The 60,948-nt window shown below is 37.4% G+C and overlaps 6 protein-coding genes across 6 annotated transcripts; 3 read left to right on the top strand and 3 right to left on the bottom strand.

Annotated features, from left to right (window-relative positions):
• The first annotated feature begins 4,357 nt into the window (after positions 1 to 4,357).
• On the top strand, positions 4,358 to 7,622 carry LOC149130485 (uncharacterized). The gene has a single exon (XM_089344145.1). The coding sequence runs from the start codon at positions 4,959 to 4,961 to the stop codon at positions 6,252 to 6,254; it is 1,296 nt and encodes a 431-aa protein (XP_089200271.1). The 5' UTR covers positions 4,358 to 4,958; the 3' UTR covers positions 6,255 to 7,622.
• A 4,544-nt stretch (positions 7,623 to 12,166) lies between these two features.
• LOC106879498 (uncharacterized) lies at positions 12,167 to 14,553 on the bottom strand. Its single transcript, XM_089344144.1, has one exon. It carries the CDS (start codon positions 14,056 to 14,058, stop codon positions 12,718 to 12,720), a length of 1,341 nt encoding a protein of 446 aa, XP_089200270.1. The 5' UTR covers positions 14,059 to 14,553; the 3' UTR covers positions 12,167 to 12,717.
• Positions 14,554 to 19,945: 5,392 nt separating this feature from the next.
• Positions 19,946 to 26,692, top strand: LOC149130484 (uncharacterized). The gene has a single exon (XM_089344142.1). It carries the CDS (start codon positions 23,325 to 23,327, stop codon positions 24,702 to 24,704), a length of 1,380 nt encoding a protein of 459 aa, XP_089200268.1. The 5' UTR covers positions 19,946 to 23,324; the 3' UTR covers positions 24,705 to 26,692.
• Positions 26,693 to 33,292: 6,600 nt separating this feature from the next.
• LOC149130483 (uncharacterized) lies at positions 33,293 to 34,138 on the bottom strand (the record flags this gene model as incomplete). Its single annotated transcript, XM_089343770.1, has 1 exon — positions 33,293 to 34,138. A coding segment is annotated over exon 1 (846 nt), but the record flags the coding sequence as incomplete, so codon positions are not given.
• Positions 34,139 to 36,182: 2,044 nt separating this feature from the next.
• On the bottom strand, positions 36,183 to 44,241 carry LOC149130482 (uncharacterized). The gene has a single exon (XM_089344140.1). It carries the CDS (start codon positions 39,857 to 39,859, stop codon positions 37,739 to 37,741), a length of 2,121 nt encoding a protein of 706 aa, XP_089200266.1. The 5' UTR covers positions 39,860 to 44,241; the 3' UTR covers positions 36,183 to 37,738.
• Positions 44,242 to 45,282: 1,041 nt separating this feature from the next.
• LOC149130481 (uncharacterized) lies at positions 45,283 to 49,130 on the top strand. Its single transcript, XM_089344141.1, has one exon. It carries the CDS (start codon positions 45,706 to 45,708, stop codon positions 47,002 to 47,004), a length of 1,299 nt encoding a protein of 432 aa, XP_089200267.1. The 5' UTR covers positions 45,283 to 45,705; the 3' UTR covers positions 47,005 to 49,130.
• The last annotated feature ends 11,818 nt before the right edge of the window (positions 49,131 to 60,948 follow it).

The raw sequence follows: 60,948 nt of genomic DNA, 5'->3' as shown, positions 1-60,948 counted from the left end.
GGATGTACCAGTCTCCATATTCTCTATTCTTTTAACTCATCATCATCATTTCACATCCATTTTGCCTGCTGACATTGGTTGGATGGTTTGAAAGGAGCTGCCCAGGCTCCCTGTCTGTCTTGGCATGGTTTCTGGATGGATGTCCTTCCTAATGCCAACCACTTTACAGAGTGTAGTGGAGGCTTTTTACATAGCACCAGCACCTACAAACACGCAAGATGAAGATTACTCAGCCAGAAAGGGTTGCAAGAATCACCACACTTTTCCTTTTCTTGATGTGTTTATTCAAGGAGAACAAACCACCAAGAGACTTGGTCCCCTGTCAGTCCCAACGTCTGTAGATCCATTCATATCACTTTGTGCCATGTCTTCCTGGGTTTACCCCTTCCACATGTTGCCTCTACAGTTGCACCTTCGAGGCAACTGTTCTCATTCATATGAGTCACGAAGGTAAATCACTTGGACTATCGATTTACTTCATACATACGTTATATATGTGTGTATATATATATATATATATATATATATTTACATATATGTATATATATTAATGAATTCAAGTGATTTATCTGAACAGTTTTTCACCTGCCTCAGCGTTCTGTGTTCAAATTCCACCAAGGTTTACATTGCATTTCATCTTTTTGTTGTCAATAAATTAGGTACCAGTTATGCACTGGAGTTGATGTAATCGACTGCCTTCTCCCCCAAATTTCAGACCTTGTGCCTATTGTAAAAAGGAATACACCCACACATACACATATATATATATGAACGTGTATATATAATCAGTCGTAGAAACACACATCATTGACTGGGTTGAAAAAGTGAAAGTTATTCACTTAGATTATATTGACATGGCCCCGAAATGGAAGTGTTTGGTGGGCATCGTAGTAAGGGGAAATGAATGTTGTTTGAGTTAGTCAGCTGGCAGCACAGGAACGTGAAAGACATATAGGTGTTAAGGAATGGTCATCATAGTTATACTGGTTGTATTCTGGTTTTAGACGAAAGTGTAAAGTTTACAAATGGATGAAATTGTAGTTATACTGTAGGTTCAAGTGGAACATCGTTTGTGAAATGGAAGAAGAGATCCATGAAAAGAATTACACAAGAATGAAAGTAAGTTGTGAAGTTGCATTTGGATGAGATTATATTAATTATGGAGGTCGAAGGTAATTAAATTTGGTGCCTATTTAATCAAATTAAAAAGGAGTCAATGAAAACAATTAGTCAAGGATGAAAGTAAATTGTAAACGCAACATAAGGTAAATTAGCTAAGTTTAAGATTAATTAAGGAATCGACTTTGTTCTGTCCTGTGAAAAATAAGGAATACTTCATGTCTACCCTTATAAGAAGCAAAGATTGTTTGATTGTACGTTGACCGCTGAAAACACTAAATAAAATCGATAATATTTCAGGTTTTTTATGTCACGTCAATTAATTTGACCATTCCGCAGATAACTGCATTTATTTTCTGAAAACGGAATGGTGTTGGACGAATTGGTGGTGTGTTGGCCCCTATTTTTAGCACTTCACATGCCGTGTCTTTCACCCTATGCCTTTAAGAAACACATGGCATACCTACATAAGAGTGCCCAACCGAATTTCTTTCTTAATAAATGGAGGGAAAATGGGTATTTTTAGATAAAAATTTTCCACAGATATCCTTGTAATGGTGTAAATTCCACATATATCTGAATTTGTTGTGAAAACCTTTTATCGCTCCCATCAAAACGGAATCGTTTGAGTTTTTGGAAACTGGTCTCTCGACTTACTGAAAATGTTTTTCACAACAAATTCCAATATAATTGGAATCTGTTAACTTTCTTTCATTCAGTAAAGTACGTAATACTTACAAAACTATAAAGCAATGGAGCTTATTAAAGTTATACACACACACACGTTATTATCTCTGTCGTTATTAAATGCAAAGTTGTTTTATCTCTTCATACGACCCGACTCTTTTCCCTCGTAACTTACATAAAAATGGGTATGTTGTCATGAAAGGTTACAGAAACATCTTTCAAATGGCATACATAACGATTATAAAGAAATTTGTGTGAATAAAAATTTCGCAGTGGGTGTGGCGAGGAGTTTTTTAAAAAAAACGGAGTTTCAGATAAAGGTGTAGTCTCGGGTGGTTCCAGTTGCCATTGTTGGATTTTCATCCACACATGCACAGGGATTAGAGCCTTCAGGAAGCCCCTCATGTGCATCGGCAGCCATCAGCGGCCGCTAGGCTTGATTGCCACCGTTCCTCTTCGCCTCTACTGCCGACCTGAGCAGCACACAAACTTGACCAGCTCCGTGTAGCTGGAATATTGAAGGCGCCACACGCTGTTGGCTAACCTGTGAAGAATGCCTTCACAATTGTGATTAAACCGATTCTGCTGGTTCCACACTAAGGCGACCTGGCTACTGATTGTCCCAAGATGTAACGCTTGTACAGACGAAAAATAAATATCGTTATTTGTTCAGATATTCTTGTTCCGCTATTTTCCTTCCACGATTACGTAAGGAATTGTGTGGCACCCATTCAGTGACAGCCTCACTTCCTACAGGGGAACCACAAAAGCTGTAATTTCTCCGTTTTGAGAATTATTTTTCCATTTGTTTTTCGCCACAGCCTTGGAAATGGTGGTGGTGGGGATCGTCTTTTCAGGAAAAAAAAGTTTTGAAAATTTATGAATTATTTTCTCTACCCTTCCTCCTCCCTATCGCACTCCGGGATGATTACGGCCAATTTTTTTTTACGATTAAAACGCCACGGAAGGAGCCATTTTGGATCTTGTTCCCGTTTTGAACAAGATCCGCCATTTTTTTTAAAAGAAAAAAATACAAGAATGAAAAAGAACTAAATATTCTCAAAGGAAACTGTGATTTAAGGGAGATTTAGCTGCTGTTTCTAGCAGATACGATGACCACCTTCCTCATTTTCACTCACTGTTTTTCAATATTTTTGTCCCTAAACACATTTTATGAACTGATGATGCGGAAGTAACACAACCAAAAAACAACGTTCATTTTAAATTTTGACCCCAACCTCAATCTTGCGAGGCCCCGTGTGTAAGTAAGTAAAGATATTTTGTAACAGAAAAGTATGCTATTAAAATGAAATATCTTTTAAATACCCCATCCCTAGAATTGACCGAGAGAGGCGAGTCAAGAATCAATGAAGCCCATCTTTTCTTCTCTTACGCATCAAGATATGGTGGGTGCAACGCAATATCATCGGAAGGGACTTGGTTTTGGCACAAATAAGTTCAAACCGTTTGCAAGAATGATGCAGAACAAATGCAGATCTGTTGTTAGCAACAGCGTGAAAACGATCCAATGTATTCAACAAGGACAGATGACGAAATGGGGGGAACATGTTGAGAACAAAATAAGTCGGAATAAGAGATGGAGGTGGACCACATCTCGGCTAAGTTTTCTGATTCGTTCATTCTATGATGTTTTTCCGTCACCTACAAATCTAGTAAGATGGAACGTCTCAGAGAATGATATATGCAAATGCAGAAAGGTCGGAACACTGAAACATATTCTTTCCAACTGTTCATTAGCATTGAACAAGTATACAGGGAGACACAACTTGGTCCTTTACCAACTAGAGATTTCATTACCTACGTGCGCTCAGGACAGCAGATCTGTTTCAAGAAGAACAACAAGCTTCCTGTGAGCAACGAAAAGTAGAATGGTGGAAGGTGACTGCAGAATTTTCAGGGTGTCAGGGACTCTTTCCCATCCAAGTTACGAAAAAAAAAAAACCGGACATTTTGATATGGTTCGAATGAAAGAAAGTTGTGAATCTAGTCGAGTTAACGGTTCCTTATGAAGATAACATGGAGCGCCGCTCGGGCTCGAAAGACTGACAGCTATGTAAACTTCAGCGAGGAATGTGAAGACGCAGGCTGGAAAGCGGAATATTTTCCACTCGAAGTCGGATGTAGAGGATTTTGTTGGACATAGTATGAGACGAATATGGTTAACGTTAGGCCTAACTCATCGTAAAGTAAATACCACCGTGATCAATATCCAAACGACAGTGGAAAATGCTAGCCACTGGATTCGGTTAAAAAGAGACGATGAGGGATGTGTAAAAGAATATTGAGCTGTAATCAATAATCCGTTCATCTAGCAAGTGGGGCCTCATATCAGTTAGGTGGGGGACGGAGCGCTTTCTCTCCTGTTGACCCCATACACTTGCTGGCTTCCGGTATACGGAGTTCTCGACTGGTAGCCTTTGCATGTGCGTGTTGTTTGCAAAACAGCTGGACACTTGTACTATCCCACATTTTTAAGGGCATTGTAGTATGTCTCCTTTGTTTTTTAAAGACAGAATAATGTAATCTGTTGGAGACTTGGCTGATATTTCTTCAAGGTCGAAAGATCACGCAGAGGCTCGCTCCAGTGTATATAATTATTATTGTGCTGTGTGATGTTGGATACAATTAAAAACGTAAATTAATAGAATTGAACGTTTGTTACATTACGTTGGGGATTTTTAATACATGTCACCGGTATCGTTTACAAAGGGAGAAAGAATACCAACGACACCGTCCATTGCACAAGCTAAGTTGATCTAATTCGTAGTAATTGTCTCGTGAGAAGATGAATTTTAATGTTTGTGGATAGGACAGGGCAAGCTGCGTGTTTAGGGGGTCTGTGTTCCATCACTTTCATGATTAAATATTTCGTTTGATCACAACTTCACATCGTTAACTGGTTGTCCCCAATTTTACAGCGCGGGAAATAGCTTTTAATCGACCACAAATCAATCAATGAACTTTTCTCACACTTTTTCATTTTCCATGTGGACTTTATATCAAACATTCTACTGGTGAGTAGAAAATATAACTTCATTACATTTGCTCCTCTGCTTTAAACAGAGATCTGTGATATCTAATACAAGAAACTGACAATTTACCCACTTTTTAAGAATTCCTGAAGAATTTATATGGAGAATGTTAATCACTCGGACACTTGTAAGACGACTGTTTTAAAGAATGGAGATGCAGTTAGAATGACAGACAGAGATGAGAAAGCTGAAGACAAAAGTGTTCCTGAATATCACTGTGAGATTTATAGGAAGACATTCTCTTCAGAAGATGAAGTCTTGTCGCAGAAAGAAATACACGAGAAGGAAAAACGGTTCCGTTGTGAAATATGTGGGAAATATTTTACCACTAATGGTCATTTAAAGACACATATAAGAATACATACAGGAGACAAACCCTTCCACTGTGAAATATGTGGGAAATGTTTTGCCTGGAATAGTATTTTAAAGGGACATAAAAGAATACATACAGGAGAAAAACCCTTCCACTGTGAAATATGTGGGAAATGTTTTACCTCTACTAGTGAGGTAAAGAAACATAAAAGAATACATACAGGAGAAAAACCATTCAAGTGTGAAATATGTTGGAAATGTTTTACTTATAATAGCCATTTAAAGAGACACAAAAGAATACATACAGGAGAAAAACCCTTCCAATGTGAAATATGTGGGAAATCGTTTGTTTGTAGTAGTGATTTAACAAGACACAGAATTGTACACACTGGAGAAAAACGATTCCATTGTGAAATATGTGGTAAATGTTTTACCTCTAATGGTAATTTAAAGGGACATAAAAGAATACATACAGGAGAAAACCCCTTCAACTGTGAAATATGTGGGGAATCATTTGGTTATGGTAGTAAATTAACAGCACACAAAACTGTACACACTGGTGAAAGACGTTTCAATTGTGAAATCTGTGGGAAATGTTTTATCACTAATAGTCATTTGAAACGGCATACAAGAATACATACAGGAGAAGAACCCTTCCACTGTGAAATATGTGGGAAATGGTTTGGTTTTAATAGTACATTAACAAATCACAAAATGATACACACTGGGGAAAGACCCTTCCACTGTGAAATATGTGGGAAATGTTTTACCTCTAATAGTATTTTAAAGGGCCATAGAAGAATACATACAGGAGACAAACCCTTCCACTGTGAAATATGTGGGGAATCATTTAGTCGTAATAGTACATTAAGAGCACACAAAACTGTACACACTGGGGAAAGACGTTTCAATTGTGAAATCTGTGGGAAATGTTTTATCACTAATACTCATTTGAAGCAGCATAAAAGAATACATACAGGAGAAAAACCCTTCAACTGTGAAATATGTGGGAAATCGTTTGGTTGTAGTGGTACATTAACAACACATAAAAGAATACATACAGGTGAGAAACCCTTCCACTGAAATATGTGGGGAATCATTTTGTTACAGTTGTACATTAACAGCACAATTATTTGTACACACTGAAATATGTGGGAAATGCTTTACCTCTAACAATGATTTGAAGAATACACACAGGAGAAAAACCCTTACACCATGAAATATGTAGGAAATCATTCTCTGATAAATTTTCTTGTGCACACCACAAAAAAATGCACTGGAGAGAAACCATTCCAATGTGAAATATGTGGGTATTCTTTTGTAGTATTACCCTGAGAACTCAGGAAAGAGTACATCCTGGAGAATGACCTTTCCACTGGAAAATGAGAGTGGTAGTCTACTTGACCACAAATGTTGTGACACAGGAGGAAATACCATCCCACTGCAAAATATATGAGGAATCATTTGAGTCTTGTGAATTAATGAATGAGAAAAGGATTCATTCTGAAGGGAAACCTTTCAACTGTAAGATATGATAAACCCTTTTTATGACAGTGAATAGTCATCAATATTTAACATCACATTTTCCATGCTGGCATGGGTTGGCCGGTTTGACTTGAGTTGGCAAACTGAAGAGCTGCACCAGGCTCCATTTGTTTGTTTTGGCCTGGTTTTTATGGCTGGATGCCCTTCCTAATGCCAACATGAAATGGTGAAACATGTTAGAAATCATTTTCTCTTCTCTTCTTGTAATCCACAAATACCATCCGGAGAAATTTCTGTTCGCTTTTAATTTTTTGACTGAAACACAATTTCATGAATCATGATGAGGAAAATGCAAATGAGAGACATTCATCAGTATTTTAACTTCCATGACAGGGTCTATTTTGTCAGTCACTGTGGTCAGCTGACACTCTTAGAGTGGTTGGTGTTAGGAAGGGCATCCAGCCAGAGAAACCATGCCAAATCAAATTGGAGTCTTGTGCTGTCATCCAGCATAGCAATCCTGGTGAAACTATCCAACCCATGACAGCATGGACAACGGATTCTAAATGATGATGATTTGTTCCTGATTAGTAATATTATCATGGAGGCCACTTAATGTATGTTTGAAGTCAAACAGGCACACACGTGATGGGCTTCCTTCAGTTTCTATCTGTCACATCTACTCACTTGTTTTTGTGCGGACTCAGTGTTGTGATCTTATGGAATTTCTAGCAATAACGACAGAGGCATTATTGAAATATGTACATAATTAACGATGCTAATGTGTGTATGAGGATTTAAATGAAAATTCCAAAATAACAAGATAAGATGTAAATTATTTTTATCACTCCTCAAATATAAAGGATTGATTACTTTTAATATGTTCCATATTTTGTAGTCAATGATTCACTCGTTATTCTACATTTTGTTATTTTCTACAATAAATGATTTTCAAAATTTCATAAATGTTGTACATTTGTTTGTATTGAAATTCACCAAAATATACATGTTTGCACAAGGGTACATTATCCTAGAGTACCCAGCCAGTATCTGAGTTGTGAAGGTTCAACTCCCATAACCTCCTGTGGCCAAAATAACAAAACAAAAAGTAAATTATTTTTATCACTCCCCAAATATTATAAAGGATTGATTACTTTTTATATTTTCAATATTTTGTAGTCAATGATTCACTCATTATTCTACATTTTTTTATTTTCTACAATAAATGCTTTCCAAAATTTCATAAATGTTGTACATGTGTTTGTATTGAAATTCACCAAAATATACATATGTTTGCATATGGGTACATGATCATAGAGTACCCAACCAGTATCTGAGTGGTACAGGTTCAACTCCCATAGCCTCTTGCTGCCAAATTTTTCCCATCTTATAAGGGTAAATAGCCAAACTTTCTCCTGTTTTCACAGCTTTACTGCTTTTGAAATTTACTTTCTTGTCTGTAAAATACCAATCATATTCTATGCTTCCAAAGTTTGTTTCTAAAAAGGTTACATATATATTCTAAAGGTTCTCAAGGAACAGCAGGTTTTGTTGATGTAAAAGCTGGGCATTTACAACATATTCAACATGTTCCATTCAAAAGCTCCAAATATTTGTGATAAATGTTATTATTTATATTAATTGCAATAGTTCCTGAAGAACAATATTTATTGCAAGACATGAAGAAACACATTTGAGGCTGTAATTTCAGATTATTTCTGTTTTATTTAATTACGTGCAACATCCATATTGAGAGGAAATATCTAAAGTTAAGTGTTTGGAACATCAGACAGCAAGTCACTGGATTGGGTCAGTTATTTGGTGGATTCTATTATTTTCATGTGTATTTTTATCACTGTTTTAAAAGAAATTAGTCCATCAAGCTCAGGCTACAATAAAGATGAAGAAATCTCTTTTAAATATTGCAATGCACAGCAAATCAGCAGAAGACATTATTTAAGCCTTAATGAGACAAAGAAGACAGCAGAATAAACTTTGAAATAGAAAACATAAAGAGAAACACTTGAGCTGATGTCAAAGGATTTAGAAGATAGATCTTATAAAATGGAAAGAATACAAACGCTTAAGTGTTACAAACGAGATATGTTAACGTGGGTTTTGAGGGCTATGTTATGCCCGCATATACCATGGTAGCACTCCCATGTGTTCCAGGTCACGGCTAACCACACGGATTAGTATTAAATATCTATAACTACAAGGAGTTGTCAATTATGCTGTAAATACCTCCGATGGGTTGTTCTGTGTTTGCTTTGCTGGATGGTAATATTTTCTGGAGTCTATATTAGCAGTACTAGGTGTTGGTCATGGTAACCATAGAAATATGCTGTATGACATGGTCAAAGAAAAGGAAATAAAACTTGAGGATGTACCAGTCTCCATATTCTCTATTCTTTTAACTCATCATCATCATTTCACATCCATTTTGCCTGATGACATTGGTTGGATGGTTTGAAAGGAGCTGCCCAGGCTCCCTCTCTGTCTTGGCATGGTTTCTGGATGGATGTCCTTCCTAATGCCAACCACTTTACAGAGTGTAGTGGAGGCTTTTTACATAGCACCAGCACCTACAAACACGCAAGATGAAGATTACTCAGCCAGAAAGGGTTGCAAGAATCACCACACTTTTCCTTCGCTTGATGTGTCTTTTCAAGCCCAACAAACCACCAAGAGACTTGGTACCCTGTCATCCACTCTGTCAGTCCCAACGTCTGTAGATCTTTTCTTATCACTTTGTGCTATGTCTTCCTGGGTTTACCCCTTCCACATGTGTCTACAATTAGAGATTAGCACCTTTGATGCAACTGTTCTCATTCCTATGAGGTAAGTCACTGTTTAAATTCAAAAATTGAACTTTTTGGATCATGTCCACATATGGCTAAATATTTAAGTTTTTGGTCCCCTGCAAGATCACAGATAGAACCTGCTTTTTATATTGTGTCCACATGCAAGTATTTCATTTCTTACATATGTATTTTTATATATTTTATCGCTTTATATAATTTTTCTGTACATTACCTTTCACCCTGCATATTTTTGCATGTGCATATAGAGACATGTCCATGAACATAATTGTGTGCGTGTGGGTATATATACGTGGATGTGTGAGCAGGTATGTATGGATGCATACATATATATATGTGGTGGGGTGAATGCATGTGTTTCACGCGAGTGTAAGTGAGTATATGCACATGCATACATACACAGATTCAATGAGGATGGTTTTACTTTCTCCCTATTCGGGTAATTTCATAGCTCTTTTGTTTGTCTTAATAACGGTCATCTTCATAGTAATTACCCTTTCTTTATCAGTCATTTTCATAGCATTTTTGTTTCTCTTAATAACTGACGAGATGCCAGTGCAGACTTCCACCCCAACATCCGACTAATTGTCTCATATTATAGTATGGCAACGGACTTGGTTTGGTTTTACATTTGGATGCCTTTCTTAATGCCAACCACTTTAAAGAGTGTGCTGGGAGCTTATTTACATGGCGCCAGCAACAGTGAAGTCACCAAGACCCTTCAACAGGGGAGAGTAATATTGATTCTGTAAAGAAAGATGTGTAGAAGAGCTACAATGAAAGGCTATTAAATGTGGAGAACATATGAGCGAAGGGGAGATTACTCTATGTGAACCCAACAGAGGGACCAGCGATCCCAGTGGACACTGTATGTCGGATAGATATGGCAAAGTTTGAGATGCTTAAATTATCTAGTAGAGTAGGATACAGTCTAGTCATCCATACAGTTAATCAGGTTATTTAAGAAGGTCTAATCCCCAGTGACTGGTGTCGCAGCATCATAGTCAGGTGCAGCAAGGATAAAGGAGATGTCTTAGAAGTGATCACAGACATCAAACTGCTGGACCAGGTAATGAAAGTTATGGAGAGAGTTGTAGCCCAACTAATTAGGAACAGAATAAGACTAGATGAGATGCAGGTCGGCTTTGCTATTTTTATTGCTAGGCAACTGTAAGAGAAGTATGTAGCTTAGGAAAAGCACACTGTGCTTGGAATTTGTTGATCTGTAGAAAGTCTTCTACAGAGTATATGGCTCTGTGATATGGTGATCTCTGAGGAACCTGGGGACAGATGAACAGCTAGTGAAAGCAGTAAAGAGGGGTGCTGTAAGTAAGGTAGAAATTAGCCATGGGTAGTGACAACTTTAGTTTACAAGAAGGTGGTCCACCAAGGCTTAGTCCTCAGACCCCTCCTATTCACCATTGTCCTCCAAGCCATAACAGAGGAATTTAAGACTGGCTGCACACAGTAACTACTATATGTTGATGGTCTTGCTCATATGGCAGAAACTGTAACAAAAATTCCAGGTACGGAAGCAAAACCTTGAATCAAATAGCTTTAAAGTAAATTTAGTAAGAAGAAAATGTACAAGAAACCACCCACTTCAGGCAAATAGCCTTGCTTCATATGCTGGAAAAGTGTAGGCAGGAATTCCATGTACCCTGCACAAGCTGTGAGCACACAAGAAGTACAATGGAATTATAGTGGAGTTAACAGAGAAAGTAGTGTTTGTATGTAACATGCACAGGAGCCATGAAGTCTATAGAATACTTCAAAGTAATCTGTCATATTTACAAACTAACGTCTGAATATTCATAACTTCTGATGATTTGCCATGCATTGCAATATTTAACAGAGATTTCTTCATCTTTATTGTAGTCTGAGCTTGATGGACTAATTTCTTTTAAAACAGTGATAAGAATACACATGAAAATGATAGAATCCACCAAATAACTGACCCAATCCAGTGACTTGCTGTCTGATGTTCCAAACGCTTAACTTTAGATATTTCCTCTCAATATGGATGTTGAACAGCACATCATCATCATCATCGTTTAACGTCCGCTTTCCATGGGTTGGACGATTTGACTGAGGACTGGTGAAACCGGATGGCAACACCAGCCTCCAATCTGATTTGGCAGAGTTTCTACAGCTGGATGCCCTTCCTAACGCCAACCACTCAGAGAGTGTAGTGGGTGCTTTTACGTGTCACCCGCACGAACGCCAGTCAGGTGGTACTGCCACAATTAAATAAAACAGAAATAATTTGAAATTACAGCCTCAAATGTGTCTCCTCATGAAATATTGTTCTTCAGGAACTTTTGCAATTAATATAAATAATAACATTTATCATAAATATTTGGAGCTTTTGAATGGAACATGTTGAATATGTTGTAAATGCCCAGCTTTTACATCAACTTAACCTGCTGTTCCTTGAGAAGCTTTAGAAAGTATATGTAACCTTTTTAGAAACAAACTTTGGAAGCATCGAATATGATTGGTATTTTACAGACAAGAAAGTAAATTTCAAAAGCAGTAAAGCTTATAAGATGGAATAAATTTGGCAGCAAGAGGTTATGGAAGTTGAACCTGTACCACTCAGGTACTGGCTGGGTATTCTAGGATAATGTACCCATGTGCAAACATATATATATTTTGGTGAATTTCAATACAAACACATGTACAACATTTATGAAATTTTGAAAAGCATTTATTGAAGAGAATAACAAAATGTAGAATAACGAGTGAATCATTGACCAACAAAATATTGAACATATTAAAAATAATCAATCCTTTATAATATTTGGGGAGTGATAAAAATAATTTACTTTTGTCCTCATACACACATTAGCATCTTTAATCATGTATATATTTCAATAATGTCATTGTCATTACTGACAACTTCAGTATGCTAGAAATCCTATAAACTCACAACAGTGAGTCCACCCGAAGACATGTGAGTAGATGTGACAGAAAGAAACTGAAGGAAGTTCATTGTGTATGTGTGCCTGTTTCACTTGACATAGCATGGTAGTTGTGAGTGTCACCAGTATACAAGTAGTGTTCTTCATTTCTACTCTTCCATGAAAACATGATGAATGATGGGGAAAAAGTGGCATCAGGCCATAGAAAATCTCTCGCACCCATTCTAGCATGGAAAGATGGACATATAAATGCTGATGTAGGTCTGATACCAGTATTTTTCTTATGATTCACAAAATCATGTCTCTGTCTAAAACCTAACAGTGAACAGATCTTTTATGACACTTCAATTTACTTGAAGATACATAAGATTTCTCACAAATTTCACACTGGAATGGTTTCTCTCCTGTGTGATAACGTTTGTGCTCAATTAAATGAGAATTCTGGATGAAAGATTTTCCACATATTTCACAATGGAATGGTTTCTCTCCTGTGTGTGTTCTTACATGTCTGCTTAAAACTGCTTTAGAGGCAAAACATTTCCCACAAATTTCACAGTGGAAAGGTTTTTCCCCAGTGTGTATTCTTCTGTGTTTTGTTAATGTACCACTACAACCAAACTGTTTTTCACATATTTCACATTGGAATGGTTTCTCTCCAGTATGTATTCTTTTGTGTCTTTTTAGGACGTAAATAGTAACAAAATATTTCTCACATATTTCACATTGAAATGCTTTTTCTTCTGTGTGACATCGTTTGTGCTCAAATAGATGAGAATTCTGACCGAAAGATTTTCCACAAATTTCACAGTGGAAAAGTTTTACTCCAGTATGTATTCTTTCATGTCTCTTTAAGTCACCATTAGTTGGAAAACATTTCCCACATATTTGACAAGGGAAAGGTTTTTCCCCTGTGTGTATTCTTTTATGCCTTGATAAGATGCTACAAGAACCAAAAGACTTCTCACATATTTTGCAATGGAAACGTTTTTCCCCAGTGTGTACACTTTTGTGTGTGGTTAATGCACTACTAGAACCAAATAATTTCCCACATATTTCACATCTAAATGGTTTTTCTCCAGTGTGAATTCTTATGTGTCTTCTTAGTGAGGTACTGGAAACAAATGATTTCTCACATATTTCACATTGGAATGGTTTTTCTCCCCTGTGTATTTTCATGTGTATCTTTAAATTTCCATTTGTGAAGTAAGATTTCTCACACATTTTGCACTGGAATGGTCTTTCTCCTGTGTGATAACGTTTGTGAACCACAAGATAAGCATTATCATGAAATGATTTCCCACATATTTCACAGTGAAAAGCTTTCTCACCAGTGTGTAGCCTGTGGTGTGTTTTTAAATCGTGTTTGTAAACAAAAGATTTCCAACATATTTTACACTGGAATGGTTTCTCCCCAGTGTGACTACGTTTGTGAACTACAAGCTGAGATTTACGAAGAAATGATTTCCCACATATTTCACAACGGAACCGTTTTTCCTTCTTGTGTATTTCTTCGTGCGACAAGTCTTCATCCTCTGAAGAGAATGTCTTCTTACAAATCTCACGGCGATATTCAGGAACATTTTTGTCTTCAGTTTTCTCATCTCCATTCTTACAAACAATTACGTTACAAGTGTCCAAGTGATCAACGTTCTCCATATTAATTCTTCAGCAATTCTTTAAAAAATGGAGAAATATCTGAGTTAACGTATTATGTTTCACTTTCTTGTCTTAAATATCACAGACCTCTGTTTACATGTGTGGAACAAGTGTACCGAACATATTTTCTACTCACCAGTAGAATATTTGATATACAGTGCAGATGAAAAGTGTAGAACGTCGTTAATTGATCTGTTGTTGTTTAAAAGCCATTTCCTCTCCTGTAAAATAGGAAACAACCAATTAACTTTGTAAAGCTGAAATATTTAATCATAAAGGTGATGGAACACCGACCCGCAAACCTGTAGGTCGCCCTGTCTTATCCACAAACATTAACGTTCTTCTTAACATGAGATAATTATTACATATGATATAATTAGATCGGTTCAACTAATTAGAAACACGCACTGTAGGCATCGTTATTGATATGTAACCGGTGACATATATTTAGAGTCGCCAACATAATACAACAGAAACGGCTTCAATTATATTAATTTTCGTCTTTAGTTGTATCCAACATCACTCAAAACAATAATTATGGTAAATCTGGTGAAGTATCAAAATTTACCATAACTATTACGTACAAGGGAGAAAGTCATTTGTTTATATATGACTCAATAAGCTGTCAAACATAAATTGATGGAAAGACGGGGCTCTATTTTTATTTCATTCTATTACATTTTTTGTGGATTATTTGTTTAAAATTAACAATAAGCCAAAACAGCGTATTGAGAAAAGTTGTATAATTAGGATTGCATTGTAGACTGTCGCCTTTCTTTTCTTAAGACACAACGGTGTGATTTGAAAGAGACTTGGCTGCTATTTCCAGAAGATCGAAAGACCTTACACAGACTCTCTCCTTTGTACATAATAGTTACTGTTAAGCCCTATTTTAAAGACTTAAATTAATATAATTGAAGCTGTTTCTGTTGTATTATGTTGGCGACTCTAAATATATGTCACCGGTTATATGTCAACAACGATGGCCTACAGTGCGTGTTTCTAATTAGTTGAACCGATCTAATTATATCATATGTAATAATTATCTCATGTTAAGAAGAACGTTAATATTTGAGGATAAGACAGGGCAACCCACAGGTTTGAGGGTTGGTGTTCCATCACCTTTATGATTAAATATTTCGTTTCATCATAGCTTTACATCGTTAATTGGTTGTTCCCTATTTTACTGGACAGGGTAAATAGCATTTAATCAAAAAGAAATCAATCAACGAACTTTCCTCAGCCTTCTCCACTTTACATTTGAACCATATATCAAACATTCTACTGGTGAGTAGAAAATATATCTACATTGCATCTGTTCCACACATGTAAACAGAGATCTGTGATATTTAAGTCAAGAAACTGAACGATAATAGATTAACGCAGAAACATTTGTCAGCTTTTTAAGAATCGCGTAAGAATTAATATGAAGCACAGTGATCACTTGGACATTTCTAACGCAATCATTTTTAAATGTACAGATACAGTTAAACAAACTAATCGAGAAAGCTGAAGAGAATGTTCCTGAATATCGCTGTGAGATTTGTTTCCTTAGCCTTCTTCACTTTACATTTGAACTAAATATCAAACATTCTATTGGTGAGTAGGAAATGTATCTACATTGCATCTGTTCCACACATGTAAACAGGACTGTGATAGCTAAGACAAGAAACTGAACCATAATAGATTAACGCAGAGACATATCTTAGTTAATAAAGAATTTTTAAAAAATTAATATGGAGAACGCCGATCACTTGAACACTTGTAACATACTCATTTTCTTGAAAGATATGAGGGAAAAGAGTCGGGTCGTGTAAAAACGAAAAAAAACAAAAAAAACTTTGCTCTTTATAACGACAAAGATAATAACGTGTGTGTATAACAGTAATATGCTCTGTTGCTTTATATTACTGTAAGTATTATTTACTTTACGAAAGAAAGTTGACAGATTCCGGATCTTTTTTAAAACGGGGGCCACATTTTTCATTAACGAAACACTTTGAAACGTGGAACACTGGTAGAATGTGTCATATAAAACATCTTTTTCTCTTAGTCTTCTTAAAAAAAAAACGAAATCCATAAATTATTCCATGTTAAAGTTGTCGTATTTCTGTAATTTCAACCAATCACTGACGTCCATTCAGCCGATATACATTAAGTGCCGACTACATAAACAAACGATTCTGAAACAATTAACCCTAACCCTAACTCTAACCCTAAGCCTAACGTTAGGGTTAGGGTTAAAGCAAATTTAAAATGAAAAAAGCAAATAAAACGAAGAATCGTTTGTTTATGTAGTCGGCACTTAATGTATATCGGCTGAATGGACGTTAGTGATTGGTTGAAATTATCGAAATAAGACAATTTTTTACATGAAATAAATTCGAATACAAAAATATTTTTCTGTTCTATAACACAAAATAGATAAGTATACGAAGTTTGAAAGTCTTTCGGTACCAAAAACACTACGTAAAACATTAATGAAAAATGTGCCCCCCGTTTTAAAAAAGATCCCAGATTCCAATTATATTGGAATTTGTTGTGAAAAACGTTTTCGGCAAGTCGAGAGACCAGTCTCAGAAAATTCAAACGATTCCGTTTTCATAATAGATTCGATATATGTGAAATTTACACCATTACAAGGATATCTGTAGAAAATTTTATTTAAAAATAGCCATTTTCCCTACAGTTGGAAAGAAATTCGATGGGGCACTTTTGTGTAGGTATGTCATGTGTGTAAAAAGTATAAGGTCAAAATACACAGCAAGCGAAGTGCTAGAAATAGGGGCCAACACACCATCAATTCACCAACCACCATTTCCTTTTCAGAAAATAGATGCACAGTTATCTGCAGAATGATCAAAGTAATTCATGTGACAGAAAAAAAAAAAAAACCTGAAATATTATCGATTTTATTTAGTGTTTTCAGTGGTCAATGTACAATCAAAAAAACTTTGCTATTTATAAGGGTAGAGAAGAAATATTACTTATTTTACAGGACAAAACAATGTCGATTCCTTACTTAATTTAAAATTGGCTAATTCAACTTATGTTGCATTACAATTTACTTTCATCCTTGTCTAATTGTTTTCATTGACTTACCTCATATGAATGAGAACAGTTGCATCAACGGTGCTAATCTCTAATTGTAGAGGCACCATGTGGAAGGGGTAGACCCAGGAAGACGTAGCGCAATGTGATCAGAAAGGATTTAAAACTCTTGGTGGTTTGTTCTGCTTGAAAAGACACATCAAACGAAGGAAAAATGTGGTGGCCCTTGCAACCCTCTCCTGCTAAGCATCCCTCATCTTACATGTTCGTAGGTGCTACTGCCATGTAAAAAGTCCCCACTACAATCTGTAAATTGGTTGGTATTAGGAAGGGCATCCGGTCATACAAACCATGCCAAGACAGACAGGGAGCCTGGGCAGCTCCTTTCAAACCATCCAACCAATGTCAGCAGGCAAAATGGATGTGAACTGATGATGATGAGTTAAAAGAATAGAGAATATGGAGACTGGTACATCCTCAAGTTTTATTTCCTTTTCTTTGACCATGTCATACAGCATATTTCTATGGTTACCATGACCAACACCTAGTACTGCTAATATAGACTCCAGAAAATATTACCATCCAGCAAAGCAAACACAGAACAACAGCATAATTGACAACTCCTTGTAGTTATAGATATTTAATACTAATCCGTGTGGTTAGCCGTGACCTGGAACACATGGGAGTGCTACCATGGTATATGCGGGCATAACATAGCCCTCAAAACCCACGTTAACATATCTCGTTTGTAACACTTAAGCGTTTGTATTCTTTCCATTTTATAAGATCTATCTTCTAAATCCTTTGACATCAGCTCAAGTGTTTCTCTTTATGTTTTCTATTTCAAAGTTTATTCTGCTGTCTTCTTTGTCTCATTAAGGCTTAAATAATGTCTTCTGCTGATTTGCTGTGCATTGCAATATTTAAAAGAGATTTCTTCATCTTTATTGTAGCCTGAGCTTGATGGACTAATTTCTTTTAAAACAGTGATAAAAATACACAAGAAAATAATAGAATCCACCAAATAACTGACCCAATCCAGTGACTTGCTGTCTGATGTTCCAAACACTTAACTTTAGATATTTCCTCTCAATATGGATGTTGCACATAATTAAACAAAACAGAAATAATTTGAAATTACAGCCTCAAATGTGTTTCTTCATGTCTTACAAGAAATATTGTTCTTCAGGAACTTTTGCAATTAATATAAATAATAACATTTATCAGAAACATTTAGAGCTGATGCATGGAATGTTGTAAATGCCCAGCTTTTACATCAACTAAACCTGCTGTTCCTTGAGAACCTTTAGAATATATATGTAACCTTTTTAGAAACAAACTTTGGAAGCATCGAATATGATTGGTATTTTACAGACAAGAAAGTAAATTTCAAAAGCAGTAAAGCTGTGAAAACAGCAGAAAGATTGGGTATTTGCCCTTGTAAGATGGAAAAGGGTTGGCAGCAGGAGGCTATGGGAGTTGAACCTATACCAATCAGATGCTGGCTGGGTATTCTAAGATCATGTACCCACGTGCAAACATATGTATATTTTGGTGAATTTCAATACAAACACATGTACAACAATTATGAAATTTTGAAAATCATTTATTGTAGAAAATAACAAAATGTAGAATAACAAGTGAATCATTGACTACAAAATATGGAACATATTAAAAGTAATCAATCCTTTATAATATTTGGGGAGTGAAAAATATTATTTAGTTTTTGTTTTGTTATTTTGACATTTTCATTTAAATCCTCATACACAAATTAGCATCTATAATTATGTACATATTTCAATAATGCCTCTATCTTTATTGATGGCTAGTTATTACACAAACCCACAACAGTAAGTCCACCCAAAGAAATGTAAGATGTGACAGAAAGAAACTGAAGGAAGCCCATCGCATATGTGTGTCTGTTTGACTTGATATAGCATGGTAGTTGTGTCACCAATATACAAGAAGTGGCCTCCATTAAAATAACAGCAACCAGGAGCATCTGTTGTCCATTGGAAATATCTTTCTCCAGTGTGTTTTCCTGGTGCTACTATATCATTTAGAATCTGTTGTCCATGGTGGCATGCGGTGCACAGTTTGGACTAGGATGGTAAGCTGGAAGCAGCACCACACCCCTGTCTGACTTGGCATGGTTTCTCTGGCTGGATGCCCTTCCTAACACCAACCACTCTGGGAGTGTAATTAATTGGGAAGAGTGGCTTCTGACCACAGAGATTGATTCAACAAATCCTGTCTGATCCAGTCAAGTGTGAAAATGTGGAAATTAAAATATTGATGAATGTCTCTCTTTTGTATTTTCCTCATCATGATTCATGAAATTGTGTCTCAGTCTGAAAAATAACAGTGAACAGATCTATCTCCGGATGGTATTTGTGGATTACAAGAAAGGAAGAGAAATTTCTAACATGGCATTAGGAAGGGCATGCAGCCATAGAAACAAGGTCAAAACAGACAACTGGAGCAGCTCTCCGGCTTGCCAGCTCAAGTCAAACCGTCCAACCCATGCCAGCATGGAAAATATGATGTTGAATATTGATCACAGTCATAAATTGTTCCCCAAAGAAAAGAAAGAAAAGGGTTTATCATATCTTACAGCTAAAAGGTTTCCCTCCAGAATGAATCCTTTTCTCATTCATTGATTCACTACAAGACTCAAAAGATTTTTCGCAGTGGGATGGTATTTCCTCCTGTGTGACAACATTTGTGGTCAAGCAGACGACCACTCTGAGTAAAAAGTTTTCCAGTGGAAAGATCATTCTCCAGGATGTACTCTTTCCCAAGTTCTCAGGGTAATACTACAAAAGAATACCCACATATTTCACATTGGAATGGTTTCTCTCCAGTGACTTCGTTTATGAACTACAACCTCAAATTTATGGAAAAATGCTTTCCCACATATTTCACAATTACCGTTTTCTTCTAGAGTGTATTTTTTGTGGCGTGCATAACTAGATTGCTGAGGGAATACTTTCCCACATATTTCACAGTGGAAGGGTTTTTCTCCTGTATGTATTCTTTTATGTCCCTTTAAAGCACTATTCTGGGTAAAACAATTACCACATATTTCACAGTGGAAGGGTTTTTCTCCTGTATGTATTCTTTTATGTCGCTTTAAAGCACTATTATGGGTAAAACAATTACCACATATTTCACAGTGGAAGGGTTTTTCTCCTGTATGTATTCTTGTATGTCCCTTTAAATCACTATTATAGGTAAAACATTTCCCACATATTTCACAAGGGAAACGTTTTTCTGCAGCGTGTACAGCTTTGTGTCGTGTTAATGTACTACAAGAACCAAATGATTCCCCACATATTTCACAATGGAAACGTTTTTCCCCGGTGTGTACAGTTTTGTGTCTTGCTAATGTACTACTAAAAACAAATGGTTTTCCACATATTTCACAGTGGAAGGGATTTTCTCCTGTATGTATGCCTTTATGTGCCTTTAAATGACTATTAGTGGAAAAACCTTTCCCACATATTTCACAATTGAAACGTTTTTCCACGGTGTGTACAGTTTTGTGTCTTGCTAATGTACTACTAAAAACAAATGGTTTTCCACATATTTCACAGTGGAAGGGATTTTCTCCTGTATGTATGCCTTTATGTGCCTTTAAATGACTATTAGTGGAAAAACCTTTCCCACATATTTCACAATTGAAACGTTTTTCCACGGTGTGTACAGTTTTGTGTCTTGCTAATGTACTACTAAAAACAAATGGTTTTCCACATATTTCACAGTGGAAGGGATTTTCTCCTGTATGTATGCCTTTATGTGCCTTTAAATGACTATTAGTGGAAAAACCTTTCCCACATATTTCACAATTGAAACGTTTTTCCACGGTGTGTACAGTTTTGTGTCTTGCTAATGTACTACTAAAAACAAATGGTTTTCCACATATTTCACAGTGGAAGGGATTTTCTCCTGTATGTATGCCTTTATGTGCCTTTAAATGACTATTAGTGGAAAAACCTTTCCCACATATTTCACAATTGAAACGTTTTTCCACGGTGTGTACAGTTTTGTGTGCTGTTAATTTACCACTACAACTATAAGCAGAAACGATGTGGGCTTGAAAAAACAAATAAATATTTAAATGATTTTTATACATGCGAAAGTTAGAAATAAAGAGGAGGGTGGTCTTGTGATGTGCTAGAAATAACAGCCAAATCATCCTTAAATCAAAGTTCTACCGCTGAAAATATTTGAAATTTTTGTTTTAGTACCGAAACGACTCCTTCCATAGTTTTTAGGTGCCAAAAAAGAAAAGAAAAAAAGAGAAAGAAATTGCGAAAAACCGTCGTGAGGGGCATGGTGGGGATGGTGAAAAAAATAAACTTATATGGACTTCTTTATTTGAAACTCCGTATTTTCTAAACTCCTGTCCCCGCCTATTCGGAGAACATTTCATCCACATATTTTTTTACAACCGTAATGCATGAAGTCTGAATGATAATTCTATAAACTTTCATTTAAAAATAATTCTTGAACGTTATCAGGGAAAAAATGGGGTGGTGTGAATTTTGTGAAACTGCTCTCCGAGCCCCCTAAGAATAATTCTTTCCCATAAATCCTCATATACTCTGAATGTACAGCATCTAAGGCAGATTTGTTGAAAATTTCGTGAAAATGTATCGATTTTTCTGGAAGTTATGCGGCGACGGAGGACACAACTGTGGTGAAACGAGAAAACCTTCTGTCGATCCCATTGAAGCAGAATCGTCTGAATTTTCCGAAACTTCACTCTCCACTTGCGGAAAATGTCATTCACAACCAATTCCGATACAATCGGAATAAATCAACAGTCTTGTGTCCATTAAAATAACTAAGTCCTATTTAAGTAATACTTGTCATAATATGTAGTAATAAAGCTTATTACAGTTTCTCTCTCTCTCTGTCACACACACGTTAATATCTCTGTCCTTAAAAAAGCAAAGCTTGCTTGTAGGTTGCCCCACTGAAAACAGTAAATGAAATTCATAATAGTTCAGATCTTCCGCATCATTTCAATTAATTCCGATAAGTTTATTTATTTTCCGAGAAAGTAATGAGGATGGACGAGTCGGTGGTGTAGTCTCATATTTCTAGCAGTTCGCGTATTGTGTATTTGATACTATGCTTTTTATACACTCAGGGCATACCTACAAAACAGCGCCCCACCGAATGTGTTTGTTCGTAACTTTATGGAAAATGGGTATTTTTAAATAAAACTTTCTACAAATATGCTTCTGAAAATTTGTCCACTTTTTAAGAATTCCTCAATTTAAATGGAAAATGTTAATCACTTGGACACTTGTAAGACGACTGTTTTTAAATAAACATAACTGAACGTTTGTTTGTTGTGGATTTTTAATATATGTCACCGGTATCGTTTACAAAAGGGGAAAGAACATCACCGACACCGCCTATTGCAAATGTTGAGCTGATCTAATTATAATGATTCGTAGTAATTATCTCGTGTGAAGGTAAATGTTAATGGATAAGACAGGGCAACATACATGTTTAAGGGTCAGTGTTCCATGACCTTCAGGATTAAATATTTCGTTTGATCACAACCTCACATCGCTAAATGTTTGTTCCGGATTTTACAGGACGAGAAATGGCTTTTAATCGACCACAAATCAATCAATGAAATTTTCTCATACTTCTTCGCTTTTCTTTTGAACTAGTAGGAAAATGTGATTCAGCACTTGCTGGGTGCTTCACAATTCCATACATAGTTCATGGAAGGAAAAAGCGAGGACAAATAACAATAATTTATTTTGTCCGAATAAACATTCCATCTCTGGACATCGGTAGCCAGGACACCTTGCTGTAAAAGCAGCAGGGTTGCTAGTTAGACATAAAAATACGAAGGCATTTTCAGGCTACGACGTCGTTCGCCATCAGAATTGGCATTCTGCTTGGTCAACTGGCCGGGTTGAAGAGAAGGGAATTGCAGTGAAGCTGGCTGCTGCTGATGATTTCGCATGCGCATAAGTGTTTTCCATTAGATCTTCAGAAAGCTCTAATCCTATGCGTGGATTATGTTCCAAATTGGCGTCAGTACAAAGTTCACATCAAACATTCTACTGTTAAGCAGAAAATATAACTTCATTACATTTGCTCCATACATATAAACAGAGGTCTTTGATATCAAAAACAAGGAACTGACAATTTACCCACTTTTTAAGAATTCCTCAAGAATTTCTATGGAGAACGTTAATCACTCGGACACTTGTAAGACGACTGTTTTTAAGAATGGAGATGCAGTTAGAATGACAGACAGAGATGAGAAAGCTGAAGACAAAAGTGTTCCTGAATATCACTGTGAGATTTATAGGAAGACATTCTCTTCAGAAGATGAAGTCTTGTCGCAGAAAGAAATACACGAGAAGGAAAAACGGTTCCGTTGTGAAATATGTGGGAAATGTTTTACCACTAATGGTCATTTAAAGACACATAAAAGAATACATAGAGGAGAAAAACCCTTCCATTGTGAAACATGTGGGAAATCATTTGTTTGTAGTAGTGATTTAACAAAACACAAACTTGTACACACCAGAGAAAAACGTTTCCCTTGTGAAATATGTGGGAAATGTTTTACTTCTAATAGTAGTTTAAAGAGGCACAAAAGAATACATACAGGAGAAAAACCCTTCAACTGTGAAATATGTGGGAAATGTTTTACCATTAATAGTCATTTAAAGGAACATCAAAGAACACATACAGGAGAAAAACCCTTCCACTGTGAAATATGTGGTAATTGTTTTACCCAGAATAGTGCTTTAAAGCGACATAAAAGAATACATACAGGAGAAAAACCTTTTGGGTGTGAAATATGTGGGGAATCATTTGGTTGTAGTAGTACATTAAAAATACACAAAGTTGTGCACACTGGGGAAAAACGTTTCCCTTGTGAAATATGTGGGAAATGTTTTACCATTAATAGTCATTTAAAGGAACATAAAAGGATACATACAGGAGAAAAACCCTTCCACTGTGAAATATGTGGGAAATGTTTTACCCGTAGTAATGATTTACACACACATAAAAGAATACATACAGGAGAAAAACCCTTCCACTGTGAAATATGTGGGGAATGTTTTACCCGTAGTAGTGATTTACACACACATAAAAGAATACATACAGGAGAAAAACCCTTCCACTGTGAAATATGTGGGAAATATTTTACCCGTAGTAGTGATTTACACACACATAAAAGAATACATACAGGAGAAAAACCCTTCCACTGTGAAATATGTGGGAAATATTTTACCCGTAGTAATGATTTACACACACATAAAAGAATACATACAGGAGAAAAACCCTTCCACTGTGAAATATGTGGGAAATGTTTTACCTCTTATAGTATTTTAAAGGGACATAAAAGAATACATACAGGAGAAAAACCCTTCCACTGTGAAATATGTGGGAAATGTTTTACCTCTAATAGTATTTTAAAGAGACATCAAAAAATACATACAGGAGAAAAGCCCTTCCACTGTGAAATATGTGGGGAATCATTTCGTGGTTCTGGGGCATTAACAAAACACAAAACTACACACTGGGGAAAAACGTTTCTATTGTGAAATATGTGGGAAATGTTTTATCATTGATGGCCATTTAAAGAAACATAAAAGAATACAGGATAAAAACCCTTTCCCAGTCAAACACGGAAAATCATTCACATCGTTTGTGAAATGGAAGAAGAGATTCATGAAAAGAATTACACAAGAATGAAAGTAAGTTGTGAAGTTGCATTTGGATGAGATTATATTAATTATGTAGATCGAAGTTAATTAAATTTGGTGCCTATTTAGTCAAATGCGGAAGGAGCCAATGAAAATAATTAGTCCCCTACAAAGTTAATTGATATTTTATTAATTGGATGATTTTATTTATTTCATAGAATATCTATTTAATAGAAGACACATAAGGACTTTTCATTTTCTATATATTTTCCATGATATTTCCCAGTCAGAATCATCAAGACAAATGCCAAATAACAGTGAGAGGTTTACTATACTGGGCAAATTACAAAGATGGGATCTTTTCAGTTTCACTCAAAGATTTTTTAATTATTTTTTTGAACTACATAGTTTGAAGCTTCATATACTGGTTTAATTTCTCACACTGAACATGGTTTACTTTCAGTATTTTTGGCAAAATTTTGTATTTTAGAAGTTATTTCATGTTCAATTTGTCATATTTGGGTAATTTTAATTAATAAATTATGTGTATTCAGCTGAAGACAGCTACTGCTGTTTGTGATAGTAATCAAGGAACAACTTCTGGGTCATCTCTACTAAATGCTACCATACTGTTCCATTTCATTTTTGTTTACTGCTTCTGTTGCATATTACATGCTTTTTTTTTGCTTTTGGTTCTCGCGTTGGAGCAACCAGTAAACATCGAAGAAGCAACACCAAGAATGAAGAAATATTATTTACATATATTTATTCGTTTGCCTGATACAGCAGTAACTGTAGTGGCAGTGAGAAGTTCGCTGGCTGGCTGGTAGTTGATAGTGTAGAAGTTACTGTCTGCCAGGCATCCTTCCAGGTCAAGAGAGTCTCTAACTCACCATGAAAAGTCAGAACCCATCAAAGAGCAATGAAAATGGCTGATGAATTTTTTTGTGACATGAAGAAAAGAAATCAATCACAGAACATCTTTCTTAAGCATATGCTCAGCAAGTTGAAAAGAACAGATTAGCTCTTTTTTATGCATTCTTGATGTAATCACTTCCCTTGCAAAAAGAGGAATTTCACTTAGAGGAAGCTGGTTCCATGAGAAGAAAGAAGACGACAGTAATTTCAACATTTTTATTAAGTGGAAAGCAAAAGATAAATCTCAATTTGTAGCCTTTGTGGAAAATGCACCAAAGAATGCCACATATTTATCTCTTATTATCCAGAATCAACTGATTGCAGGAGGCAAATCATTAATGAAGCCATGAAGGCTGACTATTTCAGCATCATGGCTGATGAAATTTGTGATGCATTCACAATGGAGTAGTTATCAGTCTATATACGTTACCTTAGGATCAAAGATTGGGGAACCAAAGAGGTAGCTGAAGATTTTCTTGGATTTATGTATAGCTTGGGCAGACAAATTCCCAATCAATCACTGAGGCACTGATGACTGAAGAAGTGGAGAGGAAAAGGCTTTGATGGAGCACCTGTGATGGCTGGTGATGTCAGTGGTGTGTCAAAACTCATAAAAGACACTCTTCCACAAGCAAAATACTTCACCCATTGTTAAAAACATTGCCTCAACCTAGCTGTTAACCCTCGATATGTACCGTATTTTCCGATGTATAAACCGTGCGGCTTAGAGAAAACTGTGCCTAATGTGTGTATTTTTTATAAGTTTCAAGAGGAGAATAACTTGTGTATGGATATCGAATGATTCCACTGATTTTCTGAGAGGAAAGGTCGGTTGGTGAACAACGTGAAGGACTACTGCTACAGTTTGTTGACGCCTGGAAGAAAACAAAGCATATTTGTTTTGTTTTAACTTCATATTTTGATATAATGTTCTTTTTAATCTAATAAAGACTTCAATATTGACGAAATGTGTTTGTTGTTGATTGTCGTAAGATAAAATCATTGCAATAACAATGCATTTCACAGTTGTAAAATAAGGCAATTTAAAACTATATACACGTCAACAATAAAAAAGCTAGATGCGGACCCGTAGCTCCATAGGTCTGTGAAACACCGGTGCTCTTTATGTGACGATAAAACCAAACTTTTACCCCAAATTTCACCCTGCGGCTTAAATACCGACGCGTTTTATAGACCAGAAAATTCGGTGTTAAAAAAAGGAAAATAAAGTGTCAATCAAGGGGAATAACTGTTGCATGTTTTTAGTCTGCATTATTTCCCTTTGTTCATGTAACGTTTATGTCAAATACAATTGTTTCCAATGATGAGAAGACTAGGATCGCTGAAGCAGTATGGGATTTATCAGAAGTGCTAGAGGAAAAGAAAGACTAGTGTATGGTGGATGTATCCGTATTAAGCAAAAACCTTGCAAAGCTAAACTGAGTTCATATCCTACGAAAAGAAATCGAAGGTTGTCTTCATGACCACACGCACGCGCCAAATAAAACAAAAATCCAAGCGGTAAAAACCGTCCAGGAGATAAAAGTGTGAGCTATTAATAGAGAAGAAAATGCTCAGCAGATAATTTCTGAGTCCTGTGCTCGTATTGATGAGGAAACGGGAGCAAATTTGCCACCAATTCATCATTTGAAACGTAACATTTGACGTCAGCTACAACGTTCATCGGTTCTATTTTAAAACGGGGGCGCCAGTATTTTCTTAACGAAACACTTTGAAACTTGGGACACTGGTAGAATGTGTCATATAAAACATCTTTTACTCTTAGTCTTCTTAACAAAAAAAAGGAATTCGCAAGTTATTCCATGTTAAAGTTGTCGTATTTCTGTAATTTCAACCAATCACTGACGTCTATTCAGCTGCATAGAGTTACTGCTCGGCGGTCATAAAAATGTTATTCCCTGTGACATATTTCATCCGGTTTAATCGTAATTTATACGCATATATTGTTTATATAATAAATTACGCTGTGCGTATCTATGTGTGTAACAATTTTAGAGTTCGGATTCTAGAGTTAGGGTTACGGTTACGGTTAACAGTCTAGTTAGGGTTAGGGTTAGGGGATTAATACGATATACACCGTTACAGCGCTAACTGTTTTCAACTGAATAGACGTCAGTGATTAGTAGAAATTATCGAAATAAGACAATTTTTTACATGAAATAAATTTGAATACAAAAATTTTTTTCTGTTCTATAACACGAAATAGATAAGTATACTAAGTTTGAAAGTCTTTCGGTACCAAAAACACTACATAAAACATAAATGAAAACTGGCGTCCCTGTTTTAAAATAGATCCCGTTCATCTAACTTACAGCTGTAGTGGCGCGAAATTATAGCCGCCATTGAGGAAGTACTATTCTGCGCATGCGCAAGGGACTTCACTACCGGAAGCCCCTCGAGTGTACATGCGTAGTAAAACTAGTACTTAAAGGGTGGGTTTCACTTTCTTAGACAGTTGAGCGAAAGACCTACGTGACAACACCTCGCTCCTCAACGAAGAACTCTTCACCGTTATGATAGCTATTTGCTCCTCTGGCAGGCATCAAGGAAGCTCTTAATCTTCCAATACCAATTACAACTTAATCAGCGGCTGCTAAACTGAATGACAGGATTTATATAACCAAGCATCATCAAAAATAAAACTTATTTTTATTATGCTGTTGAAAGGTGATAGAGAGAGACTAATGTCTCTATTACAAATATCAACAATTACACAGCTATTGCCTCACAAATGCCCAAGAACTAGTTTTCATGGACGAGCATACGAAAACACAAGATGGACAAGACTTTATGCTGTACGAATCTGGGCCCGTTGAGAGACGAATTCTGATTTTTGGAACCCAGAAAAATCTGGATAATTTATGCCCCGCGTCGCACATGTCTCTTGATGGAACATTCAAGACAGCTCCTCAAATTTTTTTTTACAATTATACACAATTCATACACTGCTGAAACATATCCCTTGCAAGATTACTTTGAGGATACACATGTAACAGTAAGTGTAATGACGTATGCTGGAGTCGGCGGGTAGCAATTTGTAACGGGTGTTAATGTGTAAGATGAACGAAGAGAAATAATGGAAGTTGTAAACAAATATTTATGACTGTTACTTTGAATATAGCCAAACCACGACTGATTGGTAAAATATAACTCGTAAAACATCCGAAGTAAAGAGAGATATCGCAGGTTTTCCTTGTATAGTTTGTTGGGTTCTAAGAGATACTTTAGCCCATGCAGAGGTGGCAGTGGCTGGTTACAATGCGGATCGCTGTAGGTTTCTTTGATATGAGCGTCCAATTCTTCTTTCGTGCACGATAAAGGGCTACTCTTCGGTTCAGTGAACAGCTTCTTAGTAAACCCGTGCAGGCCCTTCAGAAACTGCCCCCCCCCCCCGCCCCGTGTCCTTTTACTTTCATCTTCTGTAGCACATTTCCACCGCTTTCTTAGGCTGGTCTTTTCCTTCCTCAACTGTTTCATTTTAATCATCCCCCTGCTTAGTCCACACTTTCCTTTCGCTAATCGGATGTTCTCTCTTTCACTGCAAATAATTCCTTCCCTGTATCGTAAATTCAGCTTATTGACTTTCACAATTCCTCCACTGTCGTTTTATAAAGAGCTCGACATACCTTGTTTTCAAACTCCTTATATTATCCTTTCTCATTAGCAGCAGGCAACAAAAACCCGCCGTTTCCTCCGAGTACTATCTGATGCACCAGTTTCACAACCTGCAGTTTCCTGCCGGGAAGACGTCTTTCCTGTAGCACTTATCGATCCACTGTGGTTTGGGTTCGTTTGCTGTACGAATAAATAACCGTACTTGTGTCCAAGTTCATTTCCGCGATAATTGGGTTTGATTAATTCTCGACTCCCCCCCCCCCTCTCGGTCAGTCGTGGGGCTGTTATTCTCATTGGTATCTGTTACGGCATATTACAATGGCGAAGATCGTAAGTCCGCAGCTTCCGCTAGTCTTTCCTGGTGTCGATAATCTTTCCCATTGTCCGCTCGTCTTTCCGAGCAGTCCTCTTGCCTTTCCAAGATGCCTAACCCTCTTTCCGGTTGGTAAATCAAGTTGAGAGTGAATGGCCTTCATCAAATTTCAACACAATGGATAGTATTTGGTCCGAAGACAACGCAAATATTTTTGTGTTATAACCCACTTTCAAGTACTAATGCTTATATGACTGTCCCTTCCTTAATCTCGGCCATCCTCTGTCCCTTTTTCTATTGAATGCCGCCCCTTTCTCTCTTCCTTCTTTTCCAAATCATTGTTTCTCTTTCCCTTCCCTCTTTATATCTCTTCCACTCACCTTATACTCATTCCCATTGCCTCTCTTCGCACCCCTTCCAATGCCTGTACCATTCGCTGAGTTTTGTTTTTTCTTTTTGCTTGGTTATAACCAGAAATGACTCTCACGAAAGTAGCATTTATTTTCTTGTGGTTGTTCAAATCTTCTCAATGGATCGATGGGTTGAGTGAGTAAATCTATCAACAACGAATCTGTTATGACAAATGGAAACACCTGTATGTCAAATTTCCTGCAATAAGTGAAAATACGTAATGATCGGTGTTTATACCTTGTCTTGTTATTCATTCTGTGTAAAACCAGTAGAATTGAAAGATAGCCATGGATTTACAATATAGAATGAAGATGAAGTATAAACTTAGACCTTGCTACAAGAATATGTGCAATTCTTTACTAATCTAAACAATATTGCTCACCTGATGTACCAACAGAGCTTATAAAGTATTTTATCTGGATTCATAATCCCTTACTAATCTATAGAAAAAAAGATGAACGTGTGTGCGCTCGCGCGCCTGTCCATCTGTTGAAAGAAAGGCTACAGCATCCATATAAAATCTAACAACTTTTTCTTCTTCAAAATTTTACGCCGAAGACAATGGAAGTGGTCCCCAGTCTATATGTGACTTCCTAACTGAGCTACCCTCTATTTCCGAACACCTTGGACATAGCGCTGCTCCCATGTATATGACGTTTACTTAATTGTGCATCATATTTCTTTCATTGTTTTTTTCCGAAAGAAATGAAGAATCTAATGGATATAATTAATTGTGCATATATATAATATGAATAATGTATATATATAATATAAATGATACACACACACACACACACACAGATATATATATATATATATATATATATATATATATATCCATATGTGGGCACAGGACATCACAAAACCTAAACAACAAAAAATACGAGGTACGAGTCATGGAATACGAACTATTTTTTTTCAACTAACGAAAGACACAAATGGGAAACAAGACAAACAACATAAAGGTCAATTGTTGGCTGTTTTTCTACTCCCTTATTTCATTTTAATAGCATACTTTTCTGAAACAAAATATTTTTCCTCACTCACACACACACGGGACCTCGCAAGATTGAGGTTGGGGTCAAAATTTAAAATGAACGTTGTTTTTTGCTTGTAGTTGCTTATATTCCACCAATGAACCACGCGTGTGTTACTTCCGCATCATCATTCCATAAAATGTGTTCATGGTGAGAAAAATATTCCTTTATAATCTAGATCGACCCCAGTAAGTAACTGGTACTTAATTTATCGATCCCGAAAGGATGAAAGGCCAAGTAGACGCAATTTGAATTCAGAACGTAAAGCCAGACGAAATACCGCCAAGCATTTCGCCCGGCGTGCTAACGTTTCTGGCAGCTCGCCGCCTTAATGGGGAGAAAATATTGAAAAACATTAATACAGTGTGCCTTAAAAACGAGGAAGGTGGTATTGGGATGTGCTAGAAACAACAGCCAAATCTCCCTTAGATCACACAATTTTCCTCTGAAAATATTTACAATTCTTTATTTTTATATATATTAAAGAAAAGGCTCCTCCCATTGTTTCTAGGCGTAAAAAAAAGTTGGCCATAATCAGCCCGGAGTGAAAAGAATTCATAAATCTTCTAAACATTTTTTTCGTAAAAAGATGCTCCTCACCCCCACCTATCATTTCCAAGGCTGTGGCGAAAAACAAATGGAAAAATTACTGTCAAAACGAACAAACTCCAACTTTTTTGGTCTTCCTCATTTGAAACTCCGTTTCTTGAAAACACCTCTCCGTACTCCAACGGAAATTTTTTTCACAGAAATTTCCGTATTATCGTAATCTATGCCATTTGAAAGGTATTTCTGTAACCTTTCATGACAACATACCCATTTTTCTGAAAGATATTTTGGTAATGAAATATAGAAGTAATCTCCCTTATATTAATGGATTGTCAGCGCAAGGGTGACAATCCTGCAGCAGAAACCGTGGGATTATTCTGCCCACACACATGGTTTTCTGCTTCCTAATCTAGCAGAAGTAGTTGTTTTATTTTCCTTCTCTCTTAACGGTATTGAATCGGTGGTAAAATGTTCGATCTCCATCTGGTGGATCTTGTGCTCTGCACTGGTGTCTGAGGTGTGTTGTTGGGCTGCTGATGGGTGGTTGGTACCCGTTGGGGTGATGATCCTGTGGAAACACGGATTCTGTTTGTGCCGTCATCGGCTGTGCATGTTGTGGTTCTTGTTGGTGTTGTCACTGATGCTGCAGGTGTTGCGCGTGCTATCCTCAATAGCTTTGGTGTTGGGCGGATGTGGGCCCTGTTACGTCTCAGCTGCCTACCAGATCCAGTTTCTATAATGTACGATCTTGGAGTTTCAGCTCTACTGACAACCTGTGCTGGGATCCATGTTTTCGTTATAGGATCTTGAGTATACACATGTTGTCCTCCAAGTATCTCAGGTAAATATTGTGCATGTTTGTTGTAATATTTCTGTGTGTGTTCCTGAGTGGCTTCTAGCTTTGCCCTTGTCTCTTCCTGGTCAATAGGTTGAATCTTAGTTGGCAGGGTGGTTTTATATTTCCTGCCATTCAGCATTTCTGCTGGGGATTTCATGTCAGCTCTCAGTGGTGTTGCTCGTAGGGACAAAAGAGCCAGGTGTGGGTCTTCCTTAGTTTCACGGCATTTGACTAGTGTTCTTTTGACTGTTTGCACCTGTCTTTCAATGAATCCATGACCTTTGGGGTAGTGTGGAGATGAGGTTACAATGCTGAACCCATACTCATCAGCTAGCTTTTTGAACTCCTGAGATATGAACTGGGTTCCATTGTCACAAATGATCTGCTCTGGTATTCCTTGCTCTGCCACAAGTCCTCGAGCCACTGTAGTTATTGTTCTGGCTCTCGGGTCTTTCACTTTCCTCACAAATGGGAATTTGGAGTAGTAGCAGACCATTATCAAGTACCATTCTTGGTTCTCTGTGAACAGATCTACTCCAATAGTTTGCCATGACCTTCTTGGAATGTCACTGTATATCATCTCCTCCTTTTGCTGTGTGTTTCTGTACTTTTGACAGATGTGACATGCAGAAACCATCTTCTCTATGTCTTTATACATGCCTACCCAGTACACAGCTGACTTGGTTCAGAGTTTGCATTTTTCCATTCCCAGATGCCCTTGGTGGATCTTTTCAAGAATTTCTTTCTGCATTGATCTGGGTATAATTATTTGGGATCCAGCCATCAGGATTCCATTCTCCACTGCTATGTCATCATGGATGGCCCAATATTCACGAATGAGGGGCTGCACCTGATGTCTCTTCTCTAGCCACCCCTGAATCACCATCTGAGTAAGGAGCTGGAGTTCTTCATCTTTGCTGGTCTCTTGTTTGATTTGTTCCAGCTTTGTGTTTGTCACATTTACAATGTGGTGGACCTTTACACTTAGTCCTTCCATCTCCTGTTTATCATGTGAGGATAGTCTGGCTGGTGATTTTGTGAGGTTTTTGATAGGCATATTTCTGTCAATCCTGCTTGGAGCTGCCTTCACTTCACCGTTGATTGACACACTATTAAGTTTTTGACGGGTATCGAGTCCAAGAACTGCAGGTCCTTCTGTTTTTGTGACATAAAAAGAACACTTGATTATTTTTCCTCTGTGTGTCCCTGTAATGGTTGCTTTGCCCAGTTGTGGAATCCTGGTACCTCCGTATGCAGTGAGGATTACATCACTCGGTGTGAGGATTCCTTCTTTGACTTTCTGCTCATGTATCAAGTGTTCTAGGAACATCTTTTTGTAGAGGTTGACAGGTAAGATATTACTCTGGGCTCCAGTGTCAATCTTCAGCTTCAGGTCAATGTATGTTCGTTTCCTGCCTGACTTCTTCTGAATTTCTATAGTTGTGTATGCCTCATTTTTCTTTTGGTTGTTATTTCCCATTTCATATATATTTATTATGCCGACTGCCAAGAATTCCTCCTGTGAAGTGTTTTCTTTGAGATGTTGGGCATGTACATCCCTTTGTTTTCTTTTTCCACTCCATTTTGAAAATTGGGGCTTATATTTTTGAGATTTTGCTCGTCTGCACATTTTCCCCCAGTGGTTGGGTTTTCCACATGCTTTGCAGTGTGTACCGAATGCAGGACATTTCCTCAGGTCATTGAACTCATGCTCTGTACCACAGTACTGGCATATTCTCTGTTTGTGGGTTTGTTTCGTCCCACATCTAGATACAATATCTACACTGCTGTCTGTTGTGTTTGTTTGCAGAGTGAGTGAAGTATTAACAGTAACTTGCTTTTAGCCTCAGGAGGACATCTCCTTCAGCTGGCTTATCGACACACTACTGTGTCCTGTTTGCCAAGGGGCTAAAAGCAACAGTAACCCCTAGGGGTCAGCCACACTTAAGTGGCAATATACTACACTTTATCGTGCAGTTACTGTTAATACTTCATTTAGAAAATTAACATTGCTTGTTTTCACCTTTTCGATATCAGTGAAGAATTTCACTGGAAAAGTATATATAAGATTGCCAGGAAGTTATCTCTCTCATCAAGGATCAGTGGCTATCGAACGCCGACGAAGGGAAATAACCCTGAAACCCGGGTCCGTTCGTGCTACAGATCATGATGGGAGGGATGACTTCCCTTGGCAAACAGGACACAGTAGTGTGTCGATAAGCCAGCTGGAGGAGATGTCCTCCTGGGGCTAAAAGCAACAGTAACATCCACCCCTAGGGGTCAGCCACACTTAAGTGGCAATATACTACACTTTATCGTGCAGTTACTGTTAATACTTCATTTAGAAAATTAACATTGCTTATATATATATATATATAGGAGCATGTATATATAATTACTTGCAGAAACACACATCATTGACTGGGTTGAAAAAGTGAGTTATTCACTTAGATTATATTGACATGGCCCCGAAATGGAAGTGTTTGGTGGGCATCGTAGTAAGGGGAAATAAATGTTGTTTGAGTTAGTCAGCTGGCAGCACAGGAACGTGAAAGACATATAGGTGTTAAGGAATGGTCATCATAGTTATACAGCATATTTCTATGGTTACCATGACCAACACCTAGTACTGCTAATATACACTCCAGAAAATATTACCATCCAGCAAAGCAAACACAGAACAACAGCATAATTGACAACTCCTTGTAGTTATAGATATTTAATACTAATCCGTGTGGTTAGCCGTGACCTGGAACACATGGGAGTGCTACCATGGTATATGCGGGCATAACATAGCCCTCAAAACCCACGTTAACATATCTCGTTTGTAACACTTAAGCGTTTGTATTCTTTCCATTTTATAAGATCTATCTTCTAAATCCTTTGACATCAGCTCAAGTGTTTCTCTTTATGTTTTCTATTTCAAAGTTTATTCTGCTGTCTTCTTCGTCTCATAAAGGCTTAAATAATGTCTTCTGCTGATTTGCTGTGCATTGCAATATTTAAAAGAGATTTCTTCATCTTTATTGTAGCCTGAGCTTGATGGACTAATTTCTTTTAAAACAGTGATAAAAATACACAAGAAAATAATAGAATCCACCAAATAACTGACCCAATCCAGTGACTTGCTGTCTGATGTTCCAAACACTTAACTTTAGATATTTCCTCTCAATATGGATGTTGCACGTAATTAAATAAAACAGAAATAATCTGAAATTACAGCCTCAAATGTGTTTCTTCATGTCTTGCAATAAATATTGTTCTTCAGGAACTATTGCAATTAATATAAATAATAACATTTATCACAAATATTTGGAGCTTTTGAATGGAACATGTTGAATATGTTGTAAATGCCCAGCTTTTATATCAACTAAACCTGCTGTTCCTTGAGAACCTTTAGAATATATATGTAACCTTTTTAGAAACAAACTTTGGAAGCATCGAATATGATTGGTATTTTACAGACAAGAAAGTAAATTTCAAATACAGTAAAGCTGTGAAAACAGGAGAAAGTTTGGCTATTTACCCTTATAAGATGGAAAAAATTTGGCAGCAGGAGGCAATGGGAGTTGAACCTGTACCACTCAGATACTGGTTGGGTACTCTATGATCATGTACCCATATGCAAACATATGTATATTTTGGTGAATTTCAATACAAAAACATGTACAACATTTATGAAATTTTGAAAAGCATTTATTGTAGAAAATAAAAAAATGTAGAATAACGAGTGAATCATTGACTACAAAATATGGAACATATTAAAAGTAATCAATCCTTTATAGTATTTGGGGAGTGAAAAAAATTATTTAGTTTTTGTTTTGTTATTTTGACATTTTACATTTAAATCCTCATACACAAATTAGCATCTATAATCATGTGCATATTTCAATGTGAAGGCGCATGGCTCAGTGGTTAGAGCGTCGAACTTACGATTGTGAGGTTGTGAGTTTGAATCTCGGACTGGGCTGCATGTTGTGTTCTTGAGCAAGACACTTTATTTCACATTGCTGCAGTTCACTCAGCTGTAGAAATGAGTTGCAGTGTCACTGGTGCCAAGCTGTATCGGCCTTTGCCTTTCCCTTGGATAACACTGGTGGTGTGGAGAGGGGAGACCAGTAAACATGGGTGACTACTGGTCTCCTTGCTCAGACTTGTGCCTGGGAGGGTAATTTTCTAGGTACAATCCCATGGTCAGTCATGACAGAAGGGGGGGGTCTCACATATTTCAATAATGCCTGTCGTTATTGACAGTTTCAGTATGCTAGTAATTCCATAAGCCCACAACAGTGAGTCCACCCAAAGACATGTCAGTAGAAACGACAGACAGAAACTGAAGGAAGCCCATCACGTGTGTGTCTGTTTGACTTGAAATACACAAGAAGTGGCCTCCATTTCCATTCTTGCATGAAAATATTACCAATCAGGGGCAAATCATCATCATTTAGTATCCTTTATCCATGCTGGCATGGGTTGGACGGTTTGACCAGGGTTCGTAAGCTGGGAGTCAGCACCAGACTCCACTCTCATTTGGCATGGTTTCTCTGGCTGGATGCCCTTCCTCACACCAACCCCTCTGAGATTGTAATTAGTAGAAAACACTGGCATGTGGCCACAGCGACTGACTAAACAAATTGTGTCTGATCCAGTCAAGTGTGAAAATGTGGAAGTAAAAATACTGATGAACGTTTCATATTTGTATTTTCCTCATCGCGATTCATGAAATTCTGTCTCACTCTAAAACAGTGAACAGAAGTTTCATCAGATGCTATTTATGCATTACAATAAGAGAGAATGATTTTTAACATATTTCACCATTTCATGTTGGCATTAGGAAAGGCATTCAGGCATAGAAACCAGGCCAAAACAGACAACAAAAGAATTCCCACTGGAATGGATTCTCCACAGTGTGATTTCATTTATGAACTACAAACACAACGTTAAGAAATGCTTTCCCACATATTTCACAATTATTCTTCTTTTCAGAGTGTATCTTTTTGTGGTGTGCACAAGGAGATTGAGCAGAGAATGATTTTCCACATGTTTCACAGTGAAAGGGTTTTTTTCTCTTGTATGTATTCTCTCATGTTTCTTTAAATAACTATTAGAGGTAAAATATTTCCCACATATCTCAGTTGAAGGGTTTTTCCCCAGTGTGTACAGATATGTGTGCTGTTAATATATAACTGCAACGAATAGATTTCCTACAGATTCAACACTAGAAGGGTTTTTATCCTGTGTGTATTCTTTTATGTCGCTTCATGCTACTATTACAGTTAAAACATTTCCCACATATTTCACAATGGAAACGTTTTTCCCCAGTGTGTACACTTTTGTGTGTTTTTAATGTACTACTAGAACCAAATGATTTCCCACATATATCACAGTGGAAGGGTCTTTCTCCTGTATGTGTTCTTTTATGTCCCTTTAAATGACTACTCCGGGAAAAACATTTCCCACATATTTCACAGTGGAAGGGTTTTTCTCCTGTATGTATTCCTTTATGTTCCTTTAAAATACCATTAGAGGTAAAACATTTCCCACAAATGTCACAGTGGAAGGGTTTTTCTCCTGTATGTTTTCTTTTATGTATCTTCAAAATACCATTAGTGGTAAAACATTTCCCACATATTTCACAAGGGAAACGTTTTTCCCTGGTGTGTACAAGTCTGTGGCTTGTTAATGTACCACTACAACTAAATGTTTTCCCACATGTTTCACAGTGGAAGGGTTTTTCTCCTGTATGTACTCTTTTATGCTGCTTCAAATGAGCATTAGTGATAAAACATTTTCCACATATTTCACAATTGAAACGTCTTTCCCCAGTGTGTACAGTTTTGTGTCTTGTTAATGTACCACTACAACTAAATGTTTTCCCACATATTTCACAGTGGAAGGGGTTTTCTCCTGTATGTATTATTTTATGTTGCTTTAAATAATAATTAGAGATGAAACCTTTCCGACATATTTCACAGTGAAAGGGTTTTTCTCCTTTATGTATACTTTCATGTTGCTTTAAATAATAATAAGAGATAAAACCTTTCCCACATATTTCACAGTGAAAGGGTTTTTCTCCTGTATGTATACTTTCATGTTGCTTTAAATAATAATAAGAGGTAAAACAATTCCCACATATTTCACAATGGAAACGTTTTTCCCCAGTGTGTACAACTTCGTGTTTTCTTAACATACTACTACAAACAAATGATTCCCCACATATTTCACAGTTGAAGGGTTTTTCTCCTGTATGTATTCTTTTATGTCGCTTTAAATTAGCATTAAAGGTAAAACATGTCCCACATATTTCACAGTTGAAGGGTTTTTCTCCTGTATGTATTGTCTTATGTTGCTTTAAATGATTATTAGAGGTAAAACGTTTCAAACATATTTCACAATGGAAGGGTTTTTCTCCTGTATGTATTCTTTTATGTGTCTCTAAATGACTATTACAGGTAAAACATTTCCCACATATTTCACAGTGTAAGAGTTTTTCTCCTGTATGTATTCTTTTATGTGTCTCTAAATGACTATTACAGGTAAAACATTTACCACATGTTTCACAGTGGAAGGGTTTTTCTCCCGTATGTCTTCTTTCATGTGTCTTTAACGCACTATTACAGGTAAAACATTTACCACATATTTCACAGTGGAAGGGTTTTTCTCCTGTATGTCTTCTTTTATGTCTCTTTAAAACACTATTATGGGTAAAATATTTCCCACATATTTCACAGTGGAAGGGTTTTTCTCCCGTATGTATTCTTTCATGTATCTTTAAATAACCATTAGTGGTAAAATATTTCCCACATATTTCACAATGGAAACGTTTTTCTCCAGTGTGTACAACTTCGTGATTTCTTAATGTACTACCACAACCAAATGATTCTCCACATATTTCACAGTTGAAGGGTTTTTCTCCTGTATGTATTCTTTTATGTCGCTTTAAAGCACTATTCTGGGTAAAACAATTACCACATATATCACAGTGGAAGGGTTTTTCTCCTGTATGTGTTTTCTTATGTCGCTTTAAATGACTATTAGAGGTAAAACATTTCCCACATATTTCACAATGGAAGGGTTTTTCTCCTGTATGTATTCTTTTATGTGTCTGTAAATGACCATTAGAGTTAAGACATTTCCCACATATTTCACAACGGAACCGTTTTTCCTTCTCGTGTATTTCTTTCTGCGACAAGACTTCATCTTCTGAAGAGAATGTCTTCCTATAAATCTCACAGCGATATTCAGGAACACTTTTGTCTTCAGCTTTCTCATCTCTGTCTGTTATTCTAACTGCATCTCCATTCTTAAAAACAGTCGTCTTACAAGTGTCCGAGTGATTAACGTTCTCCATAGAAATTCTTGAGGAATTCTTAAAAAGTTTCTTGTCTCTGATATCAAAGACCTCTGTTTATATGTATGGAGCAAATGTAATGAAGTTATATTATCTACTCACCAGTAGAATGTTTGATATAAAGTCCAAAAGAAAAGTGAAGAAGTATGAGAAAAGATCATTGATTGATTTGTGGTCGATTAAAAGTCATTTCTCGTCCTGTAAAATCCAGAACAAACATTTAGCGATGTGAGGTTGTGATCAAACGAAATATTTAATCCTGAAGGTCATGGAACACTGACCCTTAAACATGTATGTTGCCCTGTCTTATCCGTTAACATTCACCTCGACACGAGATAATTACTACGAATCATTATAATTAGATCAGCTCAACATTTGTAATAGGCGGCATCGGTGATATTCTTTCCCCCTTTGTAAACGATACCGGTGACATATATTAAAAATCCCCAACGTAATGTAACGTTTGTTACATTACCTTTTTGTGAACAGTTACACTCCCCCTTCGGGGGAAGGAAAACTGTATGAACTCTGTTGATCTGTGTTTCCACGGAATTGTTTTGTTGAAAAAATGTCTTCCACGGAAGAAAACACAAATAGGAATTTTGCTGCGGCCGCCGGTGGCCGAGAACAAACAAAATTGAAAGTGGAGGAAATCCAGGCATTCTTCGGAATGATATTAGAAAAGGACGGTGAATCGAGAATAACACCTCCAAGTGAACTCCAAAATAAAATCAAAGAGAAAACTATGATCTATAAAACTTACAACACGGAGACCAAGAGATTTGAACACTTGGAAGAGAGATGCATAGAGAAATGTCTTGGCGCAATAATGAACCACATAAAAATATCTAATGAGAGATTGAAGCAAGGTTCGAATCGACAGAGCGTGCAAGAGAGCTGTCGACAAGAACCTTGCAATGTGGCAAAATTTTATTACTGCCACTATTAAAAACATCCCCCCGGAGGTGGAGGTGGGCTGGATCGTGGCCACCCTGCTATACAAGAGGGAGGAAAAATTAAAAATTACAGAGACAACAAAAGATGGCCTACAGAACTGGCGGGGGCCAGACCCTCGAGATCCTGGCGCAAGCCACAACGAATGACTTAGAGGAGCTGCCAGAAACGATAATAATAGACGATATAAGTATCCCCATTCATGTCGAAGGAAGGAGGCCCCGCTGTTTCAAGTGTGGGAAGAAGGGACACTTAAGAGAAAAGTGTCCCGAAAAAAAACAAAAAAAACAGAACAGTCCACCTCTAACCCCACCTCCAAGGAAGATGATCCCCAGGAGGGATCATCAAAAAACCAGAGTGAACCAAAAAAAAAGTTACAACACTTATAGGACCAAATAAAGATGCACCCTTAGCTACAACCAAAAAGACATCAACCAAAGAGGGTGAACTCCCGGTCATGGAGGCCGTTACCAGGAGTTCATCCAACCAAGAGAGTGACCGCATCATATGAGATCATCGCTGACAGTGAAGAGGAAGAGCAACTACCAACAGACGGGTACCAGGTTTGTTTGAGGAAGATGGAGTCCCCGAACAAACAGGAAACCCCAAAGACCAAAGTGGCCAAACCAGGGAAGAAAAAGGGAAAAAGATGTCCTTTTTAGACATCCCTATAACATTACCGAAACCAGTTGATCGAGTGACGGTCTCGTACCGTAGAAAAAACATTTATCTAGATGGGGTCATTAGACCACATAATGACTCATTGGTTTATAAAAATGATTATTATCAGAGTCCTACTGTCATAGCAAATATAGCAAGAACTCTGTCTTTTGATCTGAGAAAATTGCATTCCAAGGGCATAAGCTTACTAGACAATTTAAAAAAAGTATTCGACCCGTTGGTTGAACCCTCCTTGGAGGTACCCTTCATAGGAGGAACAGAAGGAAATAGGGAAGTGGTCTCAAATGTCTTGAGAGCCATTCCCCTGGAAAGACAATGAGAGGGTAAGTAGGTTCCCGTTTTTCCTTTATGTTGCAAATGGCCGTGTTGAACATAGCGTGTTTAAATGTGCGTGGCCTGAGCTCGAAGTGAAAGCAGGCGTGCCTCCTCGACGACCTCAGGTCACATAGCATAGATGTGATGGTTGTTACAGAGACTAGACTGGACAAGCTGCAAGCCTTCTCTGCACTCCTAAATGACTACGAGAAAATAATTTCTCCTAGCCGGGAGGGAAGGAGCAGAGGCGTGGCTGTCTTCTTGATCCGTAAAAGCTTAGTCATGCAGACACGTACAATCTTCGTGGACCCAGAAGGTGAGTTGGTCGATCTGGATCTGACATACAGTGGCAAGGCCTTCAGGCTGGTTGGCATCTACGCGCCTGGCATTGCAGGCAAACGGGTCGGTTTCTTTCATCGCCTGGAGAATTTCCTGGTGACATCGAAAACAGTAGTTGTACTAGTTGACTTTAACGCTAAACTGGATGCGTGCCAGGATAGCGTGGGCTCTAAAGATAGAAAGAGAAACTCATGCCTCACCTATCTGCTGAAGCGTTTCAGGCTGGCAGATCGATATAGACTTGACATCCCGAACGTTCCTGTGTGGACCTGGGCAAGAAACGACGGAATGGGAAGGTCGTATATAGACAGGATATTCATAAGTACTAGAGACAGGTATAGCTTTAGTTGTCCACAGTTTACCTACGTACCCTACACAGATCACAATTTAGTGACGTGTAGGGTGAATATAGATAAGGTACATAGACAGGGATTTGGCAACTGGAAGCTGAACAAGACATTATTGGATTGCGAGGCCTACCGTAGCCAGATTAGGGAGTTAGTGAAGAGGGCACTTACCGGCGCTGTTATCAACAACCGGTGGTGGAATGCCCTCAAAAGAGCCCTTCGAATTGAGTCAATTAGATTTAGCAAACAGTTAAGTCTAGAACAGACTAGAATAGAAAGGGACTTAGTCATTAGGCGAGGCACTGAGATCGGGCTCTGCGTCACAAGTGCTGGCGGCGAGATCGGCACTGGACCGTCACCTCAATGCCAAACACGAAGGATGCAGAGTCCGGGCTAGAACACGTGCAATGGGCCGTGAAGGTATTAATGTTGCTGGATGGGCTCGGAAGAAACCCGTCGTGGCATCGAAGCTACGATCGGTCTTTGACAGATGAATCCGAACAAGAGGAGATATGTAAGGCCTTTCACAAGCACTTTGCCACGTTGTTCGGGAGGGACGGGACCTTGGACCATGGGGATGCCTTACAGCATTTTCTGGACGGCGGCCCGCGTCTTTCGACTCGTGAAGCTGAGTGCTGCGAAGGACCAATCACAGCCAAGATCAGAGAGGTACTGTCCGAGAGCCCCGGGGGACAAGGCGCCGGGTCTGGATGTGTTTCTCAGTCACACATACACATTATTGTATACACACATATGTCGCGACAAACTGGCGTGACCTTATCTGAAGTACAATATGTGTGTATGTGTAACTGAGAAACACAGAGCATAGAATAAGTGTCTGTAACAGTGACAAATAAGCGTCGGAACACATAGATAGAGAAATACCAGTTCGTTCAAGAGTTACACAAGAGAATATTCTAGGCAGCGCTGTGGCGTCACATGCTGTGTGTGAAGTTGAGCGTCGATGCTGTAAACCGGTTACTTGGTACAGAAGGTTCTCGCATGGTTGTTCTGACTGTTATCTCCGTGGTGGAAACAATCCACTCGAACAGTGCAGAGATGAAACCGCTGTCGTTGTTGGTGTGTACTCTGGTGGTGGTGCTGGCGACGGAACTGTAGTAGACAGTAGATCGGTGGTGTTGGCATCGTCGCTGGAAATTGGTTGGAGCTGTGTTCTGTGTGTGGTCTACGACCAGATCTGGAAAGGTCTGTGGTCGCGACCCACTGGCGTAGTTGGAGCAGGCTTATTTATAGATGAAATAGGGCTCACCGGAAACGCAGAAAATACTCTCTCTCACGTGACCTTATCTGAAGGCCACAATTGGACGGTATGCACCCTGGCGCGAAACTGAACTGGTGATAAATGTCGGGCAAATAAGAACCAGTCAGGGTGGCGGACACAAGGGGTCCAAGCGGCCAAAAGCTAGTTGTTAGCTGCTTCGTTTTCATTTGCAAATGAATGCCCGAGAGGGAAGTTTTACTACAAAACTATAAGCAGAAACGATGTGGGCTTGAAAAAACAAATCATAAATATTTAAATGATTTTTATACATGCGAAAGTTAGAAATAAAGAGGAGGGTGGTCTTGTGATGTGCTAGAAATAACAGCCAAATCATCCTTAAATCAAAGTTCTACCGCTGAAAATATTTGAAATTTTTGTTTTAGTACCGAAACGACTCTTTCCATAGTTTTTAGGTACCAAAAAAGAAAAGAAAAAAAAGAGAAAGAAATTGCGAAAAGACCGTCGTGAGGGGCATGGTGGGGATGGTGAAAAAAATAAACTTATATGGTCTTCTTTATTTGAAACTCCGTATTTTCTAAACCCCTGTCCCCGCCTATTCGGAGAACATTTCATCCACATATTTTTTTACAACCGTAATGCATGCAGTCTGAATGATAATTCTATAAACTTTCATTTAAAAAAAATTCTTGAACGTTATCAGGGAAAAAATGGGGTGGTGTGAATTTTGTGAAACTGCTCTCCGAGCCCCGTCAGAATAATTCTTTCCCATAAATCCTCATATACTCTGAATGTACAGCATCTAAGGGAGATTTGTTGAAAATTTCGTGAAAATGTATCGATTTTTCTGGAAGTTATGCGGCGACGGAGGAGGAGGACACAACTGTGGTGAAACGAGAAAACCTTCTGTCGATCCCATTGAAGCAGAATCGTCTGAATTTTCCGAAACTTCACTCTCCACTTGCGGAATAAATCAACAGTCTTGTGTCCATTAAAATAACTAAGTCCTATTTAAGTAATACTTGTCGTAATATGTAGTAATAAAGCTTATTACAGTTTCTCTCTCTCTCTGTCACACACACGTTAATATCTCTGTCCTTAAAAAAGCAAAGCTTGCTTGTAGGTTGCCCCACTGAAAACAGTAAATGAAATTCATAATAGTTCAGATCTTCCGCATCATTTCAATTAATTCCGATAAGTTTATTTATTTTCCGAGAAACTAATGAGGATGGACGAGTCGGTGGTGTAGTCTCATATTTCTAGCAGTTCGCGTATTGTGTATTTGATACTATGCTTTTTATACACTCAGGGCATACCTACAAAACAGCGCCCCACCGAATGTGTTTGTTCGTAACTTTATGGAAAATGGATATTTTTAAATAAAACTTTCTACAAATATGCTTCTGAAAATTTGTCCACTTTTTAAGAATTCCTCAATTTAAATGGAAAATGTTAATCACTTGGACACTTGTAAGACGACTGTTTTTAAATAAACATATCTGAACGTTTGTTACATTATGCTGGGGATTTTTAATATATGTCACCGGTATCGTTTACAAAAGGGGAAAGAACATCACCGACACCGTCTATTGCAAATGTTGAGCTGATCTAATTATAATGATTCGTAGTAATTATCTCGTGTGAAGGTAAATGTTAATGGATAAGACAGGGCAACATACATGTTTAAGGGTCAGTGTTCCATGACCTTCAGGATTAAATATTTCGTTTGATCACAACCTCACATCGCTAAATGTTTGTTCCGGATTTTACAGGACAAGAAATGGCTTTTAATCGACCACAAATCAATCAATGAAATTTTCTCACACTTCTACACTTTTCATTTGGACTTTATATCAAACATTCTACTGGTGAGTAGAAAATATAACTTCATTACATTTGCCCCATACATATAAACAGAGGTCTTTGATATCAAAGACAAGGAACTTTTTAAGAATTCCTCAAGAATTTCTATGGAGAACGTTAATCACTCGGACACTTGTAAGACGACTGTTTTTAAGAATGGAGATGCAGTTAGAATGACAGACAGAGATGAGAAAGCTGAAGACAAAAGTGTTCCTGAATATCACTGTGAGATTTATAGGAAGACATTCTCTTCAGAAGATGAAGTCTTGTCGCACGAAGAAATACACGGGAAGGAAAAACGGTTCCGTTGTGAAATATGTTGCAAATGTTTTACCACTAATGGTCATTTACAGACACATAAAAGATTACACACAGGGGAAAAACCCTTCCACTGTGAAATATGTGGGAAATGTTTTATCGATAATGGTCATTTAAAGAGACACAAAAGAATACATACAGGAGAAAAACGGTTCCACTGTGAAATATGTGGGAAACGTTTTACCTCTAATGCTAATTTAAAGCGACATAAAAGAATACATACAGGAGAAAAACCCTTCCACTGTGAAACATGTGGGAAATGTTTTACTGCTAATTATCTTTTACAGATGCATAAACGAATACATACAGGAGAAAAACCCTTCCACTGTGAAATATGTGGGAAATGTTTTACAGCTAGTAGTGCTTTACAGACACATATAAGAATACATACAGGAGAAAACCCCTTCCACTGTGAAATATGTGGGAAATCATTTGGTTGTAGTAGTTCATTAAGAAAACACAAACTTGTGCACACTGGGGAAAAACGTTTCCATTGTGAAATATGTAGAAAATGTTTTGCCACTATTACTATTTTAAAGGTACATAAAAGAATACATACAGGAGAAAAACCCTTCCACTGTGAAATATGTGGGAAATGTTTTACCACTAATAGTCATTTAAAGGAACATAAAAGAACACATACAGGAGAAAAACCCTTCAGCTGTGAAATATGTGGGGAATCATTTGGTTCTAGTAGTACATTAACAAAACACAAAATTCTGCACACTGGGGAAGGACGTTATCATTGTGAAATATGTGGGAAATGTTTTATCTGGAATAGTCAGTTAAAGAAACATGAAAGAATTCATACAGGAGAAAAACCCTTCCACTGTGACATTTGTGGGAAATGTTTTACCTCTAATGGTATTTTAAAGGGACATAAAAGAATACATACAGGAGAAAAACCTTTCCACTGTGACATTTGTGGGAAATGTTTTACCTCTAAAGGTATTTTAAAGGGACATAAAAGAATTCATACAGGAGAAAAACCCTTCCACTGTGACATTTGTGGGAAATGTTTTACCTCTAAAGGTATTTTAAAGAGACATAAAAGAATACACACAGGAGAAAAAACGTTTCCACTGTGAAATATGTGGGAAATGTTTTTCCCGGAGTAGTCATTTAAAGGGACATAAAAGAACACACACAGGAGAAAAACCCTTCCACTGTGAAACATGTGGGAAAACATTTAGTTGTAGTGGTACATTAACAAGCCACAGACTTGTACACACCAGGGAAAAACGTTTCCCTTGTGAAATATGTGGGAAATGTTTTACCACTAATGGTATTTTGAAGATACATAAAAGAAAACATACGGGAGAAAAACCCTTCCACTGTGAAATATGTGGGAAATGTTTTACCTCTAATGGTATTTTAAAGGAACATAAAGGAATACATACAGGAGAAAAACATTTCCACTGTGAAATATGTGGGAAATGTTTTTCCCGGAGTAGTCATTTAAAGGGACATAAAAGAACACATACAGGAGAAAGACCCTTCCACTGTCATATATGTGGGAAATCATTTGGTTCTAGTAGTACATTAAAAACACACAAAAGTGTACACACTGGGGAAAAACGTTTCCATTGTGAAATATGTGGGAAATGTTTTAACTGTAATAGTAGCATGAAGCGACATAAAAGAATACACACAGGATAAAAACCCTTCTAGCGTTGAATCTGTAGGAAATCTATTCGTTGCAGTTATATATTAACAGCACACATATCTGTACACACTGGGGAAAAACCCTTCAACTGAGATATGTGGGAAATATTTTACCTCTAATAGCTATTTAAAGAAACATGAGAGAATACATACAAGAGAAAAAAACCCTTTCACTGTGAAACATGTGGAAAATCATTCTCTGCTCAATCTCCTTGTGCACACCACAAAAAGATACACTCTGAAAAGAAGAATAATTGTGAAATATGTGGGAAAGCATTTCTTAACGTTGTGTTTGTAGTTCATAAATGAAATCACACTGTGGAGAATCCATTCCAGTGGGAATTCTTTTGTTGCCTGTTTTGGCCTGGTTTCTATGCCTGAATGCCTTTCCTAATGCCAACATGAAATGGTGAAATATGTTAAAAATCATTCTCTCTTATTGTAATGCATAAATAGCATCTGATGAAACTTCTGTTCACTGTTTTAGAGTGAGACAGAATTTCATGAATCGCGATGAGGAAAATACAAATATGAAACGTTCATCAGTATTTTTACTTCCACATTTTCACACTTGACTGGATCAGACACAATTTGTTTAGTCAGTCGCTGTGGCCACATGCCAGTGTTTTCTACTAATTACAATCTCAGAGGGGTTGGTGTGAGGAAGGGCATCCAGCCAGAGAAACCATGCCAAATGAGAGTGGAGTCTGGTGCTGACTCCCAGCTAACGAACCCTGGTCAAACCGTCCAACCCATGCCAGCATGGATAAAGGATGCTAAATGATGATGATTTGCCCCTGATTGGTAATATTTTCATGCAAGAATGGAAATGGAGGCCACTTCTTGTGTATTTCAAGTCAAATAGACACACACGTGATGGGCTTCCTTCAGTTTCTGTCTGTCGTTTCTACTGACATGTCTTTGGGTGGACTCACTGTTGTGGGCTTATGGAATTACTAGCATACTGAAACTGTCAATAACGACAGGCATTATTGAAATATGTGAGACCCCCCCTTCTGTCATGACTGACCATGGGATTGTACCTAGAAAATTACCCTCCCAGGCACAAGTCTGAGCAAGGAGACCAGTAGTCACCCATGTTTACTGGTCTCCCCTCACCATGCCACCAGTGTTATCCAAGGGAAAGGCAAAGGCCGATACAGCTTGGCACCAGTGACATTGCAACTCATTTCTACAGCTGAGTGAACTGGAGCAATGTGAAATAAAGTGTCTTGCTCAAGAACACAACATGCAGCCCAGTCCGAGATTCAAACTCACAACCTCACAATCGTAAGTTCGACGCTCTAACCACTGAGCCATGCGCCTTCACATTGAAATATGCACATGATTATAGATGCTAATTTGTGTATGAGGATTTAAATGTAAAATGTCAAAATAACAAAACAAAAACTAAATAATTTTTTTCACTCCCCAAATACTATAAAGGATTGATTACTTTTAATATTTTCAATATTTTGTTGTCAATTATTCACTTGTTATTCTACATATTGTTATTTTCTATAATAAATACTTCTTAATTTTTCATAAATGTTGTAGATATGTTTGTATTGAAATTCACCAAATTAATAAGGTATGTTTGCACATGGGTACCCAGCCAGTATCTGAGTTGTATAGGTTCAACTCCCATAGCCTCCTGCTGCAAAATTTTTTCCATCTTATAAGGGTAAATAGCCAAACTTTCTCCTGTTTTCACAGCTTTACTGCTTTTGAAATTTACTTTCTTGTCTGTAAAATACCAATCATATTCGATGCTTCCAAAGTTTGTTTCTAAAAACGTTAAATATATTTCCTAAAGGTTTAGTTGATGTAAAAAGCTGGGCATTTACAACATATTCAACATGTTCCGTTCAAAAGCTCCAAATATTTGTGATAAATGTTATTATTTATATTAATTGCAAAAGTTCCTGAAGAACAATATTTCTTGTAAGACATGAAGAAACACATTTGAGGCTGTAATCTCAAATTATTTCTGTTTTGTTTAATTATGTGCAACATCCATATTGAGAGGAAATATCTAAAGTTAAGTGTTTGGAACATCAGACAGCAAGTCACTGGATTGGGTCAGTTATTTGGTGGATTCTATCATTTTCATGTGTATTTTTATCACTGTTTTAAAAAAAATTAGTCCTTCAAGCTCAGAGTACAATAAAGATGGAGAAATCTCTTTTAAATATTGCAATGCATGGCAAATCATCAGAAGTTATGAATATTGAGACACTAGTTAAGCCTTTATGAGACAAAGAAGACAGCACCATTCTTTGAATAAATTATTTAAGAATCTTCTTCTCTGAAACTATTTGACCTAATGTCAGATAAATATACTGGGATGTTCCTTGTGTAGTCCCCATACAAAGTTAATTGATATTTTATTAATTGGATGATTTTATTTATTTCATAGAAAATCTATTTAATAGAAAACACATAAGGACTTTTCATTTTCTATATATTTTCCATGATATTTCCCAGTCAGAATCATCAAGACAAATGCCAAATAACAGTGAGAGGTTTACTATACTGGGCAAATTACAAAGATGGGATCTTTTCAGTTTCACTCAAAGATTTTTTAATTATTTTTTTGAACTACATAGTTAGAAGCTTCATATACTGGTTTAATTTCTCACACTGAACATGGTTTACTTTCAGTATTTTTGGCAAAATTTTGTATTTTAGAAGTTATTTCATGTTCAGTTTGTCATATTTGGGTAATTTTAATTAATAAATTATGTGTATTCAGCTGAAGACAGCTACTGCTGTTTGTGATAGTAATCAAGGAACAACTTCTGGGTCATCTCTACTAAATGCTACCATATTGTTCCATTTCATTTTTGTTTACTGCTTCTGTTGCATATTACATGCTTTTTTTTTGCTTTTGGTTCTCACGTTGGAGCAACCAGTAAACATCGAAGAAGCAACACCAAGAATGAAGAAATATTATTTACATATATTTATTCGTTTGCCTGATACAGCAGTAACTGTAGTGGCAGTGAGAAGTTCGCTGGCTGGCTGGCTGGTAGTTGATAGTGTAGAAGTTACTGTCTGCCAGGCATCCTTCCAGGATTGGAAGAATGCCTGAGGTCAAGAAAGAGAGTCAATGCATCTAGATAGATATTTTGGACACTTTGACAGTTTGTTCTTTGACAAAAAGTGATTTTTGTAATTTCTCAATTCAACCCAAAGAGAACAGATTGGTCATGTGATTCAAATGTCTAATTCATTCTATATAATTTATGTATATATATATATATATATATATATATATATATATATATGTATATATATGTATGTATAGTGAAACATGGGCTGTGACTACTGAGGACATACGTAAGCTCACAAGGAATGAAGCCAGTATGCTCCGATAGATGTGTAATGTCAGTGTGCATACACGATAGAATGTAAGTGCCTTGAGAGAAAAGTTGGACCTAAGAAGCATAAGATGTGGTGTACAAGAGAGACGACTGTGCTGGTATGGTCATGTGGTACGAATGGATGAGGATAGCTGTGTGAAAAAGTGTCACACCCTAGCGGTTGAGGGAACCTGTGGAAGAGGAAGACCTGGGATGAGGTAGTGAAGCATGACCTTCGAACATTAAGTCTCACCGAGGCAATGACTAGCGACCGAGACCTTTGGAAATATGCTCTGCTTGAGAAGACCCGCCAAGCCAAGTGAGACCATAACCTGTGATCCTTTAATTGTAATAAGAATAAGATAAATAGCCTGAGGATGCACTGGTGGATTTATCTATTAGGCATAACCTGGAAAAACACACCACAAGTACAGAAACATGTGTAGCACTGATTAAAACTATCTTTTTTCCCCACAGACTAATAATAGTTGGCGTTGAGACGGTCCAGTTGGGCGCTGATGCCTAAGGGGGCGTTAGAGAAAAAGGAGGCATTGGGAGGAAGGCAGTGGACCGGGGGCGGTATGAATTTATAATATTATAGTATTGAATACAAATTATATAACATTAAATATCAAATAATTCATAGTATATATAAATTAGTAAAATATAAAATATTTATACATAGAAATAGGGGTGGGAGCGCTGACTGTATTATGTGGCCATGAGGGTCCAAAATGTTTGAGAACCTCTGTGCTTTAGCACAAAAAACAAAATTGGTGCGTTATTTAAGGGTTATTTAGCTGTTATTTTTAGCACATCTCACGACCACAACATGCATTCCACCTTTGTTTTCCACTTTGGACGTATTGGTGTTTTTCAATATCTTTCTCCCCATAAACACATTTTATGGTTTATTGCTTAGATTCAAGCCAAGAATTCGAACTGTCCATAGTTGAAGCTGAAAAATTTGAAGACATTTCTCCCGAATATTTACTCCCGTCAAGATCCACTTTGCCTTTCAGTTTTTTGCAGTCGAGGAAATTAAAACAAAACAATGCAAATACCAGAACGGAGGTAAGTGACTATTCTCTCCTAGCAGAATTTTCAGCTTAACTGCGAGACAAGGGAAATAACTTTTATTATAGTACGTAAATGATTGTTTTCCCTGATAGTTACTGGTAGGCATGATGATCCAGATGTCAAGAAAGCCCCGGAGAACAAGTTTATGGCGAAGCATCTAGCATGTGACAGTAGAGACCTCCAACATTCTAGACCCCGGGATCATATCCCTGCTTCCTGCTATTGGGGCGGAGATGTCAGAACTCAAGTGCGATCCATGGCATCTTCCCCGCCCTCCTCCGGGGGCATGAGAAACATTTCTTAGTATAGAATAGTTATAGAAGTTGTATATCGGGACGGTTATTTATTTATTTATTTATTTAATTTCTTTTGTCAAATACTCGTTTATTACTGTTCTTATTTTTTAACTCGTATCCATTGTCCGGAAATCTTTCGTCACCCCTATGTGACCTCTTCAGCGACACTTTCCGTGCTTGTGTATGCTCTAGCTCTGCTTAATTTATTCTAAGATCTAGTTGGCTTGGCTGACGACAAAATATGCAGTCACGCACAAAATTACAGCTTCCTGTTTCCTGACTGGATGAAAATGATGAAACTTTAATCGTCTGTAACTTTTTAAAAACATGTTTCTGGAAAAGTATATTATTCTGCCAAATTTTAAAATTTCCGATAAATTTTAAGTTTTGAAATGCTGGCAGCTAAACCAACTGTTCTGTTCTTCTATGGTACGACATTTTCCGTCTTCGTGTGTACTCCTGTTCCGCTTAGTCCATTCTGTTATGGAAGGAATTGTTGTTGGCACTCCGTCGCTTACGACGTCGAGGGTTCCAGTTGATCCGATCAACGGAACAGCCTGCTCGTGAAATTAACGCGCAAGTGGCTGAGCACTCCACAGACACGTGTACCCTTAACATAGTTCTCAGGGATATTCAGCATGACACAGTGTGACAAGGTTGGACCCCTTTCAAATACAGGTACAATAGAAACAGGAAGTAAGAGTGAGAGAAAGTTGTGGTGAAAGAGTACAGCAGGGTTTGCCACCATCCCCTGTCAGAGCCTCATGGAGCTTTAGGTGTTTTCGCTCAATAAACACTCACAACGCCCGGTCTGGGAATCGAAACCGCGATGCTATGACTGCGAGTCCGCTGCCCTAACCACTGAGCCATTGCACCTCCACTGGAAGGAATTATACAAATGAGAAATCTGTTTTATTCAATTTCAGGATGTTTTTGGTTTGACGGGCAACATTTTTCATTAATGTTTTATATAGTGTTTGTGGTACCGAAACACTTTCAAACTTCGTATACTTGTATATTTTGTATTATAGAACAGATAAAAATTTTTGTATTCGAAGTTATTTCATGTAAAAAGTTGTCGTATTTCGGTAATTTCAACCAATCACTGAAGTCTATTGAGGTGAAAACAATTACTGCCGTGGAATATAACAACCCAGACTTATAAGTATTACTCGCTGGTTTCATGGGGCTAGAGTGATCCTAGATTAGTCGTCCCATAGACGCCAGCATGTCTTAAGCAGACAAAGTCTACTAGTGCTCTCCATAGCTGGCGGTCCCAAACCTGCCCCTCTGCATCTCCTCCAAACTTAGCATATGTAAAACAATATTGATACATTATTCTGATTAATGAAAACTATGAATAAACATATATTGTATCTGTACATATATAGCAACTTTATTTTATATACTTTTGACCTAGGTGCCTTATGTTAAACTTCCCCTTCTCCATTATAAACTGATCTGCTAGTAGAGAAAACCCCCCAACCTATAGTAGTTTGTCACTGAAACCAAAAGAATCTTTATAACCATATCATCCATGTATATTGTTTACCCATTTCCCTTTCCCTATAAGGAAAAGGCTGGTGCCCTCTTAAGCTTTGAATCACTAGGTCTGATAAGATGAAACAGAAAAAACAAATAAAATCAATGACAGGTAAAATCTGTTTGGAATTAATTACTAGCCTACATGGTCTGGCTAAGTCAAAATGGTTTTTTGTATTCTTCCTTTCCACTTGGAGAGTTTAAATGTAGTTACAAAAATATGTGCTTCTGTTGAAATGAAATTTCAGTAAATTTCTATATCTTTGTGCAGCTGAGGATTGCTCTGCATTTTACATTTAATGTAATGTTCACATTGCTTAAATAAATGGAGTCGCATGAAGCACTCGTACTGCATTAACTTTGGATTTCCTTGTTGCTTATTTTGATTTTAATCACCTTATTCTGGAATTCTATGGATAATACCATACTTAATTCTGGTGCCTAAACTTAAGTACCATTTTCACCTTAAATCTCTCTTTCTCTCGCTATATATATATATATATATATATATATGCACTCACAATGGGCTTCTTTCAGTTTCTATCTACCAAATCCACTAACAAAGTTTTAGTCGGTTTGAGTCTATAGTAGAAGACACTGCCTAGGGTTAAGCCAGCTCAGCTTGTCAATTTGTAATAGTTACCATAGAAACCCCATGCTGGTTTCATAAATGATAAAAGGGAAAATTATAAACAATAATGGTGGCTTATTCACAATTCACAATCAAATGCAGAACTATAGACGTCAATAAAGTGACTAAGAGTACTAATGAGCACCAGCATTGCTAGAAATAAAAGTCAAAACACCTCTTCGTCACAAGAACACACTTATCTCATGATTGATAAGGGAGGCGAATAAGCCACTTTTATTATCTATAATTTTCACTTTTATCATTTATGGAATCAACGTGGGATTTCTATGGTAACTCTTATAAACTGACAAGGTAAGCTAGCTTAACCCTAGGCAGCCAGGTAAGAGCACTGACGAGCATTTATTTATCAAATGAGATCTCACTGGCGATCTGGTTATACCTCGGATGCTGTAGGGAGCTTGCCTCCCTTGTCACTCCTAAGTGCATTCTCATGGCTAGGAGTTATTTTGACTCTTATTTCTAGTAATGCTAGAGCTTTCATCCCAAACAATTAATCTTCCATTCAGTAAACATTATTTGAGGAGCTGAATGAAAGAAAGTCTGGATCTTGTCTATTAAAGCTACTTTATAATTAACACCAGTGGCACATAAGATGTACTATCCTGAGCGTGACCGTTGCCAGTACCGCAGGGTTTTCAAGCAAGATCGTTGCCAGTGCCCCTGGACTGGCTCTTGTGCAGGTGGCACAGAAAAGACACCATTTCGAGCGTGGCCGTTTTCGTGCGGGTGACATGTAAAAGCACCCACTACACACTCTGAGTGGTTGGCGTTAGGAAGGGCATCCAGCTGTAGAAACTCTGCACTCAGGGCAAGATCTTTCTGCACTCAACATTTAATATCATAACCTACACTCAGGGCAAGATCTTTCTGCTCTCAACATTTAATATCATAACCTACACTCAGGGCAAGATCTTTCTGCTCTCAACATTTAATATCATAACCTACACTCCGGGCAAGATCTTTCTGCTCTCAACATTTAATATCATAACCTACACTCATGGCATGAGCTTTCTGCTCTCAACATTTAATATCATAACCTACACTCCGGGCAAGATCTTTCTCCACTCAGCATTTAATATCATAACCTACACTCAGGGCAAGAGATATTAAATGTTGAGTGCAGAAAGCTCATGCCCTGAGTGTAGGTTATGATATTAAATGTTGAGTACAGAATGATCTTGCCCTGAGTGTAGGTTATGATATTAAATGTTGAGTGCAGAAAGATCTTGCCCTGAGTGTAGGTTATGATATTAAATGTTGAGAGCAGAAAGCTCATGCCATGAGTGTAGGTTATGATATTAAATGTTGAGTGCAGAAAGATCTTGCCCGGAGTGTAGGTTATGATATTAAATGTTGAAGCAGAAAGCTCATGCCATGAGTGTAGGTTATGATATTAAACGTTGAGTGCAGAAAGCTCATGCCCTGAGTGTAGGTTATGATATTAAATGTTGCGAGCAGAAAGCTCATGCCATGAGTGTAGGTTATGATATTAAATGTTGAGTGCAGAAAGCTCATGCCAGGAGTGTAGGTTATGATATTAAATGTTGAGAGCAGAAAGCTCATGCCCTGAGTGTAGGTTATGATATTAAATGTTGAGTGCAAAAAATCTTCCCCTGAGTGTAGGTTATGATATAAAATGTTGAGTGCAGAAAGATCTTGCCCTGAGTGTAGGTTATGATATTGAATGTTGAGGTCAGAAACATCTTGCCCTGAGTGTATGTTATGATATTAAATGTTGAGTGCAGAAAGATCTTGCCCTGAGTGTAGGTTATGATATTAAATGTTGAGAGCAGAAAGATCTTGCCCTGAGTGTAGGTTATGATATTAAATGTTGAGTGCAGAAAGATCTTGCCCGGAGTGTAGGTTATGATATTAAATGTTGAGAGCAGAAAGATCTTGCCCTGAGTGTAGGTTATGATATTAAATGTTGAGAGCAGAAAGATCTTGCCCTGAGTGTAGGTTATGATATTAAATGTTGAGAGCAGAAAGATCTTGCCCTGAGTGTAGGTTATGATATTAAATGTTGAGTGCAGAAAGATCTTGCCCTGAGTGTAGGTTATGATATTGAATGTTGAGGTCAGAAAGATCTTGCCCTGAGTGTAGGTTATGATATTAAATGTTGAGTGCAGAAAGATCTTGCCCTGAGTGTAGGTTATGATATTAAATGTTGAGTGCAAAAAGATCTTGCCCGGAGTGTAGGTTATGATATTAAATGTTGAGAGCAGAAAGCTCATACCATGAGTGTAGGTTATGATATTAAATGTTGAGTACAGAAAGATCTTGCCATGAGTGTAGGTTACGATATTAAAAGTTGAGTGCAGAAAGATCTTGCCCTGAGTGTAGGTTATGATATTAAATGTTGAGAGCAGAAAGCTCATGCCATGAGTGTAGGTTATGATATAAAATGTTGAGTGCAGAAAGATCTTGCCCTGAGTGTAGGTTATGATATTGAATGTTGAGGTCAGAAAGATTTTGCCCTGACTGTAGGTTATGATATTAAATGTTGAGTGCAGAAAGATCTTGCCCTGTGTGTAGGTTATAATATTAAATGTTGAGTGGAGAAAGATCTTGCCCGGAGTGTAGGTTATGATATTAAATGTTGAGTGGAGAAAGATCATGCCCGGAGTGTAGGTTATGATATTAAATGTTGAGTGCAGAAAGATCTTGCCCTGAGTGTAGGTTATGATATTCGATGTTGAGGTCAGAAAGATCTTGCCCTGAATGTAGGTTATGATATTAAATGTTGAGTGCAGAAAGATCTTGCCCTGTGTGTAGGTTATGATATTAAATGTTGAGTGCAGAAAGATCTTGCCCGGAGTGTAGGTTATGATATTAAATGTTGAGAGCAGAAAGATCTTGCCCTGAGTGTAGGTTATGATATTAAATGTTGAGAGCAGAAAGATCTTGCCCTGAGTGTAGGTTATGATATTAAATGTTGAGTGCAGAAAGATCTTGCCCTGAGTGTAGGTTATGATATTAAATGTTGAGGTCAGAAAGATCTTGCCCTGAGTGTAGGTTATGATATTAAATGTTGAGTGCAGAAAGATCTTGCCCTGTGTGTAGGTTATAATATTAAATGTTGAGTGGAGAAAGATCTTGCCCGGAGTGTAGGTTATGATATTAAATGTTGAGTGGAGAAAGATCTTGCCCTGAGTGTAGGTTATGATATTAAATGTTGAGTGCAGAAAGATCTTGCCCTGAGTGTAGGTTATGATATTAAATGTTGAGTGCAGAAAGATCTTGCCCTGAGTGCAGGTTATGATATTAAATGTTGAGTGAAGAAAAATCTTGCCCTGAGTGTAGGTTATGATATTAAATGTTGAGTGCAGAAAGATCTTGCCCTGAATGTAGGTTATGATATTAAATGTTCAGAGCAGAAAGATCTTGCCCTGAGTGTAGGTTATGATATTAAATGTTGAGTGCAGAAAGATCTTGCCCGGAGTGTAGGTTATGATATTAAATGTTGAGTGCAGAAAGATCTTGCCCTGAGTGTAGGTTATGATATTAAATGTTGAGAGCAGAAAGATCTTGCCCTGAGTGTAGGTTATGATATTAAATGTTGAGAGCAGAAAGCTCATGCCCTGAGTGTAGGTTATGATATTAAATGTTGAGAGCAGAAAGCTCATGCCATGAGTGTAGGTTATGATATAGAATGTTGAGTGCAGAAAGATCTTGCCCTGAGTGTAGGTTATGATATTAAATGTTGAGAGCAGAAAGCTCATGCCCTGAGTGTAGGTTATGATATTAAATGTTGAGCGCAGAAAGCTCATGCTATGAGTGTAGGTTATGATATAAAATGTTGAGTGCAGAAACATCTTGCCCTGAGTGTAGGTTATGATATTAAATGTTGAGAGCAGAAAGATCTTGCCCTGAGTGTAGGTTATGATATTAAATGTTGAGAGCAGAAAGATCTTGCCCTGAGTGTAGGTTATGATATTAAATGTTGAGAGCAGAAAGATCTTGCCCTGAGTGTAGGTTATGATATTAAATGTTGAGTGCAGAAAGATCTTGCCCTGAGTGTAGGTTATGATATTAAATGTTGAGTGCAGAAAGATCTTGCCCTGAGTGTAGGTTATGATATTAAATGTTGAGGTCAGAAAGATCTTGCCATGAGTGTAGGTTATGATATTAAATGTTGAGTGCAGAAAGATCTTGCCCGGAGTGTAGGTTATGATATTAAATGTTGAGTGGAGAAAGATCTGCCCGGAGTGTAGGTTATGATATTAAATGTTGAGTGCAGAAAGATCTTGCCCTGAGTGTAGGTTATGATATTAAATGTTGAGTGCAGAAAGATCTTGCCCTGAGTGTAGGTTATGATATTAAATGTTGAGTACAGAAAGATCTTGCCATGAGTGTAGGTTACGATATTAAAAGTTGAGTGCAGAAAGATCTTGCCCGGAGTGTAGGTTATGATATTAAATGTTGAGTGGAGAAAGATCTGCCCGGAGTGTAGGTTATGATATTAAATGTTGAGTGCAGAAAGATCTTGCCCTGAGTGTAGGTTATGATATTAAATGTTGAGTGCAGAAAGATCTTGCCCTGAGTGTAGGTTATGATATTAAATGTTGAGAGCAGAAGATCTTTCTGCACTCAACATTTTATATCATAACCTACACTCATGGCATGAACTTTCTGCTCTCAACATTTAGTATCATAACCTACACTCAGGGCATGAGCTTTCTGCTCTCAACATTTAATATCATAACCTACACTCAGGGCAAGATCTTTCTGCACTCAACATTTTATATCATAACCTACACTCATGGCATGAGCTTTCTGCTCTCAACATTTAATATCATAACCTACACTCAGGGCAAGATCTTTCTGCACTCAACATTTAATATCATAACCTACACTCAGGGCGTGAGCTTTCTGCTCTCAACATTTAATATCATGACCTACACTCAGGGCAAGATCTTTCTGCACTCAACATTTAATATCATAACCTACACTCAGGGCAAGATCTTTCTGACCTCAACATTCAATATCATAACCTACACTCAGGGCAAGATCTTTCTGCACTCAACATTTAATCTCATAACCTACACTCGGGGCAAGATCTTTCTGCTCTCAACATTTAATATCATAACCTACACTCCGGGCAAGATCTTTCTGCTCTCAACATTTAATATCATAACCTACACTCATGGCATGAGCTTTCTGCTCTCAACATTTAATATCATAACCTACACTCCGGGCAAGATCTTTCTCCACTCAGCATTTGATATCATAACCTACACTCAGGGCAAGAGATATTACATGTTGAGTGCAGAAAGCTCATGCCCTGAGTGTAGGTTATGATATTAAATGTTGAGTACAGAATGATCTTGCCCTGAGTGTAGGTTATGATATTAAATGTTGAGTGCAGAAAGATCTTGCCCTGAGTGTAGGTTATGATATTAAATGTTGAGAGCAGAAAGCTCATGCCATGAGTGTAGGTTATGATATTAAATGTTGAGTGCAGAAAGATCTTGCCCGGAGTGTAGGTTATGATATTAAATGTTGAAGCAGAAAGCTCATGCCATGAGTGTAGGTTATGATATTAAACGTTGAGTGCAGAAAGCTCATGCCCTGAGTGTAGGTTATGATATTAAATGTTGCGAGCAGAAAGCTCATGCCATGAGTGTAGGTTATGATATTAAATGTTGAGTGCAGAAAGCTCATGCCAGGAGTGTAGGTTATGATATTAAATGTTGAGAGCAGAAAGCTCATGCCCTGAGTGTAGGTTATGATATTAAATGTTGAGTGCAAAAAATCTTCCCCTGAGTGTAGGTTATGATATAAAATGTTGAGTGCAGAAAGATCTTGCCCTGAGTGTAGGTTATGATATTGAATGTTGAGGTCAGAAACATCTTGCCCTGAGTGTATGTTATGATATTAAATGTTGAGTGCAGAAAGATCTTGCCCTGAGTGTAGGTTATGATATTAAATGTTGAGAGCAGAAAGATCTTGCCCTGAGTGTAGGTTATGATATTAAATGTTGAGTGCAGAAAGATCTTGCCCGGAGTGTAGGTTATGATATTAAATGTTGAGAGCAGAAAGATCTTGCCCTGAGTGTAGGTTATGATATTAAATGTTGAGAGCAGAAAGATCTTGCCCTGAGTGTAGGTTATGATATTAAATGTTGAGAGCAGAAAGATCTTGCCCTGAGTGTAGGTTATGATATTAAATGTTGAGTGCAGAAAGATCTTGCCCTGAGTGTAGGTTATGATATTGAATGTTGAGGTCAGAAAGATCTTGCCCTGAGTGTAGGTTATGATATTAAATGTTGAGTGCAGAAAGATCTTGCCCTGAGTGTAGGTTATGATATTAAATGTTGAGTGCAAAAAGATCTTGCCCGGAGTGTAGGTTATGATATTAAATGTTGAGAGCAGAAAGCTCATACCATGAGTGTAGGTTATGATATTAAATGTTGAGTACAGAAAGATCTTG

This window comes from Octopus bimaculoides, chromosome 28 (genome assembly GCF_046866305.1).
Source record: "Octopus bimaculoides isolate indiv1 chromosome 28, ASM4686630v1, whole genome shotgun sequence".
In the NCBI taxonomy this organism is placed as follows: domain Eukaryota; kingdom Metazoa; phylum Mollusca; class Cephalopoda; order Octopoda; family Octopodidae; genus Octopus; species Octopus bimaculoides.
This window is presented reverse-complemented; position numbering and strand designations above follow the sequence as displayed.

Bases quoted from the DNA above. Each gene is read 5' to 3' on its own strand.
- LOC149130485 (XM_089344145.1), top strand. From the start codon at position 4,959: ATGGAGAATGTTAATCACTCGGACACTTGTAAGACGACTGTTTTAAAG.
- LOC106879498 (XM_089344144.1), bottom strand. From the start codon at position 14,058: ATGGAGAACGTTGATCACTTGGACACTTGTAACGTAATTGTTTGTAAG.
- LOC149130484 (XM_089344142.1), top strand. From the start codon at position 23,325: ATGGAGAACGTTAATCACTCGGACACTTGTAAGACGACTGTTTTTAAG.
- LOC149130482 (XM_089344140.1), bottom strand. From the start codon at position 39,859: ATGGAGAACGTTAATCACTCGGACACTTGTAAGACGACTGTTTTTAAG.
- LOC149130481 (XM_089344141.1), top strand. From the start codon at position 45,706: ATGGAGAACGTTAATCACTCGGACACTTGTAAGACGACTGTTTTTAAG.